The sequence below is a fragment of the Lactuca saligna genome, chromosome 4 (genome assembly GCF_052625555.1).
Source record: "Lactuca saligna cultivar CGN05327 chromosome 4, ASM5262555v1, whole genome shotgun sequence".
Classification (NCBI taxonomy): Eukaryota; Viridiplantae; Streptophyta; class Magnoliopsida; order Asterales; family Asteraceae; genus Lactuca; species Lactuca saligna.
In genome coordinates, this window is record NC_136420.1 from 286,590,921 (window position 1) to 286,663,009 (window position 72,089).

A 72,089-nucleotide genomic window follows, 5' to 3' on the forward strand; every position below is an offset into this window, starting at 1 on the left:
TGCACATTGAACATTAGCCAAATCTTAAATATTTAGTATGAAACAAACATATAAAATAAGGTATTAAACCGCATATAAAATAGAGTCAAATAAAAAGAATATTGCTTTTTCTTGCATTTAGCCCAATATAAAAATAAATAAAAGAAATAACTTTGATATCATTACTAATAAATTTGAAAATATATTATGAAAAGTTTTACCTATTGTATACACCAACCCATTTCTTCTTTTAGAGAAAAACCACCAACCTAAAACATTTATCTTCATATTTTGGGTGATGATTTGACTAATAAAATTCAAAAATCTTCTATCACAAACCATGAAACTCTATTCTACAAAAGGCAATATTACAAACAAAAAAACATTAGAAAGAGAATTTAAGAATTTTCACAAAAACTAAAAATTAGAGAGAGAGAGAGAGAGAGAGAGAGAAAGAGAGAGAGAGAGAGAGAGATCCAATAGAAACAAACAGAGCTCAGAATAAATTTAGTGATTAAATATGTATTTTTGTTTCATTCTCCTATTGTATGCAGGGTAAAATTCAATCCAACTCAAACCAAAACCCCACAAAAATACATAATTTTCCATATACTTCCAATGAAATAATAAATTTGAGCAATAATCATATAAGTTAACGTAAGAGTTCCATATTTTATACATATACAATCAAATTATGAAGAAAGAACTTTATCAATCGAAATGAAATTCCATCATCATATAACAGTAAAAAAAAACACCATATTTTTATATTGTACCATAAAATGGAGAAGATGAAGTTGATAGAGATTACAGAGAAAAAACGGCGCAAATTTGAAGGATATCATGCCTAAATATTTGGTGGAAAAAGAAAATTACATAGGTGATCATCTGGCTCATATTCTTCCGTTTGAGTTTACAAATATCCATAGCATCAAACATCATCGTCAACATGTAGAGGTTGAGATCAGGAATCCACAAAATCATGAAGAAGGAAAACCTAAAGAAGAAGATGATGAGGGTAAGTAAAACCATTCAAAAACCTACTTGAGAATTTATATTTTTCATGGATTTTATCACTTAGGCATTTTATCAAAGACTTTATATGTATTCATCATACATTTATTAACCAACACAATTTTTGCACTAATTCAAGTAGTAGACAATGTAGAGAGAATTTGTGAATTAGCTAATAACGTGAGTGTGTACAAAAATCACATGATAAATGATGTAAATGGGTTATTGACCATCGTCTTATCAGAGACCAAGAAAAGCAGGATGTCATATCGATAAAAGTTTAAAAGAAGAAACCTTACATAAAGTCGTTCTATGGAAACATGATGATAACCTTTTGATGAACAATAACCATTTGAGGATGGCCATCTAAGATTGCCAGGTAAACGAAGGAACATAGAAGACAAAAGTAGAGATGTGAAATTTTAAAAGGAAGGTAGTGTATTGTCACACCCCCAAACCAGAACGGCGGAATCGTTTGAGGGTGGATGACTTCATGTAGTATCGTAACAATTGAATACATAGTAAAGAAAGCAATACAACCATCACATATATAATTTAAAAGTTTACATTGTTGAAAGGTACTTGTTTCAAAAGAAACTACAGCATGATGTTTAAAATGAAATTAAACTAACGTCGCAACGTCCCTTCTTCAAAAGCTGCAGTTTACCTGTATTATTGAATCCCTGAGAAATACAAGTGGTTTTGAAAGAGTAGGTCAGCATTTAAGCTGGTGAGTTCATAAGTATTTAGTGACAATGTTTATATGAAAAAGAATGAAAATGTTTTGTTCACGTTAAATGTTCCAAGAAAATCTCATATTTTCTACATAGTAGATGAGTGTTTGATTTGTTCTAAAACTGTTATGCAATAGTGCTTCTCATGCCTAAATAGTAGTTTTATGTGCAAATCGTTAAGGCATTTGAAAACCCCCATAAATCAATGTGTTTTTAATACTCCATGTGAGTCTGATAACCATGCTATTTGACCAGGATGCCTATATCAACGTTCTTCAGGCGTTAGAAAGTTATGACGTTTGTCACCCCAGGCCTGCCGGCCTAGCTGTAGCTAACAGCTTCGGTGTGGGATTGTCAATCCCGTATAGATCTATACAGAAGTATCACGCTCCCCCTTACAAGGGATTATGGTATATAATACAGGACTTAAAATGCATACTCGAAAGTACGTAAAATGTCTCACAAAATTTAGTATAAACAGATTTACGTATGAAAATGTCCATTTGTTCTTGTATATGAAAATATCTTCTTTGATGTAGTGTACCTAGTATGTAAATGTTCATGATTTCCTCTTAAACTATACCTATTATAATTTTTCAAAGTGTGTTTCGTTCATATAGTAAACCCTAGTGTAATGCTCACTCATTATGAAAAGTATAACACGTAAGGTGACTTAACTGTTCACATATACCTAATGTAAAATGGAACATTTGATTTGTATATATAAACATGTTTTATTTCCACAAGACAAGGTGTTATATAAAATATATATTTCATACGAGAATACTCATGTGGTAGTTTATGAATCACATATGAATACTTAGATAAAAACTTTATATAGTGAATCGTTAAGTTACACACGATAATAACCGCATGTGTTACTTGCATTTCCCCCATTAATATTGTATAAAAAGCATTCATAAAACATTAAAAAACGTAGTTTATAGGAGTATGAACTCACTTGCAAGATCGAAGAAGGCGAGATAAAAACCGAGCAGAACTTTGATTCCAGAAAGCGGATTTTCTCGGGATTCTCGGGAATCTTGGGAGCACAAACGACCTTCGGGGCTTAAGTATAGACACTGGGGCTTTGGGATATCACATGCACGGAAAACGAGGAAAAAAAGCAAGAAAGATGAGAGAAAAGGAGTAATTTCCCTGGAACCCTCGCATCCCTTTTATAGGGGTTGGGAACCACCTCGGTACGCTGGGCGTACGCATGCGTCATGCGTGACCGCATCCTTGACTGCCTCGGAGCTCGGATGGGACGGGGCATAGCCTCGCATAGGGGCAACGTGGACGATCCGAGGCCTAGTCCTCGCGTACGTTGGGCGTATGCTGTTACGTCGGGCGTAACTTGGATTGGGCTGGTGACTCCCCCTTCGGATAATACCAAATTTTGATTTAATTATATATTTTTATTATTTAGTAAAATTCAAAAATTCATATCTTCTTCATACGAACTCCATTTTTAATGTTTTCTTTATATCGACGCATAGGTGAGACTACGCTCTATAACTTTCGTTTAGACTTCGTTGGCAAATTTTGAAATTATTTTTATTATTTATTTTTAAAAGGTCAGGGTAAGAAAAGTTCGTTAGAAATCCATAACTCCTTTATCCGATGTCTGTTTTTGCCAGACTTTTTACCGTTGAAATACTTTTGTTGAGACCTTCGATTCTCATTTAGGTCATTCCGGCCAAAAATCGTTCGATCTCTGTTTCGAGTTTTTAGCTATCTACCGCTATACCGAACTTGGAAAAATCATAACTTCCTCATACGAAGTCGGATTTGGACGTTCTTTTTATGTACGCTCACGGTTTGATGATATCTAACATAGTAGGTAACCACAATAGAGACTTTTTGTACATTTTATTTTCAAAGATAATTTCATTAATTTCGAAAGTGGTTACAATACTTTACTTTTTAAGTCCTTACATAAAATCGAAATATCGGGTTATCACATCATCCCCCCGTTAGAGGGAATTTCGTCCCGAAATTTAACGTAAGAAAAACGCATGTGGATTAGGAAAAAAGATGTGGGCACTTGTGTTTTATCTGATCTTCGCGTTCCCAGGTGTATTCAGGTCCTCGCTTTGCATTCCAGCGGACCTTCACGGTGGGTATGCGACTTTGTTTTGTTATTTTAATTTCCCTATCCATGATTTCAATTGGTTCTTCTATAAAATGGAGACTCTCATTGATTTCGATTTCGTCCAGAGGGACGACAAGGGTCTCATCGGACAAACATTTCTTCAAGTTTGACACATGACAGGTAGGGTGTACGTTATTGAGTTCCTGCTGTAGACGAAGTTTGTAGGCTACCGAGCCGATCCTTGCAAGGATCTCAAATGGTCCAATATACCTCGGGTTTAGTTTCCCGCGTTTTTCAAAACGTATTAACCCCTTCCAGGGTGAGAGCTTTAATAGCACTCGGTCCCCTACTTGAAATTCCAAGGGTTTCCGTCTTTTGTCTGTATAACTCTTTTGTCTGTCTCTTGAAGCCTTTAGTCGATCCCGAATTTGTACAATCTTTTCGGTTGTCTTTCTTATGATTTCTGGGCCAGTGGGAGTGCTGTCGGGTACTTGTCCCTTGGCTAGTTGTGTGTCACCTACTTCAGTCCAGCACAGTGGTGATCTGCACTTCCGTCCATAGAGGGCTTCAAATGGAGCAACTTTAATGCTGGAGTGATAACTATTGTTGTATGAAAATTCGACTAGTGGTATATGGGTATCCCATGCTTTACCAGAATTGATTACACAAGCTCTTAGCATATCTTCCAAGGTTTGTATGGTCTGCTCACTTTGACCGTCGGTTTGTGGATGGTAGGCAGTACTCATGTCGAGCCTCGTTCCTAGAGATTTTGGTAACAATTGCCAAAATCACGAGGTGAACCTACTATCTCTGTCGGAGATAATGGATATTGGTACACGATGTAATCGCACAAACTTTCAGATGTAGGTTCGAGCTAGCTTCTCCATCTTGTCGGTTTCTCTTATTGGTAGGAAGTGTGCGGATTTTGTTAACCTATCAATGATTACCCAAATGGTGTCCAGTCCACCCGCTGTCTTGGGTAATTTGGCAATGAAGTCCATCGTTATCCATTCCTACTTCCACTCGGGTATTTCTGGTTGTTGTAACAATCCCGATGGCTTCTGGTACTCTACCTTGACCTTAGCACAGGTCAGACACTTGCTTACATAGGTAGCGATCTCTGCTTTCATGTTCGGCCACCAATATAGTTTCTTGAGGTCTAGATACATCTTGTTCGAACCAGGATGCATGGAGTATCGAGTCTTATGAGCCTCGTTCATGACTACGTCTCTGAATCCACCAAACTTCGGTGTCCAGATCCGATCCATGAAGTAATGGACTCCGTCGCCCTTGACTTCAAGATTTTTGTCCATTCCTCTTAGGGCTTCCCCTGCCACATTCTCTGTTTTCAAGGCTTCCCTCTGAGCTTCCTTGATTTGTGTGGACAGATGTGAATGGATCGTCATGGTTAAGGATTTCACTCGGCAACCTGAGTATTCGTTCCGACTAAAGGCATCAGCTACTACATTCGCTTTTCCTGGATGATAGCGAATCTCGCATTCATAGTCATTCAGTAGTTCAACCCATCGTCTCTGCCTCATGTTGAGTTCTTTTTGGTTAAAGATGTGCTGAAGGCTCTTGTGATCGGTGAAGATCGTGCATTTCGTGCCATAAAGATAGTGCCTCCAGATTTTTAGTGCGAAAACGACTGCTTCTAGTTCAAGATCGTGGGTAGTGTAATTGACTTCGTGCGTCTTGAGTTGTCTTGAGGCGTAAGTGATGACCTTACCTCGTTGCATTATTATGCATCCAAGACCTTGGTTAGATGCATCACAGTAGACTACAAAATCTTCTGTTCCTTCTGGTAAGGATAATATAGGTGCGCTGCATAGTGCTTGCTTAAGCGTTTGGAATGCAACGTCTTGTTTTCCTTCCCAAATGAAAGTTACACCCTTCTGTGTTAGGGTGGTGAGTGGTTTAGCAATCTTCGAGAAGTTTTGTATAAATCTGCGGTAATAGCTAGCAAGACCTAAGAATTGTCGAATTTCCGTTGGGGTTCTGGAGCTGACCAGCTCTTGATTGCTTTCATTTTGGAAGGGTCCACGTATATTTCGTCTTTGCTAACCACGTGACCTAGGAAATCTACCTTCCGAATCCAAAATTCCCACTTGGAGAATTTTGTGTATAGCTTCTCTTTTCTTAGCGTTTCCAAGACTTGTCGGAGGTGTTGACTATGATCCTCTTTATTCTTCGAATAAATGAGTATATCGTCTATGAGCACAATCAGAAATTTATCCAAGAATGAACGATACACTCTGTTCATTAAGTCCATGAACACCGCTGGTGCGTTTGTGAATCCAAAGGGCATCACTACAAACTCGTAGTGACCGTAACGAGTTCGAAAAGCTGTTTTGGGAACCTCTCTTTCCAAGACTCGTAGTTGGTGATACCCGGATCTGAATTCGATCTTTGAGAAATAACTCGCTCCTTGGAGTTGGTCGAATAAGTCATCAATGCGGGGTAGCGGGTATCGGTTCTTGATAGTAAGCTTGTTAAGTTCCCGGTAATCAATGCACATGCGGAAAGATCCATCCTTCTTCTTTACGAACAAGACCTGTGCTCCCCAAGGTGAAAAGCTTGGCCTGATGAACCCTTTGTTGAGTAGTTCGTTTAATTGCTGGATAGTTCTTGCATCTCAGCGGGCGCTAGACGATACAACGACTTTGCTACTGGGGTAGCTCCGGGAAACAAATCGATTCTGAACTTGACTTGTCGTTCTGGTGGGACTCCTGGGAGATCTTCAGGGAAGATATCGGGAAAATTGCAAACATCTTGAATGTCTTTGATGCTCTTCATTTCTTTTTCCTTATTTACTATGTGGGCTAAGAATGCATAGTACTCCTTATGTAGGTATTTCTGGGCTTTGACGCAAGAGATGATTTGTAAGTTGGTACCGGGTTTGTCACCATAAATGACAAGAGTTTCGCCACTTGGCAGGTTTAGGCGAACGACCCTTTCGTGACAAAGAATATCGGCATGGTGTAGGCTTAACCAATCCATACCGATGATGACATCAAAGCTCTTTATAGTAATCGACATTAGATCGATTTGAAATGAATGTTCGTTTAGAGTTAGTGTGCAACCTATGTACATATCATTCATGCTTTCTGTTCTACTGTTTGCCATTTCTACTGTAAATATCTTATTGAGTGTTTTAGGGTTCTGTTTTAGTATATGCTTGAATTTATGACTCACGAAACTCCTCTCCGCACCACAACCAAAGAGTATGCATGCATAAGCGTTATTGAGGAGAAACGTACCCGTAACCACCATGGGATCAACTATTGCTTCGTTTTTCCCTATTGCCAGCACTCTTCCTATGCCACCAGCATTCCTTGCCTTAGGGCAGTCTCTCTTATAGTGTCCAGCCTCACCGCATCCATAACATGCATGGCCTACACTGGTTCCTTGGACTTGGGTGATCGGTTATACCGGTGCTCTACAAAAACAGGCATTGTGCCCCTTATTGTTGCAGTTGTTGCAATGCATCTCCCGAAAATTTCCGTTGTGATGGAAATTGCATTTGCTGCATTTCGGCAGGTTTCCAGCATATGGCTTTGTTGGTGTAGTGGTAATTGGTGCAGCAGTGGGGGCAGTAGCGGCATGGACTACCACGATCTGTTGTTTCTTGGAAGGTTCCTGTGAAGGTTGGCCCTTCCTTTTGTTCCAGAACCTCTTTTTGTTGTTGTTGTTTTTGGTGTTGTCGTTGTTGTTGTTGCTTCCTCTGGGTTGCTCCAGTGCGGTAGTTGCGAAGTTTTGGCAGACCCCATGGTCTACGAGAGCTTGTTCCAACTATTTGGCGCTATCGAAGGTGATCGGCTTGGAAGCTAGAACACTCCCTCGAATCTGGGGTGACAGTCTACAGATGTACCTTTCGATCTTCTTGCTCTCTAGAGAAACTATTCATGTGCAAAGGATTGCCAAATCACTGAACCTGTTGGTATAGGTCGTGATATCTGAGCCTACCATGGTAAGGCCCCAAAGTTCCTGTTCATGCTTTTTCAATTTGCCCCGTGGACAGTACTCTTGCAGTAAGATTTGTTTTAGGTTCTCCCAGCCCATAGAGTTAGCCACTACTAGCGTTAGTGACTTGAAATGGCCATTCCACCATGTCAGAGCTCTTTCAGAGAAAGTACAGGCAGTGAACTTCACTTTGTTCCCTTCCAGACAAGAACAAATTTCAAAAACCGCTTCAGTTTTCTCTATCCACTAGGATAGAGCCATTATTCTTCCGGCCCCATAAAAAGTAATGGGTTTGCTATTCATGAAATCTTTGTATTTACAATCCCCTGAGCGACCTTGATGTTGGCCATTTGTAGAACTATTTACTCCCCCACCAGAACCATTGTTGCTTATTTGAATAATTGCCGCTGTTACTGTAGCTGTTACCGCAGCTATCAATGCGGCATTTTCCTTTGTGGGAGGGGGTGATTGTGGAGGTGGTGCGTTGTTGACACGACGTGTAGATCTACGGGGCGACATTGTGCTGATAAAGAAATAGAATGAAGAACATAAGTTTTTTAGTGTGTTAATAAACTTGTCATTTTTATCAATTTATAAATTCGACTGAACTACCCATGGTTTAGAGTTTGACTCTTAATAAAAGTTTGCACAGTTTTAGATAACTTATGAATCTGAGTGGTAGTCAAAGAATTTATACACAACTGAATTTCTTCATATATATTAAACACGTGTCGAGTTACATTTGGAGTTAGGAAAATTTTCGACCCTTCTAAGGATCTTTGATACAAAAGTTAAAGAAAAGTATGACTTTTAGCTGAGTTCCTAATCTATAACAAAATTTTGGGTTTTAGCAAGCACTACTTGCGATGTAGGTTGCGCTTGGAGCATGACTCCGCGTCTGATTGCTTTGCTTCCATAAGACGCCTATCGAAGGCGGCTTGCTATTCCCTCATCTCTGTGAGGGTTGCAATCATTTGTGCTTGGAATGTGTCGATGTGGAGATGGGTGTCATTCTGCAACCTATCCAATCGACGGATGTCAGAAGTGTGAACTTGTACTTCCACGTTGACTTTGCGAAGTTGATTTGCTTGGACCCCCGATTGATAGGACTGGTTGGCCAGTTTTCCCACCATGACCGGGAGTGCTCGGTCGGCTGAACCTCCATCCCTGATGTTGTAGAAGTTCCGACACATACCGTAGGGAGAACGTATCCCTTGTTGTTGGCTCCAATGGTGGAGGTGACTTCCCCAAACTGGAGTCAATCCCTGGAAGTTCCTCCTAATGGTTGGAGGGTCGACTACTTCTGGTTCTAAGTCTGTACCAAAGTCATCTCCTTCATCCAACTCGATAGGTTCTTCATCCTCTTCGGGATCCTCCTCTACCAATCCTCCATTGCCCTGGTTCGGGTAGTAGGGGTCCCCTAGTGGGTGGAATCCAACCATTTGACTATACGAGAATAGGGTTATAAGAATTGAACAAAATTTGAAAACATGTAACACTAAACATGTCGATTAAACTAATGCATGCACCAAATACTCCTATAGTATTTAAATTCAGATGTTTGATACTAGTGTTTATTTTGGTAAGTTTTCACTTGTTGCTCACTACGACCATTCCTCAACATACGTTAGTCCAATCTCAGATAAATATAGTTGATCAGGCTATATTCATCCCAAATTCGATTACATATATCGAGAACTAATCATAGCGTCCAACTCGTCTTAATACTTCTTGTATAGTTCTAACCATGAAAATATATCGTTGTATGCATGTATTTTGTACTTTTATGACCCAAAATAATCTATTTAAATGAAACGAGGTTTTAGGTGTAAAAACATTTTGTCAGAGACTTTGAGTCCCTAAGCATTTATAGTTTGTATATCTTATGTGGTTCGATATACTTAGTTCACTATAAACAATGCTCTGATACAAATCTGTCACACCCCCAAACCAGAACGGCGGAATCGTTCAAGGGTGGATGACTTCATGTAGTATCGTAACAATTGAATACATAGTAAAGAAAACAATACAACCATCACATATATAATTTAAAAGTTTACATTGTTGAAAGGTATTTGTTTCAAAAGAAACTACAACATGATGTTTAAAATGAAATTAAACTAACGTCGCAGCGTCCCTTCATCAAAAGTTGCAGTTTACCTGTATTACTGAATCCCTGAGAAATACAAGTGGTTTTGAAAGAGTAGGTCAGCATTTAAGTTGGTGAGTTCATAAGTATTTAGTGACAATGTTTATATGAAAAAGAATGAAAATGTTTTGTTCACGTTAAATGTTCCAAGAAAATCCCATATTTTCTACATAGTAGATGAGTGTTTGATTTGTTCCAAAACTGTTATGCAATAGTGCTTTTCATGCCTAAAATAGTAGTTTTATGTGCAAATCGTTAAGGCATTTGAAAACCCCCTGTAAATCAATGTGTTTTTAATACTCCATGTGAGTCTGATAACCATGCTATTTGACCAGGATGCCTATATCAACGTTCTTCAGGCGTTAGAAAGTTATGACGTTTGTCACCCCAGGCCTGCCGGCCTAGCTGTAGCTAACAGCTTCGGTGTGGGATTGTCAATCCCGTATAGATCTATACAGAAGTATCACGCTCCCCCTTACAAGGGATTATGGTATATAATACAGGACTTAAAATGCATACTCGAAAGTACGTAAAATGTCTCACAAAATTTAGTATAAACAGATTTACGTATGAAAATGTCCATTTGTTCTTGTATATGAAAATATCTTCTTTGATGTAGTGTACCTAGTATGTAAATGTTCATGATTTCCTCTTAAACTATACCTATTATAATTTTTCAAAGTGTGTTTCATTCATATAGTAAACCCTAGTGTAATGCTCACTCATTATGAAAAGTATAACACGTAAGGTGACTTAACTGTTCACATATACCTAATGTAAAATGGAACATTTGATTTGTATATATAAACATGTTTTATTTCCACAAGACAAGGTGTTATATAAAATATATATTTCATACGAGAATACTCATGTGGTAGTTTATGAATCACATATGAATACTTAGATAAAAACTTTATATAGTGAATCGTTAAGTTACACACGATAATAACCGCATGTGTTACTTGCATTTCTCCCATTAATATTGTATAAAAAGCATTCATAAAACATTAAAAAACGTAGTTTATAGGAGTATGAACTCACTTGCAAGATCGAAGAAGGCGAGATAAAAACCGAGCAGAACTTTGATTCCAGAAAGCGGATTTTCTCGGGATTCTCGGGAATCTTGGGAGCACAAACGACCTTCGGGGCTTAAGTATAGACACTGGGGCTTTGGGATATCACATGCACGGAAAACGAGGAAAAAAAGCAAGAAAGATGAGAGAAAAGGAGTAATTTCCCTGGAACCCTCGCATCCCTTTTATAGGGGTTGGGAACCACCTCGGTACGCTGGGCGTACGCATGCGTCATGCGTGACCGCATCCTTGACTGCCTCGGAGCTCGGATGGGACGGGGCATAGCCTCGCATAGGGGCAACGTGGACGATCCGAGGCCTAGTCCTCGCGTACGTTGGGCGTATGCTGTTACGTCGGGCGTAACTTGGATTGGGCCGGTGACTCCCCCTTCGGATAATACCAAATTTTGATTTAATTATATATTTTTATTATTTAGTAAAATTCAAAAATTCATATCTTCTTCATACGAACTCCATTTTTAACGTTTTCTTTATATCGACGCATAGGTGAGACTACGCTCTATAACTTTCGTTTAGACTTCGTTGGCAAATTTTGAAATTATTTTTATTATTTATTTTTAAAAGGTCAGGGTAAGAAAAGTTCGTTAGAAATCCATAACTCCTTTATCCGATGTCTGTTTTTGCCAGACTTTTTACCGTTGAAATACTTTTGTTGAGACCTTCGATTCTCATTTAGGTCATTCCGGCCAAAAATCGTTCGATCTCTGTTTCGAGTTTTTAGCTATCTACCGCTATACCGAACTTGGAAAAATCATAACTTCCTCATACGAAGTCGGATTTGGACGTTCTTTTTATGTACGCTCACGGTTTGATGATATCTAACATAGTAGGTAACCACAATAGAGACTTTTTGTACATTTTATTTTCAAAGATAATTTCATTAATTTCGAAAGTGGTTACAATACTTTACTTTTTAAGTCCTTACATAAAATCGAAATATCGGGTTATCACATCATCCCCCCGTTAGAGGGAATTTCGTCCCGAAATTTAACGTAAGAAAAACGCATGTGGATTAGGAAAAAAGATGTGGGCACTTGTGTTTTATCTGATCTTCGCGTTCCCAGGTGTATTCAGGTCCTCGCTTTGCATTCCAGCGGACCTTCACGGTGGGTATGCGACTTTGTTTTGTTATTTTAATTTCCCTATCCATGATTTCAATTGGTTCTTCTATAAAATGGAGACTCTCATTGATTTCGATTTCGTCCAGAGGGACGACAAGGGTCTCATCGGACAAACATTTCTTCAAGTTTGACACATGACAGGTAGGGTGTACGTTATTGAGTTCCTGCTGTAGACGAAGTTTGTAGGCTACCGAGCCGATCCTTGCAAGGATCTCAAATGGTCCAATATACCTCGGGTTTAGTTTCCCGCGTTTTTCAAAACGTATTAACCCCTTCCAGGGTGAGAGCTTTAATAGCACTCGGTCCCCTACTTGAAATTCCAAGGGTTTCCGTCTTTTGTCTGTATAACTCTTTTGTCTGTCTCTTGAAGCCTTTAGTCGATCCCGAATTTGTACAATCTTTTCGGTTGTCTTTCTTATGATTTCTGGGCCAGTGGGAGTGCTGTCGGGTACTTGTCCCTTGGCTAGTTGTGTGTCACCTACTTCAGTCCAGCACAGTGGTGATCTGCACTTCCGTCCATAGAGGGCTTCAAATGGAGCAACTTTAATGCTGGAGTGATAACTATTGTTGTATGAAAATTCGACTAGTGGTATATGGGTATCCCATGCTTTACCAGAATTGATTACACAAGCTCTTAGCATATCTTCCAAGGTTTGTATGGTCTGCTCACTTTGACCGTCGGTTTGTGGATGGTAGGCAGTACTCATGTCGAGCCTCGTTCCTAGAGATTTTGGTAACAATTGCCAAAATCACGAGGTGAACCTACTATCTCTGTCGGAGATAATGGATATTGGTACACGATGTAATCGCACAAACTTTCAGATGTAGGTTCGAGCTAGCTTCTCCATCTTGTCGGTTTCTCTTATTGGTAGGAAGTGTGCGGATTTTGTTAACCTATCAATGATTACCCAAATGGTGTCCAGTCCACCCGCTGTCTTGGGTAATTTGGTAATGAAGTCCATCGTTATCCATTCCTACTTCCACTCGGGTATTTCTGGTTGTTGTAACAATCCCGATGGCTTCTGGTACTCTACCTTGACCTTAGCACAGGTCAGACACTTGCTTACATAGGTAGCGATCTCTGCTTTCATGTTCGGCCACCAATATAGTTTCTTGAGGTCTAGATACATCTTGTTCGAACCAGGATGCATGGAGTATCGAGTCTTATGAGCCTCGTTCATGACTACGTCTCTGAATCCACCAAACTTCGGTGTCCAGATCCGATCCATGAAGTAATGGACTCCGTCGCCCTTGACTTCAAGATTTTTGTCCATTCCTCTTAGGGCTTCCCCTGCCACATTCTCTGTTTTCAAGGCTTCCCTCTGAGCTTCCTTGATTTGTGTGGACAGATGTGAATGGATCGTCATGGTTAAGGATTTCACTCGGCAACCTGAGTATTCGTTCCGACTAAAGGCATCAGCTACTACATTCGCTTTTCCTGGATGATAGCGAATCTCGCATTCATAGTCATTCAGTAGTTCAACCCATCGTCTCTGCCTCATGTTGAGTTCTTTTTGGTTAAAGATGTGCTGAAGGCTCTTGTGATCGGTGAAGATCGTGCATTTCGTGCCATAAAGATAGTGCCTCCAGATTTTTAGTGCGAAAACGACTGCTTCTAGTTCAAGATCGTGGGTAGTGTAATTGACTTCGTGCGTCTTGAGTTGTCTTGAGGCGTAAGTGATGACCTTACCTCGTTGCATTATTATGCATCCAAGACCTTGGTTAGATGCATCACAGTAGACTACAAAATCTTCTGTTCCTTCTGGTAAGGATAATATAGGTGCGCTGCATAGTGCTTGCTTAAGCGTTTGGAATGCAACGTCTTGTTTTCCTTCCCAAATGAAAGTTACACCCTTCTGTGTTAGGGTGGTGAGTGGTTTAGCAATCTTCGAGAAGTTTTGTATAAATCTGCGGTAATAGCTAGCAAGACCTAAGAATTGTCGAATTTCCGTTGGGGTTCTGGAGCTGACCAGCTCTTGATTGCTTTCATTTTGGAAGGGTCCACGTATATTTCGTCTTTGCTAACCACGTGACCTAGGAAATCTACCTTCCGAATCCAAAATTCCCACTTGGAGAATTTTGTGTATAGCTTCTCTTTTCTTAGCGTTTCCAAGACTTGTCGGAGGTGTTGACTATGATCCTCTTTATTCTTCGAATAAATGAGTATATCGTCTATGAGCACAATCAGAAATTTATCCAAGAATGAACGATACACTCTGTTCATTAAGTCCATGAACACCGCTGGTGCGTTTGTGAATCCAAAGGGCATCACTACAAACTCGTAGTGACCGTAACGAGTTCGAAAAGCTGTTTTGGGAACCTCTCTTTCCAAGACTCGTAGTTGGTGATACCCGGATCTGAATTCGATCTTTGAGAAATAACTCGCTCCTTGGAGTTGGTCGAATAAGTCATCAATGCGGGGTAGCGGGTATCGGTTCTTGATAGTAAGCTTGTTAAGTTCCCGGTAATCAATGCACATGCGGAAAGATCCATCCTTCTTCTTTACGAACAAGACCTGTGCTCCCCAAGGTGAAAAGCTTGGCCTGATGAACCCTTTGTTGAGTAGTTCGTTTAATTGCTGGATAGTTCTTGCATCTCAGCGGGCGCTAGACGATACAACGACTTTGCTACTGGGGTAGCTCCGGGAAACAAATCGATTCTGAACTTGACTTGTCGTTCTGGTGGGACTCCTGGGAGATCTTCAGGGAAGATATCGGGAAAATTGCAAACATCTTGAATGTCTTTGATGCTCTTCATTTCTTTTTCCTTATTTACTATGTGGGCTAAGAATGCATAGTACTCCTTATGTAGGTATTTCTGGGCTTTGACGCAAGAGATGATTTGTAAGTTGGTACCGGGTTTGTCACCATAAATGACAAGAGTTTCGCCACTTGGCAGGTTTAGGCGAACGACCCTTTCGTGACAAAGAATATCGGCATGGTGTAGGCTTAACCAATCCATACCGATGATGACATCAAAGCTCTTTATAGTAATCGACATTAGATCGATTTGAAATGAATGTTCGTTTAGAGTTAGTGTGCAACCTATGTACATATCATTCATGCTTTCTGTTCTACTGTTTGCCATTTCTACTGTAAATATCTTATTGAGTGTTTTAGGGTTCTGTTTTAGTATATGCTTGAATTTATGACTCACGAAACTCCTCTCCGCACCACAACCAAAGAGTATGCATGCATAAGCGTTATTGAGGAGAAACGTACCCGTAACCACCATGGGATCAACTATTGCTTCGTTTTTCCCTATTGCCAGCACTCTTCCTATGCCACCAGCATTCCTTGCCTTAGGGCAGTCTCTCTTATAGTGTCCAGCCTCACCGCATCCATAACATGCATGGCCTACACTGGTTCCTTGGACTTGGGTGATCGGTTATACCGGTGCTCTACAAAAACAGGCATTGTGCCCCTTATTGTTGCAGTTGTTGCAATGCATCTCCCGAAAATTTCCGTTGTGATGGAAATTGCATTTGCTGCATTTCGGCAGGTTTCCAGCATATGGCTTTGTTGGTGTAGTGGTAATTGGTGCAGCAGTGGGGGCAGTAGCGGCATGGACTACCACGATCTGTTGTTTCTTGGAAGGTTCCTGTGAAGGTTGGCCCTTCCTTTTGTTCCAGAACCTCTTTTTGTTGTTGTTGTTTTTGGTGTTGTCGTTGTTGTTGTTGCTTCCTCTGGGTTGCTCCAGTGCGGTAGTTGCGAAGTTTTGGCAGACCCCATGGTCTACGAGAGCTTGTTCCAACTATTTGGCGCTATCGAAGGTGATCGGCTTGGAAGCTAGAACACTCCCTCGAATCTGGGGTGACAGTCTACAGATGTACCTTTCGATCTTCTTGCTCTCTAGAGAAACTATTCATGTGCAAAGGATTGCCAAATCACTGAACCTGTTGGTATAGGTCGTGATATCTGAGCCTACCATGGTAAGGCCCCAAAGTTCCTGTTCATGCTTTTTCAATTTGCCCCGTGGACAGTACTCTTGCAGTAAGATTTGTTTTAGGTTCTCCCAGCCCATAGAGTTAGCCACTACTAGCGTTAGTGACTTGAAATGGCCATTCCACCATGTCAGAGCTCTTTCAGAGAAAGTACAGGCAGTGAACTTCACTTTGTTCCCTTCCAGACAAGAACAAATTTCAAAAACCGCTTCAGTTTTCTCTATCCACTAGGATAGAGCCATTATTCTTCCGGCCCCATAAAAAGTAATGGGTTTGCTATTCATGAAATCTTTGTATTTACAATCCCCTGAGCGACCTTGATGTTGGCCATTTGTAGAACTATTTACTCCCCCACCAGAACCATTGTTGCTTATTTGAATAATTGCCGCTGTTACTGTAGCTGTTACCGCAGCTATCAATGCGGCATTTTCCTTTGTGGGAGGGGGTGATTGTGGAGGTGGTGCGTTGTTGACACGACGTGTAGATCTACGGGGCGACATTGTGCTGATAAAGAAATAGAATGAAGAACATAAGTTTTTTAGTGTGTTAATAAACTTGTCATTTTTATCAATTTATAAATTCGACTGAACTACCCATGGTTTAGAGTTTGACTCTTAATAAAAGTTTGCACAGTTTTAGATAACTTATGAATCTGAGTGGTAGTCAAAGAATTTATACACAACTGAATTTCTTCATATATATTAAACACGTGTCGAGTTACATTTGGAGTTAGGAAAATTTTCGACCCTTCTAAGGATCTTTGATACAAAAGTTAAAGAAAAGTATGACTTTTAGCTGAGTTCCTAATCTATAACAAAATTTTGGGTTTTAGCAAGCACTACTTGCGATGTAGGTTGCGCTTGGAGCATGACTCCGCGTCTGATTGCTTTGCTTCCATAAGACGCCTATCGAAGGCGGCTTGCTATTCCCTCATCTCTGTGAGGGTTGCAATCATTTGTGCTTGGAATGTGTCGATGTGGAGATGGGTGTCATTCTGCAACCTATCCAATCGACGGATGTCAGAAGTGTGAACTTGTACTTCCACGTTGACTTTGCGAAGTTGATTTGCTTGGACCCCCGATTGATAGGACTGGTTGGCCAGTTTTCCCACCATGACCGGGAGTGCTCGGTCGGCTGAACCTCCATCCCTGATGTTGTAGAAGTTCCGACACATACCGTAGGGAGAACGTATCCCTTGTTGTTGGCTCCAATGGTGGAGGTGACTTCCCCAAACTGGAGTCAATCCCTGGAAGTTCCTCCTAATGGTTGGAGGGTCGACTACTTCTGGTTCTAAGTCTGTACCAAAGTCATCTCCTTCATCCAACTCGATAGGTTCTTCATCCTCTTCGGGATCCTCCTCTACCAATCCTCCATTGCCCTGGTTCGGGTAGTAGGGGTCCCCTAGTGGGTGGAATCCAACCATTTGACTATACGAGAATAGGGTTATAAGAATTGAACAAAATTTGAAAACATGTAACACTAAACATGTCGATTAAACTAATGCATGCACCAAATACTCCTATAGTATTTAAATTCAGATGTTTGATACTAGTGTTTATTTTGGTAAGTTTTCACTTGTTGCTCACTACGACCATTCCTCAACATACGTTAGTCCAATCTCAGATAAATATAGTTGATCAGGCTATATTCGTCCCAAATTCGATTACATATATCGAGAACTAATCGTAGCGTCCAACTCGTCTTAATACTTCTTGTATAGTTCTAACCATGAAAATATATCGTTGTATGCATGTATTTTGTACTTTTATGACCCAAAATAATCTATTTAAATGAAACGAGGTTTTAGGTGTAAAAACATTTTGTCAGAGACTTTGAGTCCCTAAGCATTTATAGTTTGTATATCTTATGTGGTTCGATATACTTAGTTCACTATAAACAATGCTCTGATACAAATCTGTCACACCCCCAAACCAGAACGGCGGAATCGTTCAAGGGTGGATGACTTCATGTAGTATCGTAACAATTGAATACATAGTAAAGAAAACAATACAACCATCACATATATAATTTAAAAGTTTACATTGTTGAAAGGTATTTGTTTCAAAAGAAACTACAACATGATGTTTAAAATGAAATTAAACTAACGTCGCAGCGTCCCTTCATCAAAAGTTGCAGTTTACCTGTATTACTGAATCCCTGAGAAATACAAGTGGTTTTGAAAGAGTAGGTCAGCATTTAAGTTGGTGAGTTCATAAGTATTTAGTGACAATGTTTATATGAAAAAGAATGAAAATGTTTTGTTCACGTTAAATGTTCCAAGAAAATCCCATATTTTCTACATAGTAGATGAGTGTTTGATTTGTTCCAAAACTGTTATGCAATAGTGCTTTTCATGCCTAAAATAGTAGTTTTATGTGCAAATCGTTAAGGCATTTGAAAACCCCCTGTAAATCAATGTGTTTTTAATACTCCATGTGAGTCTGATAACCATGCTATTTGACCAGGATGCCTATATCAACGTTCTTCAGGCGTTAGAAAGTTATGACGTTTGTCACCCCAGGCCTGCCGGCCTAGCTGTAGCTAACAGCTTCGGTGTGGGATTGTCAATCCCGTATAGATCTATACAGAAGTATCACGCTCCCCCTTACAAGGGATTAAGGTATATAATACAGGACTTAAAATGCATACTCGAAAGTACGTAAAATGTCTCACAAAATTTAGTATAAACAGATTTATGTATGAAAATGTCCATTTGTTCTTGTATATGAAAATATCTTCTTTGATGTAGTGTACCTAGTATGTAAATGTTCATGATTTCCTCTTAAACTATACCTATTATAATTTTTCAAAGTGTGTTTCGTTCATATAGTAAACCCTAGTGTAATGCTCACTCATTATGAAAAGTAAAACACGTAAAGTGACTTAACTGTTCACATATACCTAATGTAAAATGGAACATTTGATTTGTATATATAAACATGTTTTATTTCCACAAGACAAGGTGTTATATAAAATATATATTTCATACGAGAATACTCATGTGGTAGTTTATGAATCACATATGAATACTTAGATAAAAACTTTATATAGTGAATCGTTAAGTTACACACGATAATAACCGCATGTGTTACTTGCATTTCCCCCATTAATATTGTATAAAAAGCATTCATAAAACATTAAAAAACGTAGTTTATAGGAGTATGAACTCACTTGCAAGATCGAAGAAGGCGAGATAAAAACCGAGCAGAACTTTGATTCCAGAAAGCGGATTTTCTCGGGATTCTCGAGAATCTCGGGAGCACAAACGACCTTCGGGGCTTGAGTATGGACACCGGGGCTTTGGGATATCACATGCACGGAAAACGAGGAAAAAAAGCAAGAAAGATGAGAGAAAAAGAGTAATTTCCCCGGACTCCTCACATCCCTTTTATAGGGGTTGGGAACCACCTCGGTACGCTGGGCGTACGCGTGCGTCATGCATGACCGCATCCTCGACTGCCTCGGAGCTCGGATGGGACAGGGCATAGCCTCGCATAGGGGCGACGTGGACGATCCGAGGCCTAGTCATCGCGTACATTGGGCATACGCTGTTACGCCGGGCGTAACTTGGATTGGGCCGGTGACTCCCCCTTCAGATAATACCGAATTTTGATTTAATTTTATATTTTTATTATTTAGTTAACTTCAAAAATTCATATCTTCTTCATACGAACTCCGTTTTCGATGTTCTTTATATCCACGCGTAGGTAAGACTACGCTATACAACTTTCGTTTAGACTTCGTTGGCAAATTTTGAAATTATTTTTATTATTTATTTTTAAAAGGTCGGGGTAAGAAAAGTTCGTTAGAAATCCATAACTCCTTTATCCGATGTCTGTTTTTGCCAGACTTTTTACCGTTGAAATACTATTGTTGAGATCTTCGATTCTCATTTAGGTCATTCTGGCCAAAAGTCGCTCTATCTCTGTTTCGAGTTTTTAGTTGTCTACCGCTATACCGAACTTGTAAAAATTATAACTCCCTCATACGAAGTCGGATTTGGATGTTCTTTTTATGTACGCTCACAGTTTGATGATATCTAACATAGTAGATAACCAAAATAGAGACTTTTTGTACATTTTATTTTCAAAGATAATTTCATTAATTTCGAAATGGTTACAATACTTGGCTTTTTAAGTCATTACATAAAATCGAAATATCGGGTTGTCACATGTATATGGAGGAAGGGACGAAAACTATTCATGATTTCAAGGGATCCATATATCTCAAGAAGAATACGAAATTATTGAAAAGAAAAGAATTTCAATTTCATTAGGAAAATAAAAAATGGGTTAACTTGAAGATTCCAAGTGTCAAGTATAAAATATAGAAAGATGCCACATGACAAATTGAAGCTTTATTTATTAGAAGAGGTATATATATATATATATATATATATATATATATATATATATATATATATATATATATATATATATATATATATATATGTCATCTATGAATAAACCATTATCCTTCGAAAACACAGTGTTTTATGCTTTTATGGGAGCTATTTCTCCATCTGTTACAATAACACGTGGTGCCAAACATTTGTCCATAAGCAATGGTAGACAATCTAATCCCAAGTATAGTTGCATTTCTTTTCCTTATGCATATAGACAAATGCTATTGCAAATGTCATATTTGTTGGAATTACACCAACAATCTCTAGAAGAAAAATATCATATATGTTTGTTTTATAAGTTGCGTCCATCATCACCACGTGTGGAAATGCATGACGTAATTTAACTGAAAGTGGGTGGGTAAAGAACAAATCTTCCAACTCGTTCGTTAATGTATTTGCGCGAGTCTCATAAATATAGCCATTATCTTTCATCCATGACATCAAAACTTGCATTCTAGTCTTAACTGCACTCTCTGTCCTCCGAATTTTTTGGTGTGCATTATATATGGTTTGAAGAGTAGTTACATTAGTTGCATTTTTCTTCTTTAATGTGGATAATATATCTTTTGGTTTCACATTTTTTTCATAACAAATCTTGAACTTATTGAACTTTATTTTTCGTTAGTCATCTTGCGAACTTATGACCTTCCAAATGTAATGATGGTTTATGATTATATGCTTCACATTTCATCTTTAACAGCCAACATTAATTTACCTAAGAATACTTTCCTTCTAATGAGAATGAATAATTTATTTTTCTGATGCTAATGTGTTTTGTGGGGAATTTCATATTTGTATATATTCCACCACTAGCTATCACATTTAAATAAAACATTTAAATCAAAATTAGAATTTTTTTATGTTGATAACATAACCAAAAAAATGCCCCGTTTGTTGCACCCAATCTATTAAGGTGATGTTTATTTTTTATCTGTAGATCTTATTGGTTTCTTCTGTCTATATCGCACAGACCACACACATACATTAACATTCGTATATTGTTTTTTTGAAGACTACATACTTAAAAATGTATGTATGTCCTCTTCTTGGTGTATATATGGACCATAGTCTTCTAACCTTTTCAAACATCTTTTAGCTTAAAAAACACATATATCTTTGTTTTTTTTAGTTTTTTTAAACTTAGATTTATTTGAACTTTATTAATGATAAACAAGTTGGAAAAAAAAGTTACAATACTTTAAGAAAAAAGGTTCAACAACACAATCATGGCATTTTTGCAAATTTATGAATAAATATTTATTACAATAATGGTTATTGAAACTATTTATATACATATGAAAAAAAATAATTATATATTGTCGTATATAATTACCCGAATTTATTTGTTCAGATAGCACTATCTGTCTTTTCCCACATCGGTACAAAATGATTTAAGAAAATTCATAAAAAAAGGATTATAAAGGAATAATACCATAATTCTCATGCTCACTTTTCTTGTTATCCTTCAAATATTTTAAGAAATAAATCATGCCATTATTTAACATGTCACATTCATTTTCAATCTTTGATCGGATACTCGCAAAATCCTCATGAACTTTCATTTACCCCAATTATTTCAAATTAAAACTCGATACTTGATTATCCATATTTAGAAATTATTGTTATGAACATAAAATAATATGCCCCAAAAGCCATTAAACTTGATCATCCGTATTTAACCAAACATGGCCTATACACCCTTTTGTTGGATTAGTGTCTAAGTCTATAACTATTTTGGTATGTACTTGACCCGATTGTGCATGGTCCTTTTGGGTTGCCTTCACACTGGTGACTAGACAGGATGATTGTTGAGGAGAGAGGCTGGTTTATTGTTAAGAATAATAAATTAGGGTATGAATATGATTTATTAATATATTATATGAATAATATATTAATTTGGAATCATATTATTAATTAGTATTTAATCAGAAATTAATTTATAATTAATTTTGGGATTAAAGGAACTGACTGAAAGTGCAGGGGCTATTGTGTAATTATTCAATAGTTGAGGCTTTGGGCCATTGGATCACCTTTATTAACGCTTGAACGAAAATCCTAGAAGGATCTAGGAGTTTTCGTCCTAGGGTTTAAGGAAAGGAGTCCATGGACTTTCTTAGGCCCTAAGCTAAGGGATTAGGGTTTACACCTTGAAACCCTAGTTAGCCTTAAGTATGAATAGCACCCTAAGGCATTAAGATTTCGTCCAAGCCTTGGGGAACCCTAAAAGGGATGAAATATAGGGTAAGATACCCTTTTTTCCTCTCTTCCATATTCATCCTTTCACCTAGTGTGTTTGTGAGCCATTAGAGGTACTACACTTGTGGTACTTGCTTTCAAGAGCTAAGGAAATTCAAGGAACTAGTTGTTATTGCTATATAAAAACAAAAGGTATGTATTCTATTTTATATATGAATTTCGAAAATAATAGTAGCATGCCAGGTTTCTTTTTGTGTTCATAAAGTTGTATAACTAATAGTGAAAACTTAGATCCAACTCTAGGGTTGCATGCACACATAGGATTGTTTGTATAAAACCTATCAGTGGTATCAGAGCCATTGGTTTTGTTTTTAATTAGATTTATTCAAATGTATGAACTTCACATACTAGGGTTTATGGCTAATAAACCCTGGAGGCTTGATTTTCGAAATTAGGGTTTCTAAACCCTAGATTTCGAAATTTTTGGTAAGATTTGCTAAACCTTTTTCTCTGGCCCCAAGATTTCGATTTTAGGGTTGTCTAACCCTAGAATTTCGAAATTGCCTCTTTCCCCATGATTAGATCCTAAATTTTAGGGATTTTGGATATTGCCATATCTTGTAATTATCCTTTAAATGTTTAAATTTGGTAATTAAAGATTTTGAATATCTCATCCCATAATTTCGAATTCTAGGGGATTTAAGAGATTAGGTTAAATTAATTGTTTAATTTAAAAGATATCCTTACCAAAATAAAGATAATTGTCAAATTAATCAGATAATCATTTCCTTATATGATAAACTTGATTTATTTGAATTATTTGATAGATTATCTTGCAAGAAATTGAATTACGTCATATTTAGATAATTACTAATTAATTGGTTAATTATTATTATTTGTAATTTGATCTAGAATGTTCTTGCTTATGTTTTGAAAATTTTCAAAACTTGCCCTAAAGTTTTGGAATTTAAATTGTTTGATTAAAAGGTTTAATTTTGAAAAAGTCTAAATTCTAAAACCCTAATTTTGAAAAATTCAAATTACACCCTTATGGTTTTATTAAATTAATTAAGTGTATAATTAAAAGAGAGTTAATAAATCCATAATGATATGGTTTATATTTAATTAAATTAAAAGTGTAATTTATAAAATTAAACCACCTAGTATTTTAAAAGTGTAAAATACACCCTTATACTATGTATAACATTAAAAGTCTAAAATTATATATGTATAACTGAAATGCTAGTCTTACCGTTAGTAGGCCTTATTCACGAAGCCGGTCTATAAAGGGGGTATAAGGTTATGGCCTATAAAATGGTCGTTTAATGGGTCCACTCTCACCCACCGCTTCCTTGATTGGTGGAGGGTCGTTAGCCGAACGAGTAGGATAGGGCAAACCCTTTCCATTAAAAGTATAATGAAGTATAAAGTAACTAAATGTTTTTACAAAATTCCCAATCTTAGTTACTTTAGGCAAAAGTGAATTGATGCAATTCCATGAAATTACACTTTGTGTCCTTGCGAAGACGTTAGTGGAGCGCGTGTGGTTAAACGACACACTAAATGGTTCTAAGCAAAGGTAGCAAAGAGTGACTAAATGTTTGTCATAGTTCGGTGGAGCGTGTGTGGTTAACTGGCACATCGAATAGGTGACTATAACATTGGGGGCACCATGTAAGTTTGCATGGTTATTCACACCTGTTTTGTGATCCTCGGCATCCCAGTCACAAATCGAGGGGCATGTTGAGATTTAAACATGCCATTGAAAAGTTCAATGAATCTCAAAAGATCTAGGAGTTTTCAATATATTTGAAACTTAAATTTCCTTTTCATTTTTCATGGTGGAAATTGGTAAATCGTCATTTACCTACCTTCAAATATTCTGCAACTAGATTACGGCATCCATTTTCTAGGTTGTAGAGTATTGTGTTGGATCCTAGCCTTGATGTTTCATTTGGGTGTCACATCGAGGACCCTAATCAAATTAACTTTAATTTTCTCCCGTTTTGTAGATGTCAAAGTGTGACAACTATGGTCTTCCCGAATCCCGTGGAACAAGCTTTCTACATGAAGATGATATTCCATGATTCGATCGAGGAACAAGAGATCATGCTTCACTTCCAGCACCTCCTCCAATTATTCTCCCTAACCCACAAGTTCGAAGGCTTGAAAAGTTCAAACTCACTCAAGCCCTTTTGGCAAGTAAACATGAAGATGGTAAACCTGTGTGTGCACACGTCTTAGAGATGAAGTCACACATTGATAGGTTAAGAATGTTGGGTGTCGAGATTTCAGGTAAGTTGGCTATTGACTGGGTGCTTCAGTTGCTTCCTGAATCATATAGTGAGTTCGTTGGAGAGTACTATATGATGGATCATGATGTGACCCTCATTGATTTGACCTGTTTGCTTATAGATGCTGAATCAACGATGATTTGGCGAGCTGGTTGAGCAAATTTGTCTGGTAAATCAAACTCCCAAACTTCAATGGATATTGAAATGGTGACATTAGAGACCCATAAAAGGTAGATTCTGAGATAGTTCCTTGTGCCATTCCAAAAAAGTCCATTTGCTTTTATTGCCAAGAGAAGGGGCATTGAAGACGAAGCTGCCCTATTTACCTAAGAGATCTAAAAGATGGGAGAGTCAAAACGTATGGCTCTACTTTAGGTAAAATCCATCAACTAAGTCTTTTAAGTTCCTTTTCTAGATTCTTGATACATGATGTGATAAGATTACATTTTGATGTTTTGTAGGATCCAAGAAAAGAAAGGATACTTAAGGGAAGAAGTGAGCTGAACCTAATCGTGAAGAAATGGATTTCGATCGCATTACTTAAAGATTAGATTCTTAAGCTACTACTTGGAGTTAGAATAGATTGCTTAGGAATATGCAACAACATAGTTTTTCAATTGCATTGTAAGGACAAATTTTTCCGCAATAAAATAAATTTTGATTTTACATTATTTATTTATCCTTGCAATGGCACGTATGAAAAAATTGATGTTTGTAAGTTGATTCTTAATTATGTTATTTGTGGAAATGTCAAGAATTTACCAAATAGGGAAAGTTTCTCATCGCCCAAGTTTCAGTTGGACAGAAACTTGGAATCATACAACTTGGTTGCATGATGAATGAGAAATTTCACATTTGGAAATTAGACTAATTCGTTGACAAAGTGTCAAGTGAAGGACTAGGAGATCGAGTACACAAGGTTGTGTGTTGATCAAGTCCACCACAAGAGTAACAAATATATTCGTCATGATTTACTAAGGTTAAGTGAATATGATTATACTTATGAGATTAAGTGTAATTCTCAGTTGATTGAAAGAGTTTCAATAAATAGCAGAACGAATAAAGAAGAATCAAGTAGGCAGAAAGATAAAATTTTCTCTATTCTAAGAAGAAGGGAGAGTACCTTTTATTATGTTTTATGATAGGTCTTAATGATTAAGAACCATATCACAATTGATTCTCGAAGGACATCTTAGTGCACTAGTATGGATAAGAAGAGGAATCGGAAATTGTTGAAATGGTTAATTCAAAAGGACGAGTCATACTTCATTCCAAAGTCAAGTCTTAGAATCGTAATCCAAGATTGTGAATTGAGTGACACGCATTCATCAAATGTGAAGTAGAAAATTGTTTTCCTACTCCTATACATTTGAATTTGGTATGTTGTGATGTCTTGAAAAGGCCAAAGACCAACTAAGACCAAATGTGTGTAATGTTTTGATATAGACACACACTAACTCTTGGATATTTTTTATCAAGAAATGTTATTGATAAGAGAATATAATATGTCAAGAGGTTAGTGGGAGTCTGAAGATCTTGAAAGGATTCAAGAATTAATCAAGAGTAAACACTAGCACACGACTTGAGGTTTGTAACCTATCGTGTTGACATAATTTTGTTTCTGTGCCATTCCGGTTTAATTTGACTATGCAATGTGAGTTCTGTGAGTTCTCATGTGGATTGCATAAAGTCAAGACGCCCTAATCAATGGAAAGTACATTGATAGGAACGGGTAATCTTATTTACAACTTGGAAGACATGGTGGGCACCCATGCTGCCATGAGGCAAGAAATTAAAATTAAGTAAGTTCAATCCATAAGAGTTGAATTTTGTTTTGATAAATTCACATGGATAAGAAAACATGCACCTTAAAATCTAATTGTCATAAGATTTCTCTCCGTTCGTGAAGAAATTCTTTCACTATGAGAGATTTTAAGAAGATAGTGGTTGTGAAACTTGTGTTCTCAAATTTGATTATGATTACGGCATCCCTTTTTCATAATTCGAATTGTGAGATTTGGCAATTAGTCTGAATTGTTTAGACACACATATGAGTTATCTAAGGCAAAGGTGTATAAGTTTGAGAAACTTAGATAAAGGATTATCAAAGCATTAGGTATTTGAAATATGAACTTAAGAAATTCAATAGGTATTATTTTTTGGAAGTTAAGCTGTTTTCTGAATACATATTAAAGCTAGTGGGAGCATAAGTGTTATGCTTATATGATAATAATCATCATGATAGTGGGAGCATAAATGTTATGATTGTATGATTATTATGGCAAGTATTGCAAGTTAGCAATATTAATTATTGAAAATAAGAGTTATACTTTGCAAAGTCGTAAGGGTTGAAAAGTTGTTTTGATATAATTAAGGGAGAGAATATTATGCTTCATTTCAAATCTAAAGGCTTAGGTTGTGGAATGTTAACAAATTTAGTCAATGATACATAGTGCGTTCTCAAAATTTCGATTATGATTATGGCATCCCTCTTCATAATTCGAGTTATAAGAATGTGACACATAAAATTTTATGGCAGAAGATTGATAAAGTATCAGATCTTTATGTAAGACATTATGCATCGTGTCCCATACTCTTCGGGTAAAGGATCGATTGTAAATGCTATAATATTTGACCATTCTAAAATTTTCCAAATGTCTAGCGCATTAAGAGGGAAAAAGGACTAGAACCGGTTTGACTAACATAATTAAACAACTATCAAAGGACGATCCAAAGTTCGCTGAAGATTGGTTGCTTGTGAGTAGTTGGAAGTATGGTATTGGATGGACCATATCGACATTATTATGAATAAATAAGATTCTATTAAGAATGAGTTGTCATATGGCAAATATGGAAATGTTTCCATATTGGGAGTTGGATAATGAGAATCTATGTCTGGATTAGAAACTTTTATGCAAGAAGGATGTTCAAAGGAATGTACTTTGAGTGAGAGACATCATATCTATAGAATTGTTTCTGATAGAGATTGGCAAAGTCTTGATGATTTTGAGCTATGACTTTACAAAAGGATCATTGCATAAAATGTTAGAATCTAGCATATTCTATAAGTGACAAGAATTTGATATTATTATACTTATGATAAGAATTAGGAGTTGTGAAATGAGTATGATTGGAAATGTGTTCATTGGATCTATTTCACAAAGTAAGGACCATAAGTAAACATTGTGTGCATGCTAAGAGCATGGGACAATTGTAGTAATAATTCAAGTAATGAGTTAATTACCCGAAACAACATGAGTAATCAATATGGTGATTAAATAAAATGTTTTATTTATACCCAGAGTTTGGGGCCATATGATATTAGTATTATTCTTGTGTTTCACTTTGCATGTTTTGACTTCGTGAATAATTAAATTGGTTCAGAACAATCAAATTATTCGAACGGACCATAGTCGTTCATATATTGGAAGTAGGTATGAATGAAGACTGTCATGAATTGGTTTGTAGATCGTCTAAAGTGTATTATTCATAGCAAAGGTTTGCTACAACGTTCATGAGTGCTTATGAATATGATTTTGAGCATTAGATTAAACCCAGACTCACTTGGATCACTTCATGGATTTTATCACGAGTGATTGGTGAGACAATGATATCTTATATTCTTGAAACCGAGATGTCTGAGTTGTATCTTGCGAGTCGGTTACACATTGATAATATGTAAATGCACCAGTAACTTGGTGTCATAAAACATATTGTTGTGTGTGATTCGGTGAGTAATTGCAAGCAAGCATTGAATCAAAGTTTATCCGTTCCTTTTATCTAGAGTAGGATGAAAGCGATATCTGTGGGCCCCTCGATGATTTAGTGATGACACCCTAAGTGCTTGGCCAAGCCGGGACTAATTTGATGTTCTCAAATTGTAGTCTGTTCTCAGTCGTCATAAATCAGAAATCGGGAAACAGAACATAGACTGAGAGAATGATCAAAATCCATGTATCAAGTCTATACGATATCAAGAATGGAGGAATATATGATCCCTTATCTAAAGGGCACGCTTCTAATAAGATCAGAGTTGACAACGGCTTTTGAAAGCTACGATTGCTAATCAGGACCTGAGGTTATACGTAGAATAGTTATTAGACATATCCAAGTGGGAGACTGTTGGATTAGTGTCTAAGTCTATAACTATTTTGGTATGTACTTGACCCGATTGTGCATGGTCCTTTTGGGTTGCCTTCACACTGGTGACTAGACAGGATGATTGTTGAGGAGAGAGGCTGGTTTATTGTTAAGAATAATAAATTAGGGTATGAATATGATTTATTAATATATTATATGAATAATATATTAATTTGGAATCATATTATTAATTAGTATTTAATCAGAAATTAATTTATAATTAATTTTGGGATTAAAGGAACTGACTGAAAGTGCAGGGGCTATTGTGTAATTATTCAATAGTTGAGGCTTTGGGCCATTGGATCACCTTTATTAACGCTTGAACGAAAATCCTAGAAGGATCTAGGAGTTTTCGTCCTAGGGTTTAAGGAAAGGAGTCCATGGACTTTCTTAGGCCCTAAGCTAAGGGATTAGGGTTTACACCTTGAAACCCTAGTTAGCCTTAAGTATGAATAGCACCCTAAGGCATTAAGATTTCGTCCAAGCCTTGGGGAACCCTAAAAGGGATGAAATATAGGGTAAGATACCCTTTTTTCCTCTCTTCCATATTCATCCTTTCACCTAGTGTGTTTGTGAGCCATTAGAGGTACTACACTTGTGGTACTTGCTTTCAAGAGCTAAGGAAATTCAAGGAACTAGTTGTTATTGCTATATAAAAACAAAAGGTATGTATTCTATTTTATATATGAATTTCGAAAATAATAGTAGCATGCCAGGTTTCTTTTTGTGTTCATAAAGTTGTATAACTAATAGTGAACACATAGATCCAACTCTAGGGTTGCATGCACACATAGGATTGTTTGTATAAAACCTATCACCTTTTTGGTCCCATTTCATTCACAATTGTACACAACTTTCCTGACTATGGCAAAAGACATATCCAAAACCCCCCAAAAAATGAAATAATAAAACAAAATCTTAGAAACCCCTCAAAAAAGAAGAAAAAAACTAGATCTTAACCATCAAAACTGGGTAACCGGAGATAATATCCTTACACCGGACAATCCAATATCAAATCCACTTTGGCATCAAAGTTATTCAAAGTTGTGGTTGTGGTGACTTCTTTAGCTTTAGACTTATCAACAGGCTCATAGCCAAGTGTCAGCTCTAGCTCGACCTTCACCTCCAACTTCGCCCCTTCAGTTTCAGCCTGCTTGCTCGACATTAACGGAGTCTCTACGGAAACCAAGCTTTCCTCCACCATCTCAAGGCTGTCATCCTCCACAACATGCACCGCCTCCGACTGATGACTCAGGGCTGACCCGTGGCTTGAAAACTCATTGTTATCACTAAGGCATTTTTATCAAACACTTTATATGCATTCATCATACATTTATTAACCAACACAATTTTTTCACTAATTCAAGTAATAGACAATGTAGAGAGAATTTGTGAATTAGCAAATAACGTGAGTGTGTACAACAATCACATGATAAATGATAAATGAGTTATTGACCATGGTCTTATCAGAGACCAAGAAAAACAGGATGTCATATCGATAAAAGTTTAAAAGAAGAAACCTTACATAAAGTCATTTATGGAAACATGATGATAACCTTTTGATGAACAACAACCATTTGAGGATAGCCATCTAAGATTGCCAGGTAAACGAAGGAACGTAGAAGACAAAAGTAGAGATGTGAAATTTTAAAAGGAAGGTAGTGTATATGGAGGAAGGGGCGAAAATTATTGATGATTTCAAGGGATCCAGATATCTCAAGAAGAATACAAAACGTATTGAAAAGAAAAGAATTTCAATTTCAATGGGAAAATAAAAAATGGGTTAACTTGAAGATGCCATGTGTCAAGTATAAAGTGTAGAAAGATGCCACGTGGCAAATTGAAGTTTTATTTATTAGAAGAGGTGTATATATATATATATATATATATATATATATATATATATATATATATATATATATATATATAGATGCCATCTATGAATAAACCATTGTCTTTCGAAAACACAGTGTTTTATGCTTTTATGGGAGCTATTTCTCCGTCTGTTACAATAACACGTGGTGCCAAACATTTGTCCATAATCGATGGTAGACAATCTAATGTCCAAGTATAGTTACATTTCTTTTCCTTATGCATATAGACAAATGCTTTTGCAAATGTCATCTTTGTTGGAGTTACACCAACAATCTCTAGAAGAGACATATCATATATGCTTGTTTTATAAGTTGCATCCATCATCACCACGTGTGGAAATTCATGACATAATTTAACTGAAAGTGGGTGGGTAAAGAACAAATCTTCCAACTTGTTCGTTAATATAGTTGCGCGAGTCTCATAAATATAGCCATTATCTTTCATCCATGACATCAAAACTTGCATTTTAGTCTTAACTGCACTCTCTGTCCTCCGAATTTTTTGGTGTGCATTATATATAGTTTGAAGAGTAGTTACATTAGTTGCATTTTTCTTCTTTAATGTGGATAATATATCTTTTTGTTTCACATTTTTTTGTAACAAATCTTGAACTTATTGAGCTTTATTTTTCCTTAGTCGTCTTGCGAACTTATGACCTTCAAAATGTAATGATGATTCATGATTATATGCTTCACATTTCATCTTTAACATCGAACATTAATTTACATAAGAATACTTTCCTTCTAATGAGAATGAATAATTTATTTTTCTGATGCCAATGTGTTTTGTGGAGAATTTCATATTTGTATATATTCCACCACCATCACATTTAAATAAAACATTAAAATCACATTCAGAATTTTTTATGTTGATAACATAACCAAAAAATGCCCTGTTTATTGCACCCAATCTATTAAGGTGATGTTTATTTTTTATCTGTAGATCTTCTTGGTCTCTTCTGTCTATGTCGCGCAGACCACGCACATACATTAGCATCCGTATATTGTTTTTTTGAAGACTACATACCTAAAAATGTATGTCTGTCCTCTTCTTGGTGTAAAAATAGATCAGAGTCTTCTAACCTTTTCAGACATGTTTTAGTTTAAAAAACACATATATCTTTGTTTTTATAGCTTTTTTAAACTTACATTTATTTGAACTTTATTAATGATAAACAAGTTGGAAAAAAAAGTTACAATACTTTAGGAAAAAAGGTTCAACAACACAAGCATGATATTTTTGCAAATTTATGAATAAATATTTATTACAATAATGGTCATTGAAACTATTTATATAAATATGAAAAAAATCACATATTGTTGTATATTTTTTTGCGAAATTTTATAAAATATTATTTAATACAACATCATCAATTTCTTTAGAAAAAATATTTGTGGTACGTTTTTAATTGATTCAATTGAAAAAGTAAAATGAAAATTTTGAAAATTTTCATTTTAAAATCGAAGTTTGTTTTCATCCATTTTATATATTAAATTCTTTGATCTCTAATTAAAATGTTTAGGTATAACTTTGAGATTAAAGTTGTTGGTTTTTCTCAAATATATACGTTAATTCGTACATTATATTTTTACTTTTTAAACAATAATACATAAAAGTTGATCTAGATTTGTTAATTCTCTATAATAAAGTCATAAATATATTAAAAAACACTTTGAAAATAAAAAAAAGTTTGTTCATATTTTAGTTTATTTTAGTAGCGTGCACTGCAGATGTTTGGTTTACTTCTTATACTACAAAGGTATACAAATATGGTCCGCAGACTCCAAACATTTTACTATAGAAAAAACAAACAATACCTACGTTTTTATGAGAACTGAACACCTGAAAATAATATAATAATCAATAACTAGCAATCTTCTGGATGACAACCTTTATATTAACGAACTTAAATTTTATACCATGTTGGTTTGAAAACTTGAGTCACTGATGAAGTAATTACTTTCTTTCTCGTTTTCATTTCCATCGCCTTTATATACATTTATATCAACATTATTTGTTTACACAAAACACACGTTACAAGTTACAACTTATAAAAGCTATTTTAAAAATAAAAATGTTTATATAAAATAACTCATAATTCGTTTGTTCATTGAATTGAAATTACTCTTCACAACCTTCATATGTGTTTGTATGAACATTATTCGTCTACACGAAACACGCACTACAAGTTACAACTTATAAAAATATAAAATAAAAAATGAAAACATATATATAAAAGTATCTTATAGTTTGTTTGATCGTTGATTTGAAAATACTCTTCACAATCTTCATATATGTTTGTATGAAAATTATTCGTCTACATGAAACACACGCTACATGTTACAACTTAAATCGACCCGTATAATACATTAGGTGTAATACCCATACACTACATGAGTTAATTAAAAAAAAATAAATATAAATATCTAAATATTTAAAACTTTTGAATTATAAAAAAATAAGAAAAATAATGAACTTATTAAAATTAATTTTTTTTATCCTTTAAATTTAAATAAATAAACAAAATAAACTAATGAGCTTTAATTTGGAAATTTTGAAATAAGAAGTTAAGTCCATTAATGCAATTGATATTAATTTATTACTATATATATATATTATAATTATTACATTAAAATATTATGTTGAATTTATTAAAATAGAAAATCTATAAAATGACATGTGGAAAATATATTAATTCAAAATAATCACAAAATAGCATTTGACAAATTAAATTAGAGTGTGACATTTGGCAAAAAAAACATTCATTTATAAAAGTAGATAAGTTCTAATAAATACAAAGAGTCACTCACATATAATTAAGGGGTTGCCTAAAAAGATACCCTAATTTGCCATACAGACACCCTAATTAATTTTTAAAATATTTTTATTGGTTGAAATTATATTATTTTCCGAAAAAACTGATAGATGCTACTTAATTTACCATTTCCATGACTCCCATTTTATGGGTACTGTTTCCACGAAAAATTTGTAAAATAATCTTTGGAAATGATGCAATTCGTTCACATCCATTAAATTAGGGTGGTGCTAATAAGACACCCGTTAGACACTCTATCATTACTTTTATAAAAAGTCAACATATAATCAACTACTTGTAATCAGTTTTTTCGGAAAACAATTAAATTTCAACCAATAAAAATATTTCAAAAATTAATTAGGATTATCTAAATGGTAAAATGAAGTGTTTTTTTAGCCAACCCCATCAAATTATTATCTTACCAAAGTAGATATTTTCTTTAAATATTAACAATTTGCATCTATAACCCTTTGTCTAAAGTTTACTTTCCGTTTATATTTTTTTTAGTTTTAAAACATTACTTTTAGTTTTTATATATATATATATATATATATATATATATATATAATTAAAGAATATATGGTTGTAATGTACTTAAGTTTACCTCCAAACAATATAGTTTTGATCTATTTATATGTAAACTAAATATGATATCTCTTTTACTATTCTTCTTTAATAATTTAATAATTTAACTTGGTAAATCAATCAAATGTGATATGTTTTTCTTTTATTTTTAGTTATAAAAACATTATTATATTAAAGAAAAATAATCATGAAATGATTTGAAAGAAACGAAACATGGTTCATGTATATAAGTTCGTACGTTTAGAATTACCCGAATTTATTTGTTCAGATAGCACCATATTTATTTGTTCAGATAGCACCATCTGTCTTTTCCCACATCGGTACAAAATGATTTAACAAAATTCATTAAAAAAAAAAAGGGATTATGAAGGAATAATACCATAATTCTCATGCTCACTTTTCTAGTTATCCTTCAAATATTTTAAGAAATAAATCATGTCATTATTTAACATGTCACATTAATTTTCAATCATTGATCAGATACTCGCAAAATCCTCATGAACTTTCATTTACCCCAATTATTTCAAATTAAAACTCGATACTTGATTATCCATATTTAGAAATTATTGTTATGAACAGAAAAGAATATGCCCCAAAAGCCATTAAACTTGATCATCCATATTTAACCAAACATGGCCTATACACCCTTTTTGGTCCCATTTCATTCACATTTGTACACAACTTTCCTGACTATGGCAAAAAGACATATCCAAAACCCCCCCAAAAAAAGATGAAAATAATAAAACAAAATCTTAGAAACCCCTCAAAAAAGAAGAAAAAAAAACTAGATCTTAACCATCAAAACTGAGTAACCGGAGATAATCTCCTTACACCGGACAATCCAGTCTCAAATCCACTCCGGCATCGGAGTTATTCAAAGCGGTGGCTGTCGTGACTTCTTTAGCTTTAGACTTATCCACCGGCTCGTAGCCAAGCGTCAGCTCTAGCTCGACCTTCACGTCCAACTCCGCCGCTCCAGTTTCAGCCTGCTTGTTCGACATTAATGGAGTCTCCGCGGAAGCTAAGCTTTCCTCCACCATCTCAAGGTTGTCATCCTCCACAACATGCGCCGCCCCCGACTGATGACTCAGGGCTGACCCGTGGCTTGAAAACTCATTGTTATGCTCGTTTTGAGCAGATACCTCCTGATCACTAGACCCGATCCAGACGCGACTTGCCTTCCCTTTCGCCGTCGACCGCTTGAATCGGCATCGAGTCCTTACTCGGTGAAGCTCGCTTGATCCGGCGCCGGAGTTCTCATCCTTGGATATATGACGGATGTCATATGCCTTAAACGGTGGCCCTTTGTTTGTCTCCGCCGTGTCCGATGCGATTTGCGTAATCGGTGAACCTTGAAGAACAGCCTCCACCGCAGTCTGACAAAGCTGCCAATTTCCCGACCACAACAACCCAACAGACCCGTAAATCGGATTCACAATCCGACCACAAGCTTCGTACAGAAGTGACCTGAATATCGCTGCAATCACAAAACCCACCGGAAAACAATCAAAACACGTCTTCTTTATTTATTTATTTATTTATTTCGGATACAAAAAGGAAAGAAAACTCACCGGGACGGAGGTGTTCAGGACCGGCGTTGATGAGATTCATAAGTCCGGCACGGCCATAGAACTTCGCGAGGAAGACAGTAGCATTCGCTTGAGATTCCGGCGACTTGATCCACTGCAAACAAGGCCTAATGCTGCAGTTGTCACTGCAACCCTTTCGAAGAACACGGCATCCATTGCAGCTCATACGCATTTTTGGTGTGATTTTTGAGAGAGAAATATGGTGGTTTAATTTAGAGAGAGAGAGGAAACTGGTGTAGGGATATATAGTGGGTTTGGCGGTGGTATCATGGGATACGTGGCGGAAAACAGCCGCTGAATTTTGGGAGAGCGCAGCTGTTTCCGAAAGGCTGGTATTGTGGCGTGGAAAACCAGGTTTTTTCCATATTCATGGAAGTACAAAGGTAGGTCGGTGTTGATGCTTCTTGAATTTAGAAAACATACGTCACACTAATGAGTCCACTATTTTTCTTAACTATTATAAATTGTAAATACCACTTTCAGATGCGGCGCGTGGAGATTACTGTTTCCTTTTCAAAGCATAATCTTTAGCATGATGGCAAAGTACATAAAGCTTCGCCTTTACGATTGCTTGTCCAAATTTGAGATCCTTCTTCAAACACATTTAGTTTAAAAGCTTCTTTGTTTTTAAACATGTGAATATCTGATATATGATGAGAATATGTGAGTTAGTGATGGTTTATGTTTGTGGATTGAGAGTCTGGACAATGATCATAATGGATCATTTGGTAAATAGTGATAGTTTAGTATTTCCAATTGTAAGAAAATTTGAGTTAGATTTGCTACCATTTTATTTTGCGAGCTTCCGAATTTATTATGCTGAGCCTCCGAATTTTTCGGAGGCTTATCTCGGCCTTCTTATTGGATCCTATTGTCAACAAGTTCAAAGCGAAATTATCTGGTTGGAAGACGGATATTCTTTCCTTTGGAGGAAAACTAACTCTTGTGGTAGCCTACCTCTTTACTATTTTTTCTTGTTCAAGGCTCCTAAAAAGATTATTGTTTTGTTTGTGAGTATTCGAAGAAGATTTATTTGCCGAGTGAAAGACAGCAAAAAAAACTTCACTGGATCGCTTGAGATTCTATGATAAACCCCAAGCACAAAGGCGGCCTTAATATTGGGAGTCTTCGAACTTTTAATATTGTGCTTTTAACTAAATGGCGACGGCGTTTAAACATTGAGCCGAACAACTTATCGTTTTCTTGTACCATTGCTCTGCATCAGATCTCGTGTATTGATGGTAAATTGGTAACTAAGTGCACTCTTTCGGGCATTTGGCTATCTATCTCAAGCATTAATAATGATATTTTGGATTGGAATATCTCTCTTGAAAAATTAGTTGATAGAAAAGTCGGAACATGCGATAATACATTTTCCTGGAAACACAAATGACATAATAATGTTGCTATTAAGGAGACCTCCCTAGAGCTTTACAAAATTAAATCTCAAAAAATTGTTTAGCCAAAGATCGAATTTCAAATGACGTGAAAGAAGGTCGGTGGTTGTGGAGGCGCCATCCAAGAATAGGTATCAAATCTAGGAGCTTGGATATCATTAGCAAGATTGTTGTTGATGTAAGTCTCTCGCGAGTTCCTAACTCGTGGGGATGACTAGCTGATTCCAATAATCATTTTTCTATAAACTCTCTAAGTGGTCTCATGGAATGTTCTATAGCTGCGAATAATGCTACGACTTTTTTTTGGGTGAATTGGATTCCAATTAAAGCTAACTACTTTGTGCCAACACTTCTACAAAATAGAGTTCATGTTGCTATTAACCTAGTTATTTGTGGGGTTAGTCTATCTTCATCTTCATACTCCTTCTATCTTGCTTCTGATGAAGACATCAACTATCTCTTCTTTAGTTGTCATTTCTCAGCTACCATTTAAAGTTGGCTTTCTTTGTGGATGTACCTGCTTCCATCCCTTCCTTTATGCTTATTTGATCTGATGTCATCTTTAACTTCTCTTGAATTGGAGAAAAGTAATAAAAAAATTGATATATGGTCTAGTCTACTCAATGTTTTGGTCGATTTGGAAAGTAAAGAACTCTCTTACTTTCAAAAAGAAAAGGTGATCTCTAATGAAACAACAAATGGTATATAACTCTTATCGTACAATTGATTCATACATATAGCTAGATCTAAGGGTCTTGTGTAACTTCTCAAAAATAAGACCCAAAACTTCATCATATAAATCCAAATAGATAATTGTATCAATCACCATTTCTTATCAGAGTAAATCAAGAAAATGCGGAACGAGGTGGTGTGTGCTCTACAATCATCCCGAGCTCTTCCATTTGAAAATCGAAGTACTTAAAACATAAACTGAAAACCCTAAGCACAAAGCTTAGTGAGTTCCCCTAGATACCACATACCAAACATAATAAATCACAGACTGGGCCCCCGCCCTTCATCGGGCCTTGCTCGATATCGAGTCCCACTCGACTTCAGGCCCCGCCCGACATTGAGCCCTGCTCAGTTTACAGATCTATCAATCACCAGGCCTAGCCTGACATTGAGCCTCTCCCGATAAATATAATCATACTAACATATGCAATAATCACAAAGACAATAGTATACCATACAATCATCGAGCCCCACCTGACATTGGGCCTTGCCCGATAACATAAAACACATACTGATAAATAGCATATAATATACTCATCAGGCCCGCCTGACATTGGGCCTTGCCCGGTAAACATGTCATCACATAAAATATGAAAGAGTCATGCATGCATCTAGCATCCTAACATATAAACCATGGACTGCCATTGGTGCCTTCGCTCGCTAAACTCCGTGAGGAGACTCACCTTGCACTGCCGAATCACCATGATAAATTCCTGGCTACTGGTTCGACAAATACTCGAGTTATCCATATCAAATAATCATTCAATTAATAATCGGATTTCAATCCATAACCATTAATCTAAAGCTAGGGTAAAAAGTCCATTTTACCCGTTACCTAGTATGGTCTAAGGCTAAGGCCAAACATGACCCAATTTTTTAAATTGGGCCCAAATCCCTTCCATGGCCTTAACCCAAGGCCCAATAATATTCCCAGCCCAAAACACCAGAATATAGATGGCCCAACCCGAAGAATAAAAGGTCTGAGGCCCACTCTGCTGAGTACGTTGGGCGTACTTAGTTCGTACGCGCAACGTACTTGCCTTAGGGCTTGTACGGTAAGCGTACCTGCTTATATGCCCAACGTACCCTTGTATATAGCCAACTTCCATGTAAAGCTCTTATTCCGTAAAGACTTTACACCACAACCTAGATCTGACTTCCTTGGGCTGCTTAATCACGTAAAGTTACTAACTTTACATTCATGCATGGATAAATGAAGCTCTTAAGCTTAATAAAGGACTTAATATGTGACTTATTGCATGCATGAGACCCAATACCTCATAAAGTTGGCACCTTTATGCTTAAGAACCTCTTAACAAGCTCTGATCTAAAAGATCAAGCCCCACAAACATCTTAACTCATCAAACCAACCAGAAAGGGACCAAAAGCATAAAAATCAATACATAAAGAGATCTAATCATTCAAAATCCAAGGTATGAACTTGATACCTCAAGAAGCTTGCAAAATGAGGGGTGATTCTGGATCTAAAGACTTCACACCAAGATATGCAACTTCACTTTTCTTCAATTCCTTCAAAATAAGCAAAAAGAGTTCCAACTTCCTCTCAAGAGTTCAAAAACACAACCATAAAGGCTAAGGGTTGAGATTTAGGGTTTAGGAGGTTTATAGGCTAGTAAAGAGGCCAGCCTTAGGGACTTAAGGTCTTTATATAGGGTGCCCTAAAATAAGGTTTCCATTAACTCTTTGTACGCCCCGCATAATCCTCATATGCCCAACGTACGAGGTCTTGCATCCACGATTAACCCCTTCTAGTACACTACACGTACACCGGTGTATGCCTCGCGTACCAACCCTTGCAATAGTACACCCTGCGTACTCCCTAGATACACCCCATGTACTAGGGTTACCCTTAAACCCTAAAATACTCCGAAGGCCATAACTTCCTCATTATAAATCCGATTTCGAGGATCCTTATATCCAGGAAAAGGTAACAAGAAGCTCTACGCTTTAATCAACTCATACTTGCCTTACAATTTCCTAAATAAAGATCCAATTTCCATAAAAGCCCGAGCTGACACATTACCAAAATACCCCTTGGCTCTAAAACACAAATCGAACACCCAGATCATCTAAATTACATCACCCACCTCCAAATAAGTCGAGATATCAATTCCTCAAATGTCCTAAGTTTTCTAATACCCAATCATTGATCACCACCCCAAAATGGAAAACGATTCGGAACAGGGCATTACAACTCTCCCCCACTTAAATTAGATTTTGTCCTTGAAGTCATTCCTTATCATCCTCGGCACGCCAGACAACCTGAGTAACACAACCACAACCCTAAGCATACCATAACCTTCCCATGGCAACTGAAACCAACATTAAGATGGCTCTCTAAACCGGAGAGGAATGGATCCTTTCTCAACCCAAAATAATTCCCTACAAAATAACCACATCTACTCAACCTATAATCTGTAATCTCAAATTGGTCTAACTCCTTGACAGACCACCCATACTAAACCATTGCTAATTCCATTCCACTTATCTCCCAACTGACTGCTCAACTTCTGATTACCTAAGGTTCCTACTGGAAATAGAACCATTTATCATACGCTGCTGCCGACAATCTTTCACTTGACCAAAGAGACAAATATTCCTTCAAGGGAAAGCTTATCCTAAAGATAACAATTCCATGGATATAATGAATAACACAAGATGATCTGGGAGATAACCCCTCTAGTGTTGAACAAGACATTGTTTCCTTTAACTGCCAAATCAACACACCGACACTAAAAATCTTGAAAGTCCATACTTTGCTGACCCATACATAGAAAGAACTAAACCAAAACACCACCAGAAGATCCTGATCTACCATCAAAACTAAGTCCATCCTTTAACCCTGAACCCCTTCAACTGATGCCCCTGACATACATATTCCTTAATTCGATTCTTACTTAAATAAAGATCCTGAACATAAACACTCGCGGTTCCCAACATGAGTTCCCACCCAAAAACCAACCTGGTGCTTAACTCATAATCCGATATCCAAAGCTCTACATTTTTATTTCACCGAAACCTTCCGATACACAGCAACCCCTCACTAAACCGAGATATAGAGATTCCCAAACCATCACTGAGACTACCAATCTCACACCTGGCCCAACCACCAGGTTCCCAAGTGTCCAAATCATTGGATTAATTGGTATATACTTGAATTAATAGTAGCACAATCCTTTTGGGTTGCCCTCAAAACTAGCAACTAGACAGGATGACATTTGGAAAGAGAGTTTGAATTTCTTATTTGATTAATAAATTGAAATAAATGATTTATTAATGTAATATGAAAATAATATATTAATTAAAAATCATATTATTTAATCAATATTTAATCAGAAATTAATTTGGAATTAATTTTGGGATTAAAGGAATTAATTAAAAGTGTAGGGACTAAACGTGGAATTGTTCAATAGTTAAGAAAAAGGGTCGAGAACCTTCCTAGAAGGTGGTGAATGAAATTCCTAAGATATTTAGGGTTTCTAGATGTAGAGACTAGAAGTTGTAAAAGTCGAAATGTTTGTTTCTTTTGTTTTGCATGTTAGTTATTTTACTAAGTCTTCTGTTGTGTGAAACTTATAGTTCATGACTTAGTATACTTTTTGTACACTCAGGTTTCCCATAAATAGGGACTGAGGTTAGAAGTAGAGTAAAGTAGTGCACGAGTGATTCATTAATCATTCGCAATTTCTCTCTGCTTATTGTATTCAGTTCTTCATCAATATAAGATCTGATTAATATTTACTTCCTGTGTTCATACTTTACATTCATACAATCATGATTACATTTTGAATCTCGATAACAATTCTCATCAATTGGTATCAGAGCAGGATTTCAAACTGCATTGATCTGATTTTCGTTTTAGAATCATTTGATTTTTGAGTAGTAACATTACTTAAAATTTTCTGCGCTTTTTGGTTCTGAAAATCTCTCTTGATCTTCAGATTTGAATCGATTCTGCATTTGAATTGTTTAGTCGAGTGATCGATTAGCAATCGGTGATCAATTCACTTGATCAATTCACAATTACATCAAGTTTTTCAAGCTTTCTAAAAATTTCTCGTGTTCATCAATGGTGAACTTCAACATGAACACCATGACTTCTTTTTCTCACTTGTTTCAACCAAAATTCCAATGGTAATCCCTGAATACTATGATCAGTGGGCTGATAGGATGGAGGATTACTTAAATGGAATTGATGAAGAACTCTGGAATTGTAGCAGTGGAAAAGTTATACCTCCTGCAAATGTTCAAACAATTGGATCATCTGCTTCTTCAATTGACGTTGTTGAACAACAGAATCACATGAAAAAGAATGAGAAAAGATGTATGAGGGAGCTAAGAGGTGCTTTGCCTCATGTGGTTTACAATTACATTCGTAGTTGTAAAACAGCCAAGGATATTTGGATCACACTGAAAGAGAAATATCAAGGAAGTGAGAAGACAAAGATCACTTCTGTTAAGCAATGTCTTGTTGAACTTAAAGAATTCAGACAAAAGGATGCTGAAATAATTGAAAACTACTATGATCGTCTGAATGAGCTTGTTTATCGATGCAGCAGGTATGGAATCTCAAGATCTTTTATGGAATTCAATCTGACATTCATCATGTGTATTCGCAAAGAATGGCGAAGTGTGAGTATGATGATAAAGAACCATCAAAGTTTTGATACAACCACCTTGAATGATCTCTACAATCAACTGAAAACTCATGAAAGCGAAGTTACAGAAATGCTTGAAGAAACGAAACAAAGTCTAGGAGGACCTTTGGCTTTAGTTTCAAAGGTTACTGAAATTGATTCTGGTGAGAAAGATGAATCAGACAATGAAGGTTTCTTAATGAACTGTGATGATGAAGCAGATGCATTCTATTCAAACAACAGAGTTAAGAAAATTTTCAAAAAGCCTTTCAATCCAAAAGGAAAGCCAAATGATGCGAAGAGTGGTTTCATAAAAGCTGGAGGTGAGGAAAAGAAGAAATTGGAAAAGGTTGAAGAAAAGCAGAAAGATGCGAAGGAAGAGAAGAAACTAAAAGGTGATTCTGAAATATATTGCCATTACTGCAATGGGGCAAACTGATGGGTTTTGGTCATAAGAACATCCTATGTGCTCATACAAACCCTAATGCTTGGATCTAGGTTTCTCTATTGTACATGCAAGTTATCCAAGACTATAAACCCTAATTCTAGCATACAAGTAATCATATTAACATAAGAATGGGTTTAATACATTACCTTGATTGTTATGTAGCAATAACAATCCAATTCCTCCTTGTATTGACTTTAGAAAGCTTAGAGTCCCAAATGTCACTCCTCTAATGGTTCACAAACACCAATAGCAAGAGGATGAAGAGGAGAGAGGATGGAGGCTGCCCAAAAACATGTGAAACCCTAGAAGGATGCTTAGCCACGTTTTTAGGTCATAAGGGATGTATATATAGTTAGGCTATTAGGGTTATCTAACAAGGAAACCCTAAATTGGATGCTTAAGCCCTAAGTAACCCATAGATTCCTTTCCTTAAGGCCTTGGACGATTTCCTCATGGGCTTTCCCATAGAATTCGTCCACTCCTTAATATAAGGCAATCCATAGCCCAAATTGCAACTATCTTATAATTACAATTCCAGTCCCTTAAGTTTAATTAATCTCTTTTAGTCACAAAACTAATTACCAATTGATTCTTGACTAATATGATTTCTCCTTTAATATATTATTCTCGTAATATATTAATAAATCATATTTAATCCTTTCTCTCCATAATTCATCCTATCAAGTTGCTTTTGTGAAGGCAACCCAAAAGGACCATGCACCATCGGGTCAAGTACATACCAAAATAGTTATGGACTTAGACACTAATCCAACAGTCTCCCACTTGGATAAGTCTAATAACTATTATGCATATGACTTCAGATCCTGATCTGCAATCGTAGCTTTCCAAAGCCGCTGTCAACTCTGATCCTATCAGATACGTGTGTCCTTTAGATAAGGGATCATATATTCCTCCATGCTAGATATCGTATGAGATATGATTTCAAATCATTCTATTTGTAATATTTCTAGACTTCCGATTTATGACGACTGACTAATTGAACAAATCAAATTAGCCCTAGCCCGGCCGAGCATTTACGTTTGTCATCACTAAATCATTGAGGGGCCCAAAGATATCGCTTTTATCCTATTTGGGATAAAAGGAACGGATAAACTTTGATTCAATGCTCGCTTGCACTTACTCACCAAATCACACACAACAATATGTTTTATGACACCAAGTTACTGGTGCGTTTACATATTATCAATGTGCAACCAATTAGCAAGATACAACTCACACATCTCGGTTTCAAGAATATAATATGTTATCATCTCACCAATCACTCATGATGCAATTCATGGAGTGATCCAAGTGAGCATGGGTTTAATCCAACGCTCAAATTCATATTCATAAGCACTTATGAAGGTTGCAACAAACATTTGCTTATGTCTAATACCTTTTAGATAATCCACACACCAATTCACGATAGTCTTCATTCATACCTACTTCCAACATATGAACGACTGTGGCCCGTTTGAATAATTTGACTGTTCTTAACCAATTAAATTATTTAGGAAGTCAAAACATGCAAAGTAAAACACAAGAATAATACTAATCCCATATGGCCTCAAACCTTTGAGTATAAATAAAACACCTTTTATTTATCACTATATCGATTATTTATTATTTATCGTTTCGGGTAATCAACTTCTTACTTAAATTATTACACTTGTCCCATGCTCTTCCGCATGCACACAATGTTTACCTATGGTTCTTACTTTGTGAAATAGATCAAATTGGACACATTTCCAATCATTCTCATTTCACAATTCCTAATCCTTTTTCATAAATGTAAGAATATCAATTCTTGCCACTTATAGAATATGCTAGATTCTAATATTTTATGCAATGATCCTTTTGTAATATCACTACACCAAAGTCACAAAGACTATTGCCAATGAAATTACAAAGTCCTCTATCGGAGATTGTTACAAGACAATTCCATAGATGTGATGTCTCTCACTCAAAGTACATTCCTTTGAACATCCTTTTGGATAAAAAAAGTTTCTAATCTAGACATAGATTTTCAATATTCAATTCCCAATATGGACACATTTCCATATTTTTCATATGACAACTCATTCTGAATAGAATCTTTTTCTATTTATAATAATGTCGATATGGTTCATCTAATATGGAAACATTTCCATATTTTCCAATACTATACTTCCAACTACTCACAAGCGATCAATCCTCGACGAACTTTGGATTGTCCTTTGATAGTTGTTTAATTATTTTGGTTAAAAACCGATTCTAGTCCTTTTTCCCTCTAAATGCGCTAAACATTTGGAAAATTTTGGAATGGTCAAATATTATAGCATTTGCAATTGATCCTGTACTCGAAGCGTATGGGACACGATGCAAAATGTCTTACATAAAGATTTGATACTTTATCAATCTTTTGCCATAATGTTTTATTTGCTATGTTCTCAAAATTCGAGTTGTGAAGAGGAATGCCGTAATCATAATCGAAATTTTAAGAACACACTATGTACTTTTGACTAAATTTATTAATATTCCATAACCTAAGCCTTTAGATTTAAAATGAAGCATAATATTCTCTCCCTTAATTATAGCAAAACAACTATTCCATCCTTACAACTTTGCAAAGAATGAATCTTGTTTTCTATAATTAATATTGACAACTTGCAATACTTTCCTTAATAATCATACAATCATAACATTTATGCTCCCACTATCATGATGATTATTATAAAACATAACACTTATGCTCCCACTAGCTTCAACATGTATTCATAAACATCTTAACTTTCAGAAAAACAATACCTATTGAATTTCTTAAGTCCATGTTTCTAATACTTAGTGCTTTGATAAACTTTTATCAAAGCTTCTTGAACTTATACACCTTTGCCTTAGATAGTTCATATGTGTGTCTAAGCAATTAAGACTAATTGCCAAACCTCACAACTCAAATCATGGAAAGGGATACCGTAACCATAATCGAATTTGAGAATGCAATTTTACAATCACTATCTTTTTAAAATCTTTCTTAGTGAAAGCATTTCCTCACAATCATTTTCATGAAGGAGGAAATCTTATGACACTTAGATTTAAACGATGTATGTGTTCCTATCCATGTGAATTTGTTAAAACCAAAGTTTACGACAAATTCAAACTCATATGGACCGAACTTTCTTAATCTTAATTTCTTGCCTTATGGTAGCACAGCTGCCCACCATGTCTTCCAAGTAGTTAAGCAGTTCACCTTTGCCTATCAAAATACTTTCCATTGATCAAGGTCCTTGCCTTTTATGCATTCAAACGAGAACTCATAGGACTCATATGAACAATTAACTCAATTGGAATGGCATAGAAAATAAAATAGTGTCAACACGATAGGTTGTAAACCTCAACTCGTGTGCTAGTGATGATCGATAAGGTTTATTTGATTTGTTCTTGAAACCTTTCAAGACCATTAAGACTCCCACTGACTCCTTGACATATAAGATTCTCTTGTCAATAAACATTTCTTGACAACCAAATATTCAAGAGTTAGTGTAGTTTTTATCATAACACTTCATAAAATGGTCCTAGTTGGTCTTTGTCTTATCCAAGACATCACAACTTTCCACATTTGATGAATGTTAAAAACCTTCTTAATACATGTCACTTATTGCCACAATGTTAACTTTAAGACTTGTTATTGGAACGAAGTATGATTGACTTTTTGATTTAACCAGTTCTTCAATTCTTGATTCCTCTTCTTAGACATACAATTGTACTAAGACTCACTTAGACGATCAATTGAGATATGGTTCTTAATCATTAAGACCTATCATAAAGCATAAAAGGTACTCTCCCTTCTTCTTAGAATGGAGAAACTTTTATCTTTCGGCCTACTTGATTCTTCTTATTCGTTTTGCTATTGATTTAAACTTTTTCAATCAATTCAAAATTACACTTAATCTTATGAGTATAATCATATTTACTAAACTTGTAGTAAACCATGACAAATATCTTGTTACTCTTATGGTGGACTTTGACCAACACACAACTTTGTGTACTCGATCTCCTAGTCCCTCAATTAACACTTTGTCAATGAATTAGTCTAATTTCCAAATATGAAATTTCTTATTCTTCGTGCAACCAAGTTCCATGATTCCAAATTTCTGTCAAATTGAAACTTGGGCGATGAGAAACTCTCCCTATTTGGTAAATTCTCGACTTTTCCATAAACACCATAAATAAGAATCATATCCATTTGTTGTAGAAATATGCAAACACCAATTTTCATAACGATTTCATTGCAAGGAAATAAACAAATAAATAAGTCAAACGAAAATTTATTTTATTTATAAAAGCAGCGGAAAACATTTGTCCTTACAATGCAAAATCCATTGAAAACTATGTATTTCAAAAGGAAAATTTCTAACAGCTCTATAATAACTATCTAAGCTCAAAATCTAACCTTCAAATTCATGCGATCGAGATCCATTTCTTCGTGATTAGACTCATCTTGCTCTATTTCATCAAGCTTCTGTTGGATAAGGTGTCTAAGTCCATAACTATTTCTGGTATGTACTTGACCCGACCCGGCATGGTCCATTTGGGTTGCATGGCACCATGCAATTGGATAGACTAAATGAGAGAAATAATACTTGGAGATTATTAATATATTATAAGTTCTAATATATTAATAATATTATTTGATTAGTTTGATCAAGAATTAATTTAGAATTAATTAAGTGATCAAAAGATAACTAATTAAATATATGGGTTGATTAAGTAAATCATCCATATCTTGTATAGTGGGCTAAAAGGCTCCATGGACCATCAAGTTGGGTTCCACCCATAGGATGCTCCATGGATGCTCCATGGGAGTTACAAACCCATGGATCATGGAAATGAAGAGTCATGACACATTAGGGTTTAACCCTAGATGTGTCAACACTATATAAGTAACATATCCTCCACCCAAAATCGGCTACACTAAGAATCAAGAGGGCTTGGCCGATTTTGAGAAGTGAGTATTCTCTCATAAGTTCTTCCAAGAGCATTTGGTGTTGTGTGAAGCATTTGAGGCATCACACTTGGGGTGCTAGGCTCACAAGGTTTCAAGGAACACAAACAACAACAAGGTAAGTTATTCTATCTATACTTTATGTTAAAATTGTTCCCCATGTATGCTAGATAGGAATATAACCTTGGAATTCAACTTTGCATGACAATTAGACAAACATAGATCCAAGGTTATTAGGGTTGCATGTACACTTAGGAAGTGTTAGAATGCTCAAAACCCATCAGTGGTATCAGAGCCAGGTTTGTTTGTTCTTATTTGTGCTTAAAAGTTGAAAACAGAATCGGAAATTTTGCTTTCTGCGAATGGACTCGTCGAGTCTATAGGGGGGACTCGTCGAGTCCATGAGTATCTTCAACCAACTCGGCGAGTCAGTTTATGCACTCGGCGAGTAGGGTCGAATGAGTGCAGAATTTCGATTCAGTTGCTGGAAAATGAATTAGAAACATTACCCTAAACTGTTTTGGTAATTGTAAACTTGTTTTTGGTGGTGTAATGTCTTTGCTAATTCATTTACAACAACTAGTTATCAAAATTACAAAGTTTTATGTAATTTTTGATTGTGTTCATATTCATGTTCTTGTTCTTATGATGTTTTAGGTGATCATAGGAATTATTTGTAACCTATTTGGTAGTTTAATTCTTGATCATAATGTGTTTTAATGGAGTCCATAACTTATCCTTAAGTTATGGAAAACCAAGAGTCACACTTGAGTTAAAACCATTAAGAAAACACAAGAGTTATAAAAATGAAGAGTCTTCATTTTATTACTCTATTAAACTCATAAGTTACAAAAAATGAAAAGTTTTGAAAGTTACAAAACTTGCCCTCAAGTTTTGGAACAAGTAAAGTTAAGTTAAAACTTTAAGTTCCAACCCCTAGAATTTTAAAAGTTAAAATTCAACCCTTATACTTATATTATGATGATTTAATAATTATATATATATGTATAAGAACAAGTCGTCTTACCGCTAGTACGCCTCATTCACGAAGCCAGTCTATAAGGTGGGTATAAGGTTGTTGCCTATAAAATGGTGACTTAATGGGTGTACATTCTCACCCACCGCTTGCTTGACTGGTGGAGGGTCGTTAGCCGAACGGGTAAGACAAGGACTTATAAATTCTCATTCAAAGTATGATGAATATAATAAAGTAACTAAATGTTTATTAAATTCCCAATCTTAGTTACTTTAGGAAAAATGTGAATAAGGTGCTAATCCATGAAATTACACTTTACACTTTGTCTAAGTCGTTGGTGGAGCGTGTGTGGTTAACCGGCACACTAACTTGGACTTAACAAGGTAGGTAAAGGGTGACTTAAGTTTTATTATAGTATCGGTGGAGCGTGTGTGGTTTACCGGCACATCGATTGAGTGATAAACTTTAAGGGTACCAAGTGATTTGCATGGTTACTTCACACCTCGTTTTGTGATCCTCGGCATCCCAGTCACAAAACCTGGAGGACACTCCCGAGATTGAAACATGCCTTTGAAAAGTTCATTGGATCTCAAAGAATCTAGGAATTTCTAAAAACCAATAAAAACTAAATATCTAATATTTCAGTTTTCGTGGTGGAAATTGGTGAATCGTCATTCACCTACCTTTCAAATATGGTATAGCTTAGATTACGGCATACCTCTTCTAAGTTATATTATATTGTGATTGGATCCTAGCCTTAATATTACATTTGGGTGTTTTATTAAGGACTCTCTTAAATCTAAACTAAACTTGTTCTTCTTTTTCAGATGTCTTCAAATAATGCTTCTGGCTCGAATCCTAATGGCTCCTTTACTCTTATGAGTTTGTGCGGAAAAGTCACCTTTGATGGATCCAACTTCAATAAATGGATCAGAAACATCAGGATGATTACTCGCTACGAGGACAAAGAATATGTCCTTGACAAGGAGCTTAAGGAAATTGATGAGTCCACTGCAACTCCCCAGGAGATCGCTGACTTTCATACTCATGAAAGAGATGCAACCAAGGTGGCTTGCATCATGTTAGCCACCATGACAGCTGAACTCCAAAAGTCTTATGAAGATTTCTACCCTTATGAAATGCACCAAGATTTGATGGAAAGATACCATCAAAGTGCACGACAAGAGAGGTACGAAGTCATCTGCTCCATGAAAACAACCATGATGAAGGACGGAGAGTCCGTCACGAGCCACATGCAGAAAATGCAAAGGTATGTGGATCGTCTGCTGAAGCTCAATGTGAACTTCCCTGAGGAGCTTGCAATAGATATCATTTTGCACTCCTTACCATCGTGCTTTGATCAATTCCGCATGACATATCACATGAACAAGGAAGAGGTCACCCTCAGCAAACTTCAGGGACTTCTCAAGACCGCAGAAACAGGTCTTAAGGGGAAGTCGGTTGCTATCACTCCTACTCCAGACTCAACTCCGGTCTTGGCAATCGGGTAAAGTCGAGGGAGGAAGAGAAAGAGATCTTCAAAGGGTACCAAGGCTCGGACCCTTGATGGCTCTTCTTCAAGTGGAACCAAGAAAGGTTTCATTACTCCTTCTTCCGACCCAAAAGAGGCTGAATGCTTCTATTGCCATGAAAAAGTTCATTGGAAGCGGAACTGCCCAAAGTACCAGCAGGATGTGAAGGATGGGAAAGTCAAACCCAACCATGCAGGTATTTACACTATCATTTCTAATAACTCACCCCATTCGAAATCTTGGGTCCTTGATACAGGTTGCGGTATTCATATTTGTTGTGACTTGCAGGGACTAGGAAGAAGTGAGAATGTGGAGCAAGGAAGAATAAACTTAATCATGGGGAATAGGAAAGTTACACCTGTCACCAAGATTGGAGTTTATACTTTATCGCTAACTAGTGGGTTAAATTTAGATTTGAATAAATGTTGTTATTCGCCAGAAATGGCAAGAAATATTATTTCCTTTCATGCATTGTACAAACAAGGTTTCACCTTTTCGTTTGATAATGAAGTTGGTTCGATTAATGCTTTCTTTAATAATGTACTTTATTTTAAAGCATTACCTTGTGATGGTGTGTATGAAGTTGTATCTATTGTAGATAACTTAGGAAATAATGTTTTGTGTATTGATTCTACTAATAATAATAACTTGGATAAAGCATCATTATGGCATTGTCGTCTTGGACATATAAGCAAGAAACGCATAGGCCAACTCCAAAAGGATGGAGTCTTGGAGTCGTTTGACCTAAAGTCAAATGATAGTTGCGAATCATGCTTACTTGGAAAAATGACAAAGTCACCCTTCACAGGCTCGTGTGAAAGGGGTGAAGGTTTGTTGGACCTTATACACACGGATGTGTGTGGACCATTCAAACATGCCACAAGAGATGCTAATCGTTATTATTTGACTTTTACTGATGATTACAGTAGATATGGATATGTCTACTTAATCAAGCATAAGTCAGAGACTTTCGAGAAGTTTAAGGAATTTAAACAGGAAGTCGAGAATCAATTGGGCAGGAACATTAAGATGCTTCGATCCGATCGAGGTGGTGAGTATCTTAGTTCAGAGTTCCTCGACTATTTAAAGGAATGTGGGATTGTCTCACAATTGACACCTCCCAGGACACCGCAGTTGAATGGTGTGGCTGAGAGGCATAATCGAACCTTTTTGGACATGGTTCGTTCCATGATGAGTCGAGCTTCGCTACCAATCTCATTCTGGGGGTATGCCTTAGAGACTGCCGCCCATATCCTTAATCTAGTCCCTACAAAGAAAGTTGCCAAAACTCCTCACGAGATGTGGACTGGTAAAGTACCTAAACTAGACCACATCAAGATTTGGGGCTGCGAGGCTTTTGTGAGACGCGAGACTCATGATAAGCTCGAACCCCAAAGCGAGAGGTGTATTTTCATCGGCTACCCACAGCAATCCTTTGGTTACCTCTTCTACAGACCTAGTGACAATGTGGTCTTTGTAGCAAGAAGAGGAGTCTTTCGAGAAAGAGAGTTTATAAGCCAAGGAGACAGTGGGAGGCAAGTTGATCTTGAAGAAATTCAAGAGTCAAGTGGTGAAGGAACTTCAAGCTCTAGCCCTCAACTTGAGGAGGAAACTCCTGTTGAGCCAATTGACGAATCTGTACCTCTGAGGCGTTCCACGAGAGTTAGGAGTGCACCTGAGCATTACTATGGATTCCATATTACTGCAGAAGGTGAGACACTTATTAGTGATGAGACACTAGTAAGTCAAGATGACCCTAACAGCTACGAGGAAGCCATGGCAGGCCCCGAGTCTGCTAAATGGAAAGAGGCTATGGATAGCGAGATACAATCCATGTATGACAATCAAGTTTGGAACTTGGTTGAGAATGTACCAGGTCGAAAGACTATAGGGTGCAAATGGGTCTTCAAAGAGAAGACCGACATGGATGGTAAAGTACACACTTATAAGGCTAGACTGGTTGCAAAGGGCTTCTCTCAAATTCCTGGAGTGGATTATGATGAGACCTTTTCTCCGGTAGCCAAGATTAAGTCTATTCGGGTTCTGTTAGCCATAGCCGCATTTCATGACTATGAAATTTGGCAAATGGATGTCAAAACCGCTTTCCTTAATGGGAAGTTGGCTGAAGATGTTTACATGAGTCAGCCAGAGGGTTTTGTCAGCAACGAGTACCCTAATAGAGTGTGTAAGCTTGAGAAATCCATTTATGGATTAAAGCAAGCACCTCGCAGATGGAATCTTTGCTTTGATGAAAAGGTCAAGGAATTTGGCTTTTCTAGGAGTGAAGATGAATCTTGTGTATATGTCAAGGCTAGTGGGAGTATAGTTAGCTTTTTGGTATTGTATGTGGATGACATACTACTCATAGGAAACGACATTCCAACCCTGCAGGAAGTAAAGTCCTGGCTTGGAAAGTGTTTCGCTATGAAGGACCTTGGTGAAGCTGCCTATATTTTGGGGATAAGGATCTTGAGAGATCGGAGTAAAAGACTAATTGGACTTAGTCAAAGTACCTACTTGGAGAAGGTTCTGAAAAGATTCAGAATGCAAGACTCCAAGAAAGGAGAGTTGCCCATCCAGAGTAACGCCAAACTGAGTAAGACACAAAGCCCTAGCACTGAGGCTGAGATAGCAGAAATGAGTCGAATACCTTATGCTTCGGCTGTAGGTTCGATCATGTATGCTATGACGTGTACTCGACCTGATGTAGCCTTTGCCTTGAGCATGGTTAGCAGGTTTCAGGGGAACCCTGGCAAGGCACACTGGACTGCGGTAAAGACTATTCTCAAGTACCTAAGAAGGACTAAGGACTGGGTCCTTACCCTCGGTGGGAGTGATGACTTGAGAGTTGTAGGGTATAGTGATGCTAGCTTCCAGACTGATAGGGATAACTTCCGCTCTCAGTCGGGCTGGGTCTTTACCCTAAATGGAGGAGCAATTTCTTGGAAGAGTTCCAAGCAAGAGACAGTGGCAGATTCTAATTGTGAATCAGAGTATATTGCAGCTAGCGAAGCGGCAAAGGAGGCATTATGGCTGAAAAACTTCATTGGAGACCTTGGAGTTGTACCAGCTATTAAAGAGCCGATGGAAATTTTCTGTGATAGTGAAAGTGCTGTTGCCTTAGCCAAGGAACCAAGGGATCACGGGAGATCCAGACACATTGACAGAAAATACCATTTCATCAGACATCGGATCGAAGAAGGAATCCTCGTGGCAAAGAGGGTATCATCAAATGAGAATCCGGCAGATCCTCTCACGAAGGGACTGACTCGGGTTAAGCATCTCCAGCATGCTCGGAGCATAGGGCTGAAGGATGATATTAGATTTAGTAGTTAGATAATCTTGAAATTTGTAAAGTGTAATTGACATTTGATGATGAATAAAAGTGTTTTATTTATGAGTAAAGTGTTGCTATCTCTTGTCAATCGTTTACTATATTTCTTTTGCATGTTTTGACTTCCAGAATAATTTTGTTTGGTATAACATATTATTCAAACCTCCACAGTTGGTCATATGTCGGAAGTAGGTATGAATCAAGACTGTCATGTTTGGTTGTAGAGGTCTGGGACAAGGCTACAACAATCATGAGTGCTCATAAGTTCTGAGCATTGGACTCAACCCACGCTCACTGGAATCACTTCATGGAATTCCATCTCGAGTGATCGTGAGACGGTAATATCATATAAGTCCTTAGACCTAGAGATATGATTTGTTACTTACAAGTTGGTTATGCATTGATTGTACGAAAAACGCATTGGTAACTCGATGTTATAAAATCGTGCTCTTGTGTGTAATTCAATGAGCAGTAGAACAAACATATGAGTCGAAGTTTATCTGTTCCTTCTTGGATTAGAAGCTGATATCTGGGCCCCTCGATGATTTTGTTTTGACCTATGTACCGGGCCCGGTCAGAACTAAATTGATGTGTTCAATAAAGTTCTTTGTCAAACAAATCGGAAATCGGGAAACAAATGTTGGACAATAAGTAAGACATTGTTCCATGTATTTGTCCGACTGATATCTAGAACAGAGGATTATATGATCACTTATCTTAAATGGCGTACCATCATCTTCTCAGTTTCGAGAAACCTTGTAAAGAGCTACGATTGCCGATCGATTCCTGAAGTCATACTTGCAGTTATAGTTATTAGACTTATCCAAGTGGGAGACTGTTGGATAAGGTGTCTAAGTCCATAACTATTTCTGGTATGTACTTGACCCGACCCGGCATGGTCCATTTGGGTTGCATGGCACCATGCAATTGGATAGACTAAATGAGAGAAATAATACTTGGAGATTATTAATATATTATAAGTTCTAATATATTAATAATATTATTTGATTAGTTTGATCAAGAATTAATTTAGAATTAATTAAGTGATCAAAAGATAACTAATTAAATATATGGGTTGATTAAGTAAATCATCCATATCTTGTATAGTGGGCTAAAAGGCTCCATGGACCATCAAGTTGGGTTCCACCCATAGGATGCTCCATGGATGCTCCATGGGAGTTACAAACCCATGGATCATGGAAATGAAGAGTCATGACACATTAGGGTTTAACCCTAGATGTGTCAACACTATATAAGTAACATATCCTCCACCCAAAATCGGCTACACTAAGAATCAAGAGGGCTTGGCCGATTTTGAGAAGTGAGTATTCTCTTATAAGTTCTTCCAAGAGCATTTGGTGTTGTGTGAAGCATTTGAGGCATCACACTTGGGGTGCTAGGCTCACAAGGTTTCAAGGAACACAAACAACAACAAGGTAAGTTATTCTATCTATACTTTATGTTAAAATTGTTCCCCATGTATGCTAGATAGGAATATAACCTTGGAATTCAACTTTGCATGACAATTAGACAAACATAGATCCAAGGTTATTAGGGTTGCATGTACACTTAGGAAGTGTTAGAATGCTCAAAACCCATCAGCTTCCTCTCCTTTCATCGATCCTACAAAACATTCAAATGCAATCTTATCACATTATGTATCATGAATCAACGAATAGGAACTTAATCGAGTTAGATAGTGGATTTTGCCTGAAGCGCAACCATACACTTTGACTCTGCCATCTTCTGGACTCTTCAGGCTCTTTGGGCAGACTTGTATCCAACGCCCTTTCTTTTGGCAGCAAACGCAGGTCGGTTCTCCTAGAATGTCCTCGGAAGCATGGTCGGTTGACTTTCCCAACAAATACGCCCGTTGTTTCGCCAAATCATTTCTGATTCAACAGCAATGAGCATGTAAGTTAGGTTAATGAGGTTGTCGTCATGATCCATCATATAATACTTTCTTTTGAACTCATTATATGACTCAGGAAGTGACTGCAAAACCCAATTCACAGCCAACTCATCTGGGAATGACACACCCAACATTATCAACCTATCAATGTGTGATTTCATTCCTAGAACGTGGGCACACACGGATATACCATCTTCATGTTTTATTTCCAATAGGGCTTTAGTGATATTGAACCTTTCAATTCTTCGATCTTGTGGGTTAGGGAGAACAATTGGAGGAGGTGGAGGAAGTGAAGCATGATTTCTTGTTCCTCGATCGAATCGTGGAATACAATCTTCATGTGGAATGCTTGTTCCATGGGATTTGGGAAGACCATAGTTGTCGAACTTAGACATCTACAAACCGGGAGAAACAAATTCAAGTTAGTTGATTGATTGAGTCCTTAGTAAATCACCCAAATGAGATACTAAGGCTAGGACCCAACACAATATTCCACAACTCGGGAGAGGGATGCCGTAACCCTAATTGCAGAAGATTTGAAGGTAAGTGAATGACGATTCACTAATTTCCACCATGAAAACGAAAAAGAAATTTAAGTTTTAAACCTATGAAAACTCCTAGATCCTTTGAGATTCATTGAACATTTCAATGACATGTTTAAATCTCGATATGCCCCTCTTTTTGTGATTGGGATGCCGAGGATCACAAAGCGGGTGTGAATAACCATGCAAACTTACATAGTGCCCTCACATGTTACAGTCACCTATTCGATGTGCCGGTAAACCACACACACTCCACCGAACTATGACAAATATTGAGCCACCCTTTGCTACCTTTGCTTAGAACCATTTAGTGTACCGGTAAACCACACACGCTCGACTAACGTCTTCGCAAGGGCACAAAGTGTAATTTCATGGAATTGCATCAATTCACTTTGCCTAAGTAACTAAGATTGGGAATTTGTAAAAGCATTTAGTTACTTTTGTATTTCATTATACTTATAATGGAAGGTTTCGTCCTATCCTACCCGTTCGGCTAACGACCCTCCACTAGTCAAGAGTGCGGTGGGTAAGAGTGGATACCCATTCAATCGCCATTTTATAGGCAATTTCCTTAAACACCCCTTATAGACCAACTTCGTGAATGAGGCCTACTAACGGTAAGACTGACTTTTACTCATACATATATATAATGTTAGACTTTTAATGTTATATATAGTATAGGGTGTATTTTACACTTTGAAAATACTAGGTGGTCAAATTTAATAATTATACCTTTAATTCAATTAAATTGTATACCTAAACTTTTATGGATTTATTAAACCTCTTTTAATTATACACCTTAATTAATTAATAAAACCATAAGGGTGTGATTTGAACTTTTCAAAACATTACTAGGGTTTTAGAATTTAACATTCCTAATTAAAACTTTTAATCAAGTTTTAAATTCCAAAACTTGAGGGCAAGTTTTGAAACATTTCAAAACATTAGGGTTTCAACTATTTAAATTTCAAAACAACAAAACTTTTGGGTTCAAATTTAAACTATAAAACCGAAAGGGGAAAATATGAAACTTTTCATAACAACTAGGAACAAATAACAAATAATCTTAATTAACATTTAATCTCATAATTATCCATATTTGATTTATTTAATGATTTCTTGCAAAACAATTTTGTAACATCCCGGAATAGCAAGAGTAGAGTTGAAGGACTAAAAGTGTAAATTTTGAAGGGCAACTCGGCGAGTCCATGGATGGACTCGGCGAGTAGGGTCGCGACTTTGGTCGCGAGTCAAGTGGCCTACTCGGCGAGTCCAAAGATGGACTTGGCGAGTAGGTACTAAGTGGAGAAAAGCCTAAATCCGGGGAATGAGCCCTATTTAAAGAACCTTATATCCTCTCCCCAGCCTTTTTGATCCCCCTTGAAGTCCAGAAACCCTAGAAAGCGTGATTGAAGAAGATTAGAGTGCATTTGGAGCTTGGGGAGGTGTTTGTTGAAGAAATCTTGAAGGAGAAGAGGCTTGGATCAAAGGGCTTTGCTTGGATTCGAGTTTCATTGCAGTTGGGGCATTCTTTTGAGGTAATATCTCGTTCTTGGGCTATCACTCATATGGATTCATCATTTTGGGGTTTGTGGGGAGTTTATTTTGGTATGTTTTGGAGTTTGGAGGTTAGATCTGAGGTTGCTACCTCAGCTGGAATATTGAAGGCCTAGAGTGCATTAAAGTTCCTGTGTTTGAGTGCATAGTGAAGCCATCATGTCCCAAACCCTAACTCTAAAGTGAATAAGGCCTAGATCTCTTTGGATTCACGTAAAGTTTGCCACTTTCCGTGATGAATGGATTGTAGGAGGCTAGATCTACGTTTTGGATCAATTGCATGGCCTGGAATGCTGCTGTTTGGATTCAGATTGGTTGTACTCGGCGAGTCACAAGGGTGGACTCGACGAGTTTCTTGAAGATGAGATGGAACTCGACGAGTTGGATGAACAACTCGGAGAGTAGGTTGAAGATAGCCTTAGCCTCGGCGAGTCTGTTCTTGGACTCGGCGACTCTTGTCGAAGAGTCCCAATATTTTCTGGTTGAGTCGAGAATCGGTGAGTCAAGGGATGACTCGGTGAGTTGGGTGCGAGTGGACTCAGAGTTGCTGGACTCAGCGAGTCTCGGCGAGTTAGGTCGCAGATTGAGGGAAGTTCTGAGCATAGGAACTCGGCGAGTCATCGGGTTGACTCGGTGAGTAGAGCCAGTCAGGGGTTGACTTTGACTTTGTCCAAGGTTGACCAGTTGTCTTCCGGGGGTATTTTGGTAATTATATATATGTATATATATATATATATATATATATATATATATATATATATATATATATATTGAGTTGAGTGTTTTGGTGTTCAGTGGAGGAGTTCGTGTTGGAGTTCGGAGCAGCGGGATCTTATCCTTTCAGCCGACAGTTTCGAGGTGAGTTATCCTCACTATATCTACAGGGTCTAAGGCACCAAGGCCGACCCTTTATTGGATTGAGATTCGGATATGGTTATTATGTTATTGTTTGATATATCTGCATCCTGGTAGCTAGGATGGTATATGCTGGAGACCTAGTTAAGGTCAGTTTCCCGATGTGTAGAGTGATGCTATGCTAGTGACCGGTTAGGTCGGTAACCTGGTTAGGGTAATGATATGCTATGTGATCTGCTTGATCGGTTTGTTGACTATGACTGTTATGTGATTGTATGTTATGTGCACATGGTTGTTTGGACTGGAGATGGGTTGAGGCGGGTCCTACTTTGTGTTGTAGGCCAAGATATCCAGGGCGGACCGGTTGTTCCGAAGGCCCAGCGAGCGGTCCAGATAGGCTGTAGGCCCCACGAGGGTGGACCAGACGTGCCGAGGCTCGGAGAGTGGACCAGGCCGAGTGAAGGCCCGATGCGGGCGGACCAGTCATACTGTAGACTTAGAGAGTGGACCGGGAGGGTTGAAGGCCCAGTGCGGGCGGACCAACCACACTGTAGACTCGAAGGACATAACTAGACTCGGAGGATGGATCCGGTGGACTGAAGGCCCGATACGGCGGACCAGTCACACAGTAAACCCGATATGCATGACTGTTCTATGTTCTGTTATGTTATGTATGCTTTTTATGTTTTGGACCGGAAGGTCATAGCCTGAAAGGGCGTATACGTGGTTGGTATTTTGGGGGTATCTCACTAAGCTTTCGGGCTTACAGTTGTGGTTTAATGTTTTTCAGGTTCTTCAGGAGACTGTGGCAAGGCAAAGGCGTGATCGTACCGTTCCTCGCGTTTATGTTTTATGAAATGGACCTGGGAATATTCTGATAAGCAATGTATTGAAAACCTTTTTGTAATAATGTTATTAAATGAATTGTTTTGAAAAGTTTAAATTATGTCGAAATTTTTGGTCGTTACAAATTTACCAATTTAATCAAAATAATTAATCAATTATCACATAAGGAAACAAATATTTTATTAATTAATAAATTTCTTCAATTAGATCAAGAATATACTCAAATATATCAAAAAAAAATGGATTTATATTGATCTAATATGATAAGGCAAGTATCCTCAAGCAAAAAAGCAAGAAAACCCGTTTTTCCCTCTTTCTGACCGACTGACTCGTCGAGTCAGCATGGACTCGGCGAGTTCAGCCCCCAGAAACCCAAAATTTCGAGTTTTAAGCTTCAACAAACAAACAAAGCATCAATACAATAGGAACCAATCATGGCTCTGATACCACTAATGGGTTTTGGTTATAAGAACATCCTATGTGCTCATATAAACCCTAATGCTTGGATCTAGGTTTCTCTATTGTACATGCAAGTTATCCAAGACTATAAACCCTAATTCTAGCATACAAGTAATCATATTAACATAATAATGGGTTTAAGACATTACCTTGATTGTTATGTAGCAATAACAATCCAATTCCTCCTTGTATTGACTTTAGAAAGCTTAGAGTCACAAATGTCACTCCTCTAATGGTTCACAAACACCAAGAGCAAGAGGATGAAGAGGAGAGAGGATGGAGGCTGCCCAAAAACGTGTGAAACCCTAGAAGGATGCTTAGCCACGTTTTTAGGTCATAAGGGATGTATATATAGTTAGGCTATTAGGGTTATCTAACAAGAAAACCCTAAATTGGATGCTTAAGCCCTAAGCAACCCATAGATTCCTTTCCTTAAGGCCTTGGACGATTTCCTCATGGGCTTTCCCATAGAATTCGTCCACTCCTTAATATAAGGCAATCCATAGCCCAAATTGCAATTATCTTATAATTACAATTCCAGTCCCTTAAGTTTAATTAATCTCGTTTAGTCACAAAACTAATTACCAATTAATTCTTGACTAATATGATTTCTCCTTTAATATATTATTCTCATAATATATTAATAAATCATATTTAATCCTTTCTCTCCATAATTCATCCTATCAAGTTGTTTTGGTGAAGGCAACCCAAAAGGACCATGCACCATCGGGTCAAGTACATACCAAAATAGTTATGGACTTAGACACTAATCCAACACAAACCACTTCGCAGCTGATTGTATGCTGAGAAAGAAAGAAGAGAAGAAAAGAAAAATCAAGGATGAAGTCTACTACTTAGAAAAGCTTGAGGAGGTGCGTGCGAAGGTAAAAGGTTTGTCATTAGTTGCGAAAGGGGAGTCTGATGAATAAGAAAGTGGAACTTATCAGATCTGGTCTTCAGGATTTGATGATTAAGAAATGAGGCATCCAACTCATGGTGCAATGTTCGCATGCTATGAAGACAATTGCGAAGAGGAAGTTTCTGGATGATACTGATGTCAAAGAAAACTGAAAATTCAACTCTTGATTCTCAACTCAACTATACTGATGTCAATGACAATTCAGATAATTTGAGTGAAATCAGTGAGATCGAAGAGGAAGAAGAGATCGACTGTTCTAAATTGTCAATCATTAATATAACATCTAAGGTCAAAGGTAAAGAAATTATAGTTGATTCAATAGTAAAGGGTGAAAATGATAAACCCTCTACTTCGCAACTTTGTAACTTTGATAATGTGGAAGTTGAAAGCTGGAAGACTGATGACACTGATGAAGACAAAGAAGAAGTGAAGGATTCACTTGAAACACCTCAATGAGTTGTTGTTAATCAAGTGTTTGGAGATACAAAAGAATTCGACAAAATTCTTAATGAAAAAGGTGCATATTACTTGGAAACTAACACTGTGGTTTATCCAAATTTCACATGTACAGATAACACAATTTTTCCAAATAAAGTCTTTGTCACAACTGAAAATGTTGAGAAAATAAAACCTGAATTCAACAAAATGGTTGAATATGATAATCAAAGGTCAACTACTGAAGGTTTCTTTGCAAATCAAAATACAGTAGAAAACAATTTGACTCAAAATTCTTATGTTTTTCAAGGTCAAAAATCATCACAAAAATGGGTGGTTAAACAAGAAAAAGAAAACAAAGTTTTTGAAAAAGATGAAAAACCAAAGATGGAAGTGAAACTAAATTCTCATGAATTTAAACTGATGGTTGGAAATTATTCAACAGAAAATAATGTTTCAAAAAGAAAAGCAAGAAAAACAATCTTTTGGCAAGTTGTGTCTAATGATAAACCAAAAGTTGAAAAAGAACAAATTTCAAAGAAACAATCATCAAAATTTCAAAAGGATACAAGTTTTCACAAACCAATTTCCAATGAAAAATAATGATAAATTTGTTCACAAATATGACAACATTAGAAAATTTGAGACTTCGCAAAGATTTGTGAATGATCATAAGTTTCACAATGTTGGCAAATTTACGAATAATTCATCAACTTTGAATGTCAAAACTCAAAAAAAACTAAAATTTTCAACTAAACAACCAATTTTCCAAATGCTTCAATTTCTAAACCAACCAAAGTTTCGTATACAAAAGGAAAATCAGATGTATCAATGATCAACAATTGGCTTGAAGGAAAAGGAAAACAATATCAAAATGGGAAGTTTCAGAGCAACAGATAAAGACTGCATTTGACAAGTTTGTCAATAAGTCTAATACTGGTAGTTCATCATCTCATGATTCGCAAGTTCCGGTACAAAAATGGAAACCAGTTATGAAAGATGCGAATGTTGTGAAGGATAAGATGAATGTCAATGGAAATCCAAAACTATTGAATAACTCTATTTCAATATCTAGATCTGATGATGTTGATATAATGGAAAGTGTCTCAGATAAAGTGAAAACATGGTTTTTAAATTCAAGGAATTTATTCAAAACTACTAATGATGGACCCAATAAGTTTTGGGTTCCTAAATTTTTTCAATAAATGCAGGTGATATGTGACGAGCAATATGATGCGAAATGGTATATTGATAGTGGTTGCTCTCGTCACATGACTGGAAGAAAGGAAAACTTGCGAGATTATAGAAGCTTGAAGAATGCTGGAGTAGTCAAATTTGGAAATAATCACAAGTGTCAAGTGAAAGGATATGGAAAAGTCACAAATGGACAGTTCATAGTTAATAGGGTGGTAACGACCCAAAATTTAGGACCAAAAATTTCTTTTAATAAATCGTTACTTAAAGTAAAGTCATCATTCCAAAACATAATATGAGTATAAGTTTTCAAAACACATGTTCATTATCAGAGTAAACATTCCCAGGCTGTCTAATCTATGGTGTGTGTGCCATGCGATCACCCCGAGCTCTTCCCTTCGCTACTGGAAGTACCTGAAACCAGAACTGAAAACCGTAAGCACGAAGCTTAGTGAGTTCCCCACCCTACCACATACCACGCATAACCACATACTGCACATACTGGGCCACACCCACTATCTTGGGCCTCGCCCGCTACAACGACCCCGACGCTCCAGGCCCCGCCTGGGTTCGAGCCCCGCTCGGATACAGATCTGTTTTACTTAGGCCTCGCCTGTCACAGGGCCTCGCCCGTCAACAAATAATAACACATAAACATTTCACAACACATAACTAACACATACAACTGGTTCTGTCCTCAGGCCTCGCCTATCCTGGGCCTCGCCCATGTCCTGCTACAGATGAGTCATGGGACCCCGTCTACGCTCCTAATGGTAGTGAGGTACGGGCCTAGCCCACTCTCACTCCTGTTCTAGTTTGGGCCTCGCCCCTATTCTGCTACTAATGAGATATGGAACCTCATCCACACTCTACTATTGGTGAGATACGGGACCTCGCCCACACTCACCTCCCTACCAGGCACATAGATGTATCACACAGACAACAAGTATAACTATCATATAAACAATTCCTTGCACACCCGCCCGCTATTACTGGACCTCGTCCGGAAAATAATACTAGCATACTGTGCCTAGGGCTAACCCCCGGGTCTTCTACTCATAACTACATGGGCCGGCATTGTGGCCTTAGACCCATTCACACAAAGAGAAACTCACCTGCACTGGATGAACTTGCTGATGATCTCACTAGTTGCTGCCCGACAACTCACGGAACTCCTACTCCCCTTGCTCCCCGAACTACCAATATCAATGCAACACTGAGTCTAACTGACCCCCAAAAGACAACCAAGTCCACCCTGGTCCAAGGTCAAAGTCCTGGTCAAAGTCAACCTTCCAGGTCAACCCTACTCGCCGAGTCACCCTACTAACTCGCCGAGTTCATAATGTTCAGATTCCTTCCATTCGCGACTCGACTCACCGAGTCAGTCCATGACTCGCCGAGTCTACCGATTTCTGAGTCCAGACCTGTCCAACTCACTGAGTCTTCACCCGACTCACTGATTCGAGTCTCAACTCGAAGGGTTTGGGGTTTCGCGACCGGACTCGCCGAGTCCAAGAACACACTCGCCGAGTACAAGGCAATCTTCATACGACTCAACGAGTTGTTCATCCCACTCATCGAGTTTCTCCACAACTTCATGCTACTCGCCGAGTCCACTCAAAGGACTCGCCGAGTCCCTTCAGATCTCCTTACATGCAGAGGACATTTGAGTCATGCATGAACTCCAAACTGTAGATCCACCCTTCCCAAGCGTTTTCCCCACGTAAAGTTGCAAACTTTACGTGTAGAGAAGGAGATCTAGGCAAAATATGCTATAAACTAGGGCTTAAGGCAAAAAGGCTCCATGATCCACTCAAGGGCTGATACTTTACGGAATTCTAGACCAAAATAAGCATGGATCTGAGGTAGCAACCTCAGATCTGAACCTCTAGCTCAAAGGTTACTCTTAAGCCAAGAATGCCAAAAACACACACAAAGATCTAGGTGCAAATGAGGGGAGATAGCAGCTTGTTAGCTCCAAGATGAACACCACTGAAGTAGATCTCAGATCTACACCTCCTCCTTGAAGCAACCTACTTGCCCTTCAAGTTCCTTTCCCCAAAGTTCCTTCCTCCAAGCTTTAACTCTCAAAATGATGGAAGCTCTCACGAATTCAAGGGTGCACTGGCTCTCTAGGGTGATATGGGGGCTGAGGGAGGGACATAACACCCTTTAAATCGGATAAAACTCCCGGGATTAGGGTTTTCCTCGTTCAGACCAGACTCACCGAGTCACCTTGGCCGACTCGCCGAGTCGGTCGCTTACTCCTCGACTCGGATCCTGCTCGGACTCGCCAAGTCCCTCCTTGGACTCGCCGAGTCTACCCTTAAATTAGGGGTTTTCTTTCCTTTCTTGGCCTTCGAAACTTTGGGTGTTACAAGGGTTACTTATGTTGAAGGTATTCAACATAACTTGATCAGTGTTTCGCTACTTGTTGTGGGTACTGGAAATTAGGTTGTGTTTAATGAAGAAGGAAGTATCATCTCAAACGCAAAAACAAATGAAGTACTTCTCAAATCCAAAAGATATGGCGACATGTTTACACTAGACATCAAACCAATTGTGGGCATCCCTGCTGTCTATTTACTATCAAAGGCCTCTAATGATGTTAGCTGGCTCTGACATAGAAGATTGTCACATTTGAATTTTCGCAATATTAATAAACTTGTCATTGAAGATTTGGTTCGAGGTTTACCAATACTAAAATTTGACAATGATACTTCGTGTGCAACTTGCGAACAAGGAAAACAACATAGAAAAGGTCATCCAATTGTGATAGATTCAAAGATCGTGGAACCATTGGAACTTCTTCATATTGACTTATGTGGACCGTCGACTGTTTCAACCATCAATAAAAAGCGGTACATTTTAGTTATTGTTGATGATTTTTCTCGATTCACATGGGTATTTTTTTCTCAGGTTAAAATCTGAAGTTGCTCAGACAATGATTGATTTTATCAAAAAGATTGAGATGAGTCTTAAGAAGAGTGTTCGTAGAATTAAAAGTGACAATGGTTCTGAGTTTAAAAATCAAACACTAGATTCTTTTCTCACAGGCAAAGGCATTTCGCATAATTTCTCATCACCATATACTCCAAAACAAAATGGTGTTGTAGAAAGAAGAAATAGGTCTCTATGTGAAACTGCCAGAACCATGTTAACATATGCGAACTTACCTCAATATCTTTGGGCTGAAGCTGTCTTGACTGCATGTTTTACTCAGAATCGATCATTCATTCATCGAAGATTCAATGTTACTCCATATGAAATACTCAACAATCGAAAACCTAATGTAAAGTTTTTTCCATGTTTTTGGTTGTAGGTGTTTTATAATGAATCTAAAAGATAATTTTACCAAGTTCCAAGCTAAAGCTGATGAAGGCATATTCTTAGGATATTCACAAAATTCAGTTGCATATAGAGTGTTAAACAAGCGAACAAGAAAAGTTGAAGAAACTTTCAACTTAACCTTTGATGATTACTATATTAAACAAACAGATAGTAAATTTGAACATAAATCAATTCTTGTTGATTCAGATACTCAAATTGAAAATTCAGATATCAATGATTTTGATTATGACTTAATTTTTGGAACTCCTGACAGGGCAATTGATGCGGAAGTTCATGCTCCTGATAATCAAACATCAGAATTCTCCAAACATATTGATGATTCAACAATAACTACAACGTCAATATCTTGCGAAAGTGTGCATGAAGTTCGTATGGAGGGGGAGCATACGATCACCAATGCACATAGAGGGAAAACTTTCTAGGGGGAGAATGAAAATATGAATCATCAAGTTGAGGGGGAGCATTCGCAATTTCAACAGGAACATCATTTTGAGGGGGAGCATCAAGATGAACATCATGTTGAGGGGGAGCATGATGTAACAGAGATAATTAATCTTGATGAAAATGATGAATTTCATGAATTATATGATAATTTGTCTGTTGCAGGATCCGAAAATGAAGATTTGTACGAAGATGCACCATTGGAATTTAATCCTGATTTTCGACCACTTGACAAATAGACAAGGAATCATCCTAAAGAACAGGTGATTGGGAATCCACAAGATGGTGTGTTGACAAGAGCTCAAATTCGTGCGAAAAATGAGGTACTGAATGCGAATCAAGAGTTGTGTATGTTTAATGTTTTTATTTCGAAAATAGAGCCAAAGACAGTAAAGGATGCTATGGAACACTCAGATTGGGTTGTTTCTATGCAATCTAAATTGGCTGAATTTGAACGAAATAAGGTTTGGAGATTAATTCCTAAACCTTATGATGTTTCAATTGTCAGATTAAAATGGATTTTTTAAAATAAAACCGACAAAGATGGCAATATTATTCGAAATAAAGCTAGACTAGTTGTTAAAGGATATTCGCAACAAGAAGGGATAGACTATGAAGAAACATTTGCTCTTGTTGCAAGACTCGAAGCAATTCACATATTTTTAGCTTATGCAACTCACAAAGACTTTGATGTTTTTCAAATGGATGTTAAGTGTGCATTCTTAAATGGAGAATTAGAAGAAATAGTCTATGTTCAACAACCACCAGGATTTGTAAATGAAGAACATCCTGATCATGTCTACATCTTAGACAAAGCAGTTTATGGGTTAAAACAAGCACCAAGAGCTTGGTACGCAACACTTACCAATTTTTTTGAAACAATCTAAATTTAAACAAGGATTAGTTGACTCCACATTATTTTGTAAGAAAGTTGGGAATCATCTTATGCTTGTTCAAATTTATGTTGATAATATTATTTTTGGCTCAACTGACCCAACATTATCTACTGAATTTGAAAATCTCATGAAAAGTAAATTTGATATGAGCATGATGGGAAAAATTAACAATTTTCTTGGTTTAAATATAAGACAAAACAGGGATGGAATCTTAATCAACCAAGAAAAATATACAAAGAATCTGCTTGAAAAGTTTGGAATGATAAACAACACGAAGCTTAGAGTACCAATGGCAGTGGGAGCAAGACTAACTCCTTCATTAGATACTCCTACTATTGATTTAACATTTTATCGAAGCATGATAGGGTCTTTATTGTATTTAACTGCAAGTAGACCTGATATTATGTTTTCTGTGTGTAATTGTGCTAGGTATCATGCTAATCCTAGAGAACCTCACTTAACTGCAGTGAAAAATATTTTTCGCTATCTTAAGGGAACAATTTCGTTAGGACTTTGGTATCCTGCGAAATCGGGATTCTTCATTAAAGCTTTTTCAGATTTTGATCTTGGAGGATGTACTTTGGATAGAAAAAGTACAAGTGGTGGATGTCAATTATTGGATGGAAAATTGGTGAGTTGGCAGTCAAAGAAGCAAACGTGTGTTGCTATATCAACTGCTAAGGCTGAATATATTTCAGCTGCTGCTTGCACTTCGCAAATCATTTGGATTCAAAGTCAACTTCGTGATTATGCGGTAAACATGAAAAATATTCCCTTGTATTGTGATTCTCAAAGTGCAATTCGCATTTTTCATAATCCAGTACAACACTCAAAGACAAAACACATAGCTCTTAGATATCATTTTATCAAAGATCATGTGGAAGATGGGAATATTGAAATACATTTTTGTGAAAACCACTGAACAACTTGCTGATATTTTTACTAAACCTCTTGATGAAAAATCTTTTGTAATAATTTTAGCAGGTTTGGTAATGATTGATGTGAATTCAGTTTCAAAATCGATAACACAAGAATGAAAGATCCATTCAGCAGCTCTGAGACAAAACCATTCAGAAGTTAATGTGCATTAAGAGGCTTCGCATTGCTTCTCATTCTCACATATGATAACTAAGGTTTCATTTAATATTTTTTTGAAAATTGAAAATTCAGAAATATTTTCTTTTGTTTTGTTTTTATTTTCGAAAATCCAAAAATCCAAAAATCCAAAAAGATTTTATTTTGTTATGTCTTTATTTTTGAAAAATTCAAAAACCACAAAAATATTTTTCTTTGTTCTTTAAGTTTTGTGTGTTTTTAGTTTTTGTCAAGAGTAGAATGCGAAATGGTCATGCTTATATATGTTTCTAAGGGAAGGTATCATTTCTTTCAACTTTGTACTAGTTAGGATGTCCCTAGAAGCATGCTGCAGCATGTTGACCCAAGCCTCATGTGACTTTATGTGTGAGAAATGAAAGCCTTAATGAAATTATCTCATGAAAATTTCTTCCCAATTAGGCTTGTATTCGTATTTGTCAAAAGAGCTACCTTACTCTTCTCATATGAGAAAATAGTTTTCTGTTTGGTCCACAAATAACAGAGGTACATTCGATCTTATAGCCAATCTTTTTCATCACAAAATTCTTAACACAAATCACACACAAAGATGTATGTCCGAGAGGTATCTGATAAAACCAATCAAGACCTAGATATACAACAATTATGTGTTAACGATCTGACATCATGAGTCCGTGATGAAGGTAAAACCCAAACATCTTACAACTTACGGAATTAACGGGGAACATTGTTCCAGCTATTGAAGAAACTTTTGTTTCAGTACCAAAATTTGAAACTCCAAATCATATTCATTTCGCATGCGTGGTCTTGATCAAACATTCGGAACCCGCGGTGTTTATTATCCAACAAGATCCAATTCATTAATTTTGTTTATGAATATGATTTCCGTGTGAGTTTCATTTGAATGTTCTAGTCATGATAAACATTTTCAAAGCTGACTTGTCACTGACTACACTGGTCATACAAGTAATTTCTGTTACAATTAATCACCTTATGTTTAGGATGACATGTAACGAAATTTTAAACCAACCTAAGAATCTATTTTAAAAAGAAGCCATTTGATACTTATCAAAAAATATTCGATTGTAATTCACGGGAACATACACAAGCTATTGATCATCTTTCTTGATGATTAACGAAGCAACCTTTGCCTGGGGTTTAACTGCTTTCGTATCAAATTGCATTTTTGACATCACAAAATTCCAATTTTTTTTATCTTGCTTCTTATCTTATTTTTTTTGGAACACTGCACTCACGAAATCCTTGAGCTTCTAAGTAATACCAACTTAGACTGAAGATTTCGCAAGTCTGGCATATGACTTTGCTTTTCATCCCAAAAGTGAAAGAGCCTTGCCTCCATGCGAAGGGTTCTAACGGTTACATTTCAATAAAGGGAATATTGACAGGTTGTGTATACGTGACAGATGGTATTCTGCGCGGTTTTCTAGGCGATGTAACAACTGATTTTTCACACGTGGCTAACTTTTCGCAGTAATGGTCCGATTTTCAAGGTGCCACGTTGGATATCATTAAATGCATCCCGCTTCAAATTCAAATCAATCAGGGTTATGTATAAAAGGGGGGTTAAAGAAGGTGTAATACGGTTACGCGATCAAACACAAAAATTCCCAAATTCTCTGATTCTTTCTTCTCTTTGAACCCTAACAATGGCTGCTACTCAATCCAACACTGATGAAGTTGTTTCACAGTCTCTTATGAAGATTCAAAGCACAAACTACCAAGTTGATCCTAATGTTTCATCCTACCCAGAAGAATTGAAGATGTTGGTCGTTGCTCTAAAAAGGTCACCATTATCAACTGCAATGTTCAATTCTTTTCTTGTTCCTATGTCTTGGTTGTCAATGGCGGCATCGACTGCGTCATACAATTATACAACTGATGTAATCACCTTCAACTTGGTGAATAACAAGACAGTTTGTCTTACCAAGAATATGTTCATCAACTTCTTGAACATTCCAAATAACCCACCGTTCTTTAAGCCAACAAGTTCATAGATTATCTTCATGTTCAATGAGATGGGTCATCAACCCACTCTTGAAAAGATAAGTGATTTCAGAAAATCAAGCCTACCATGTATATGGAACTTCTTATTTGGATTTTTTCTCAGGTGTTTGATTGGGAAAAGTGTTGGTTTAGACAGGGGAAGAATGGAGGTTTATGCCATGGTGATGGGTCTTTATTATGATTTTAGTGTGTATTATGGAACTCAGCTTTGGAAGGAGTTCAACAAAAGTCTAGAAAATACAAGTGTTGAGAAAGGGATTTCTTGTGCAGGGTACTGGAGTTTAATTTTAGAAAAAGTATACGCAAAAAGAAGGCATTCAAGTTCCTGAAGACGGAGAAGTAGCATCATTTTCTTTGTACCAATTTCCAAAAGTTGTTGAAGATGATGAAAATATCTTTACAAGTGTCGCAAGAATTCCTGATGCGATGCTTCGCAAAGTTTCATCAACTCACAAGGTGTTAGTTCGCTACATGAAAACATTTGATCATAATGTGCGAAATGGAGTGTTGCTTGAAGTCACTGCTGAGTCCTCAAAGAAAAAGAAGAAAACTCAAAAGAAAGACAAACAAGAATCTTCCAAAGTGTCGAAGGATGAAGGGGTCGAGAAAGATGAGTCTTCTCCCAAAAACAAGAAGGAAACAATACCAATAAAATCACGGGTATTAAAGAAGCTTCGCAAATTATCACAAACGAGAACCACTTCACCTACTATTCGCAAAACTGAGGTGAGTAGTAAGGGAACTATTTTTAGAGATGTTCCAGCTCATGTTTCTCCTGGCTCAAAAAGAAGAAGAGTTGCAGAGGTTGCGAAACATATTACACAAAAGCTCTACAAGAAACGAAAGCTGATTATTCAAAATGAATCATCAGATGATGAAGTGGTTCTAGAAACTCCACCTGTTTCCACAACGGTAATTGTTACCCTTCCAATCATTTCGCAAATTTCCACTACCACATCCACACCACTTGAAGTTGTTACACACACTTCAGTTCATGAGGAAGAAATTATTTCTGATAAGGTTGTTAACGTATCTAATACGGAGACACCTATCACAAATATTGAACTCACAGAGCCAATTACTTCGTTACCACCATTTCCTCTTCAAAAGACTCAAACAACCACATCATCCATATTTGATCATCCTTTGAAACATCCTTTCACTACATTTTTTCCATCTCAATCACCTGAAACACCACAACCTATACCTTCACAAGCTCAGTCTGATGAAGAAACCGAAGGAGGAGGTTTTGGAGGAATGTTTGAAGCTATACATTTTGATTCAGAGGAGGAGGAAATACCTGATCATATGCTTATGTCAGGTAAGCAGTTTAAAATACTGAATCGCAAGTTGAATGCCATTATTCAATCACAAGCTGATGCTGGTACAAAGTCATATATATCAGGCTTGGAGGTTGAATCTATGATCAAAGCTGCAGAGAAGCGTATCATTACGAAAGTTGATGACTCTGACAAGAATAATGAGCTTCGTATTCAAGATCAAGGAAAATCTTTTGATGGTGTTATCAAGGATTT

At 36.9% G+C, this 72,089-nt stretch overlaps 1 protein-coding gene across 1 annotated transcript; it reads right to left on the reverse strand.

Moving 5' to 3' along the window:
- Window positions 1-34,956: 34,956 nt before the first annotated feature.
- Window positions 34,957-36,299, reverse strand: LOC145039181 (LOB domain-containing protein 41-like). The gene is made up of 2 exons (XM_078987287.1): window positions 35,973-36,299; window positions 34,957-35,878 (listed from the first exon to the last, which is right to left on the reverse strand). The coding sequence occupies exons 1-2, from the start codon at window positions 36,160-36,162 to the stop codon at window positions 35,229-35,231; spliced, it is 840 nt and encodes a 279-aa protein (XP_078843413.1). The 5' UTR covers window positions 36,163-36,299; the 3' UTR covers window positions 34,957-35,228.
- Between the last annotated feature and the right edge of the window lie 35,790 nt (window positions 36,300-72,089).

What these genes read in the sequence shown, in the direction of transcription:
- LOC145039181 (XM_078987287.1), bottom strand. Translation starts at nt 36,162, where the DNA reads ATGCGTATGAGCTGCAATGGATGCCGTGTTCTTCGAAAGGGTTGCAGT. An exon ending in TCCTGAACACCTCCGTCCCG is followed by an intron (nt 35,879 to 35,972) that starts GTGAGTTTTCTT and finishes TTGTGATTGCAG; the next exon opens with CGATATTCAGGTCACTTCTG.